The sequence below is a fragment of the Trematomus bernacchii genome, unplaced genomic scaffold (genome assembly GCF_902827165.1).
Source record: "Trematomus bernacchii unplaced genomic scaffold, fTreBer1.1, whole genome shotgun sequence".
NCBI classification, from domain to species: Eukaryota; Metazoa; Chordata; class Actinopteri; order Perciformes; family Nototheniidae; genus Trematomus; species Trematomus bernacchii.
Genome location: NW_022987656.1, coordinates 5,774,953 through 5,847,041, shown reverse-complemented (window position 1 = coordinate 5,847,041; position 72,089 = coordinate 5,774,953). Strand labels below are relative to the sequence as shown.

The following is a 72,089-nucleotide window of genomic DNA, read 5'->3' as shown; positions in this document are numbered from 1 at the left end:
TTTATAAACAAAAACAAGAGTCTTGTTAATATACAGTGTATGGTCATTATCTAAAGTGAAATGGGCACTGCTATTGCAGAGTAAAGGCCAAAGTAACCATGCCTAATGAGGCTTTTTCATTTTTTTTCTTCTCTTCTTCTTTAGGATATTTGAAATCTGGAGGCTTTACCATTAGGCGCGTTCACACCAAGTACTTTTCCCACAGTAGTTCCTGAGAACTTTAGTTCATGAGAGTTCTTTTAGTTCTGATGAACTAAAGCAGATCGCGTTCACACCAAAATGAGTTCCTGGGGGTGGATTAGGCAAATGAGCCGCTGACGTCACTTCTTCTTCTTCTGCTTAGCTTTTCCTGGCAGGCCGCAAACAACTTCACGGCGAGTACAGTAGGTGGCGGTATGCACCTTAAAGTTGCAATCCGCCAAAAAACCGAGAGAAGAAGAAAAAAAACTTCCGCTTCCGCTGTATGCTTCTGTTTACCTTCCGACCTCAGTCAGACACGCTATGGAGTTGACTGAAGTTGTGGTTTTGGTGCTGAGTTATTTAAGCCAATAACTCAGCCACAAATACAGATCGCGGTTAAGAAGCCTTAACAAAAGGACTGGACGGCGACAAGCACACGCTATGGACATGTTTCGTCAGCTGAGGATGATGACCGTTATCACGCCCAAAGAACAGCAATGGTACGTTCAGTAAATCACATTAATACTATCTAATGTAGGATTTATGGAGTTATGTCGGGCTAATTTGTGTCTTTGTATGTGTTCCAGATATGCGGTGCTTGATGAAGCGAAACGACTGCAACATGGACAATATCAAAATCCAGGTGGCAGCATGTTGCGTATTGCATAACCTGTGTGAGCGTCGTGGTGATGAGTACAGGGAGGAATGGACTGCCTTACCGGCGACCCAGCTTGATAACAACCATTCATATTTTTTTGTTTATTACAAATTAAAGTAAAATATACACAAGTGTCTTGATTAAATGATTGTAGAATAAGGATTTTGGACGTTTGCCCTGCAGCCATGAATTGCATTAAAAGCAGCAAGAAACTTTGAATTGATTTCATTTTATACACATTTATATCTGAGTAGGCAATATCAATATAATCAATTACTGTAGTACATGTCATTCATTTATTTGTGATATAAAGTCTGCCTAGGTGGTGCATATTCTGGAAAATCAATTGAGAAACAAAAAGAACAATCTGAAATTGTTTAAAAGACTTCTGATTTGTCTGACCATAGGAAAGAGTTAGATAAGAAATAATACCACTAACATGTCTGTAGTATTGCACAGTAAATAGGCTCAGCAGTTAACACCTTTATTATATATCCTCCTATGTTCCCTTACTATAATTAATTAAAATATTGAACTCACAACACTGTTAATTACAAACTTAACCATTTATCTTTCTATAAATAGTGTTTGTGTTGATGGACGCCATTTTGAAATACAATTGAATGATCTTTTTCAAAGACACATATATGGGGTGGGACACAATAAATAAAGCTTCGCCAGTTTCATGGTGTCATGATGGTATCAGAATAATCACTTACATGTGATGTATAGGATGCTACACAGGTCACCATAAAGTGTCAGGAGAAATAAGCAAGATACATTTTCTGTTTAATCGCAATGTAGGTTCTCTTATTTATCAGCAGCAGATCAATAAGTGTCAGTAGTATCAAAACAATATAATAACAGGGACACAACGACATCCTGACTGCAGTGGGGTTTGAACCTGTGCTCCCCTGATCCGAACACCAACGCACCAGACCACTGCACCACACGCCTCCCAACAAGTCATTGTACAGTTTATCAACGACGACAAGTTTTTCTTAATTTTTGTATTGAAGGCCTGTTGGATTTAATCAGCTCGCTTAGCACTGCCAGAAGCCCAGCCTGAAAGGTATTTTGTTGCTCCACCTGGCGCGCCGACACCTCCACCTGGCGCCGCCGAGTCAGCATGGCGCTGCATCAACATGAGCAGCTGGTCGTCCGATTCCTGGGCCTTGTGTGAATGCAGCAGCCGTTCGTCGTGCATCTCCTTGGCACGCAGGTCCTCATTCTCCTTGCTGACCATGGCACGGCAGTCCATGGTGTCAAGGAAGCTGTCATCGCGTGCCCACTTTCCTAAGGTGAAATATGCAAGATACAAGATCAGTTTAATCGCAACAACGACACAACATTGTCCAAATACCAGAAGGGGAGCAGCCCATAACAGAGAGCCCCCCACGTCAGAGTCATCACTGTGGGCGATCTCCACCTCTGAGGCCCAATCCCAAACCACTCCCTCGACCCTACCCCTCCGTGACGGAGTGAACTCCGTCTGTAGCCACACTCGCAGCTCAACGAGGCTCCCTCCTGTCAGATGGAGGGAGTAAATACAGCGGCAAGCTTTGGGACAAACTCCCCTCTCTCCGGCAGAAACAGGAAATGCCGTAACTGTATGTAACAACGGTTTCAAATCAGCTTCTCTTAGACAAAAAATGTAAATTAATAACTCAAATAAAACTCCAAACATCTTTCATTGTGTTACTTTTTTGTAAAGCTCTTTTAGTTTTAAACCTGATGTTTATAAGCTTCTTAGTTTTTGCAACAGTCTGTAAATATACACAACTTTATAATAAAATGCACACATTTACCTTTTTCTAGACTAAACACAGGTATGATCCTAAGTTAAAAAAATATGAGGTTATCATGAGGTTGTTAACATCGCAATTTATCAGTGGATGTTTGCTGGAACTACTTTTTAACAGCGTGTTTCCTGACGAACACACACAGCGTGACTCCGGTCAGGTAGAGACCGGTCTCAAGTCAGCACCGATGCAGACTCGCTGTTTGAGGGCTTGATAGCCCACTCCCCCTCCACACCTCTCCACACTCGTTGGTTTGGAACAGCACTTAATGTGGCGGACCCTCCGCGCGAACGCGCAAACGGAGGGGTAGTGTGTAGGGGTAGGGTGTAGCATGTCGTTGTGTCCCCGAGACACTTCACCCCAAAGTGCTCCTGTGGGGATTGCCCACAGTATTGAGTAGGTAAGCTTTGGATAAAAGCGTCTAACAAGTGACATGTAATGATTCAAAAAGCTTTTGGTGGCCATATTGAATAACAAACCAATGTGGTTTACTTGTTATCCACAGTTTAGCTGCTAAATGTTACCTTTACAAAGCTACGCTGAAAACACAGCAAAGTTCATATAACGGTATTAGGTTAGTTGAAACTAATATTTTTATAGTTAAACTCAACACTTTTCTTTGTGCTCCACATATCTAAATGTATAAAGTGTGTTTTCACCTCCGTTCCCTCCTGTTTGCTGCAGTATGGCAGCAGCGGTCAGGATGGGATCCTCTGTGATCAGATAGTGGTCCTGATGGTGTCCGCTGACCGGGCGCAGGCTGCCTACTCTCAGCGGGGGGGAACTGAACGTGGAAACTGTGTTTCTCTGAGGGATCCTCCATGTAGTCTGAGAAGCCTTCTGAGGAAACAAGGTCAAACTATTTAGGATAATACTATGAGAAGGAACAATGTTAAGCCAGTAAATAGAATTTCAATTACATTTCTACTTAAATGTGCAAAAATATTAGAACATCAGTCTTTGTGGCATGCAGGTAATCAACTGTTTAAGCTTTTACCATTAACATGTAGAATGAATGTTGCAAATTACTTGAAATTAGAGCAACTACAATCTATTGTTTACCTCATTGTAGCCACAGAGGTCCAGCTAGCATGCTAATTGCTAACGTTATATTATCGAGTTATCCCGGAGGGGAAAACTAGTTTCTAATCCTGAGAGAAACACCTCGCCTGAAACACACGATTAGTGCCATGAGTTAGTGAAGCAAATTACAGAACATTGCACACTTATTCACAAGTCAAAACGTGTTCATAGCGGGCATGGATGAGAATAGCTAGCTAGCTAGATGTTATTAGCCAGCTTGGACCTAACGTTAGCAAGTTCTACCGTGGCTAGCTCGATCTACTGAGCAAATAAAAGTACATCTAAGACCAGTATTGTGCAGATTAAAACAGTGCAGTGCATGTATTTTACCTTGGTAGTCGTCCCGACATGACTTTGCCAGGTCTGCTAACTTTGCAGAGCCAGAGAAACTGCATTCAGTAGAAGCTTCGGAATGTGGCGCTTCGCGTCCTCCGAGTCAATCGCCAGAAGCGCAGACACATCCTCATCCTCATCACTCCACCGCTCCAATTGATTTATTTAGTGTTGCTATAATAACTGCTTTCACAAAAGGAATCTCTTCGTGTGTGCTGCGAAGCGAGGAAATACAATGGCCGCTTACAACAAAAAATCAAACGAGTCAAACGGGCGTGGTTTGCATTCCGCACAGCCAATCAGACGTACGAACTACTTTCTCCCACGAAAGACCCTGCTCTGCGGCAGGGACTGAAAAGCGAGTCTCGCGAACTAAGTTGAGCTACTTTAGTTCCTGGGGCTTTTTGGTGTGAACGCAAATATATCGTAGTTCTGATGAACTATTGTGGGAAAAGTACACCAAAGTACTCCGGTGTGAACGCACCTATTGATGCCTGTCGCAGCATGGTCGCTCTGATCTTTCGCAATGATGCTCTCAATTTGTCTTGCGTTATACATCCTGCGTGCGCTTTCGCCCCTCCCTAAAAGCCCTCTCGGCCAGGTTGTGTTGTGACTTGCAGTCTGTTTAATAAATCCTTATGAACCTGCCATCAGGCCCTGGGGCCCCCTATTTAAACAACAAATCAAATTAATTTATAGCCTCGGCAGGCTCTGTGAATAGAACACACACACACACACACACACACACACACACACACACACACACACACACACACACCACACACACACACACACACACACACACACACACACACACACCACACACACACACACACACACACACACACACACACACACACACACACACACACACACACACACACACACACACACACACACACACACACACACACACACACACACACACACACACACACACACACACACACACACACACACACACACACACACACACACACACACACACACACACACACACACACACACACACACACACACACACACACACACACACACACGACTAAAGTTATATTTCTGTCTTTGATATTTCCATTTAAAGTTGTCATTTTAATGGAGAGTTTAATTTAAAGTGGACCTATCATGCTATATTTAAATGATATATTGTAGGGCCATACCTATACGTTTCTGTTTTCAAAATACCTAACAGATCATGCATTTTAGCCATGCCTCATTTCGCTCTATTTGCTGTTCTCCAGCCCTGTTTTTGCAGGGGGCTGATTCTGTGAGCTGCAGCTGACCACGCCCCCCTGCAGAAGAGGGGAGCCGCTCTGATCAAGTCAGAAGAGGGGGAGAAAAATAGATCTCCGTCCTCCGTGTTTTATTATAGCCTATTATTATATAGAGTCGTTATTCATTTGTTTTAAAGCTCAATAAATAACAAAGAAGACCTATGACCGGCACTTTTCTAATTTTGTCCGGAAGATTTAAACTTTAACGGACATCTTGACCGGCGAAAGAAAACCTAACTGAAACTCTGCCGCACAGTCCCCTCGTTCCTTGGAAGAGGAGAGGTGGGTGTTTGTCATCTGCTGGTGGACTAACCGGAGAGAATTACAGTGCTTGCCTCGACGGGGAGGGATTGCATTGAATTAAAGCAGCGGGAGCAAACGCTTGCCTCGGGGAGGGAGAAAAAAAGCCACAGCGGAGAATAAACAGAAGGGTAACCATGGTAACTATGGGCGGGAAGTCTTCTTCGCTGCTTTTGTGGCAGACTACAGCGCCACTTACAGGCCTGGCATATGTACTACACAGCGTCTCCAGCGCTTTCGAGCGGCAATGGCCGGCCGTGGCCCAACCCCACATTCCCCTGATAGGTGGAGAGTTGGCCCAATAGCCGTAGCGCCACTTCTGTGACGACATAGAAGTGTTCAAATCTGTATCAGTCTGTATCAGATCCGTTTCAGCCCCTTTTTTAGAGATTTGGGTATGGAGGAAAATAGAGAGGGTTGTGTTTTCTGACACTTGGTGAGTTCCCTGGAACACCGGGGACACATATTCATGTATAAAAGATGTACAAAAGTGCATTTTGCATGATAGGTCCCCTTTAAATGAAAGCAAACATAAAGTGCGTTATTGAACCTGAAGCTTGTTGCTTCTGCCCTGGGAGACAACCAGGGTCAGCGTCATGGGGGGGCATTCACGGGCCAAGCCCCCCCAAATGAGTCACTGTGCCCCCCCTAACGCAGGCCAGCCAAGCCCTGCCACTTTGCCGTTTTTTTAATTTATTTATCATATTATAAGTGAAAACGTTTCCACTGTTTTTTGTGTGAAATAAATCAGATATAAAGAATATAAATAAAAAACACAGCCTGAGGTGTGCTCACTGGTGATTGGTGTGTTGCTTGACCAATGACCCCGGCCTTTGATTTGTTGTTATTACTTCAAAAAATGCGTGCACAATTAGCAAGTCAGTGAGACGAAGCTAATGCTCGGACATAAAGTAATAAAGTAATGGATATACGTAAATGGCTGCAAGGTACAGCTGCTACACGGCCTCCTCCAACTCCTCCACCGACTGAAAACGAAGGGAATGCACCCAGCTCCAGCATCGCCGGCACCACCTCTGAAGAGCTCTTCTGACCAGCCAATATACACCTGCTAGCCAAGCCCATCCACCTGCTGCAGCTAACGTTAGCGCTGGAGATCAACCCATAGATGATCTTGGAACTGATCAACCCAACCAAATTGTTTTAAAACAGTACCCTTACAGCATCCTCACTGGCAGGAGGCGTTCGTTTGTCTCTGCTTGGTATCACAACCAAGACTGGCTTGAATACAGTGTCAAGGCCGATGCTGCATTTTGTTTCTGCTGTCGGCAGTCTAGCTAAACCCGGACAATGGATGCATTTGTGACTGTTGGCTTCCGTAACTGGAAAAATGCGGTGGAGAGAGACAAGGGATTTCATAAACATGGAAATTCAAAGGAGCATCTCTCTTGCTATGCAATGTGGAAGGAGCGAGAGAGGCACCGTGTTGGCTACCCCTGGTCTAGAGAGATGAGGGCCTCTGGAGAGAGTCCTGGATTTGAGTAAATTATATTATATAGGCGCCGAAGATTCCCAAAAGACTGTCGGCCTTTTACAAACCCCGTTTGGTCCGGGTGGATGATTCTATGCAGAACAGTCTCAAGGCACAGAGCTAAAGCTTTGGAGAGAATTTTGTTATCACAACAGACTAGACTTACTGGTCTGTAAGAGTCGCATTTTGCTGGATCTTTGCCCTTTTTAAGGATGACTGTTATCACCGCCTGAGCTAATGTGGGGGGCAGTGAACCCTGCTGGAGTGCCTCTGCATATACTTCACGCAGCACAGGCGTCAGTTTGCCGGCAATTTTTTTATAGAATTCAATAGGGAAGCCGTCCGGTCCCGGGGCTTTACCACTTTTCATACTTTTAATAGCGCGATTTATCTCCTCATTAGAAATGTCCCCCTCTAAAGCCGAGACATCGTCAGGATCTAGTGTTGGAAGCTTAAGGTCCTTTAGAAAGTTAGCTGTCAGAGAGTCATCCGAGACTTCTGATGAATAAAGATCTTCATAGAAACTCTTAAATTGATCATTAATGCCCCTTTGATCTGAAATGGTGTCCCCATTTACCGTTCCAATTTCCGCAATTAAACTGTCTGCAGCGGACTGCCTTAGTTGATGGGAGAGTAATTTACTGGCCCGCTCCCCATGTTCATAATGGGTCTGCCTAGATCTCAGATGAAGGTCCTCTATGTAGGTGGATGCCAGAGAGTCATATTCCACCTGCACTGCAATGCGTTCCTTATACAGTTCAGCAGAGGGCTTTGTTGAGTGTATTCTATCAATGTCCCTGATCCGATTAGCAAGTTCTGTCATTCGCTTTGTCCTTTTTCTGCTAATACTGATTGAATATGATATTATTTGCCCACGAAGATAAGCCTTCATGGCCTCCCATACAATAACTATACTCATCTCTGGTTGACGGTTTATTTCAAGAAAGGTATAGATGTGCGTGGAAATATACTTAATAAAATCTTCATCTAATAATAAGCGTGGGTTTAGACGCCAGATCCTTTGTGGTGGTACATGGTTTGGAAAACAAAGTTTCATGGTCACAGGGCTGTGGTCAGAAATAACAATGCTCTCATAGTCACTGGACTCAAGCACAGAAAGTAACTTTTTATCTAAAATGAAGTAATCTATTCTGGAGAATGACTGCTGGGCTGCAGAAAAAAATGAAAATTGTTTAGATGTTGGGTTCTTAAATCGCCATGGGTCCACCATCCCGTATTCTTCAACAAAGGAGTTCACCACTCGAGCTGAGTTTGACAGTGGTCTAGAGGAGACAGTGGAGCGGTCCAGAGTGTGATTGAGGGCGCAGTTAAAGTCTGCCCGCAAAATTAGGTGATGGGAGTTCAAATCAGGGAGCAGAGAGAAGAAATTGCTAAAGAAATCGACATCATCTGAGTTGGGAGCATAGAGACATGCAAGCACAATAGGTGTGTTGTACAATTGACCTTGCACTGATATAGTGGCCATTTGTATCTGCAATTACTTTAGATTCCACAAACTGCACATGCCTACGTATCAGGATCGCTGCACCCCTATATTTGGTGTTGAATTTGGAGTGGAAAATGTGAGAGAAACCACCCCGCTTGAGTCTAGAGTGATCAGAAGTACGTAAATGAGTTTCCTGGAGATAAACAATGTCTGCCTTTAGCTTCTGGAGGTGGGAAAACACTTTGCTGCGCTTTACTGGATGATTGAGACCTCTAACATTCCAGCTAACAAAAGTAGTTGCCGCCTTACCCACACTCAGTGCCCTGTTTGCCTGGGTCATTGTGGGACCTTAGACAGTAATCTAGCCCCCTGTCAGAAGGGTGAGGGAGAAGAAGGGAGGGAAAGGGAGGATGGGTCACCTTAAAAAAACTTAAATAAAACACACAGCAATAAGAACATAAACACCATTGAGAACCTAAAATAGAAGGTCCATATGCAATTGAAGTGGTTGAAACAACATTCACAATAAAGAGCTGGTCCCTCCCCAACTGAGGGACTGCTACCCGCCCCCGATAACACTCGCACCTCAACGTGGACAGCTTACCTGGCGAGATCGAGCCCCGCCAGAACCATCAATAGCTTTAGATAAACCTTGTGATAATAGATAAAGACAAACCTCCAAGTTGAACATTCATAACATGGTCTCAGTAGAAGTAACAAACGTATTAACCAGTTATGACAACATATGCAAACATCCAGTATTGGTTGTTGAATGAAAAGTAAAGCAAAAAAAAAACGTGAACCTCCCCAGGAGAATAGGAGAGCAGTTGCTTGAACTAGCGGGCCGTAAGCCAACTGACTGTGTTATAATGTGGGCTAGTGTGAGCAGCGCGAGCTGGCTTAAATGACACAATAAGAAAAACCACAAACGTTCGTAGCAAGCCCTAGACCACAGCCCCATATACGTACAAGTGAATAAGTCAACACCGCTATCCGGCGCCGCCTGTTATAGCTGCATTACCCCTAGATTCCACCGGGTCCGTCTGCGGCGCGTTACGGGCGCGTTACGGGCGCGTTACGGGCGCGTTACGGCTGCGCCGCGGTGCTCACGGCGATCGCGGCCACTCTAGTCAATGGGTGCTATTCCACCACACGCGGCGCGTTACGGCTCAGAAGCGTCCCAGAAGCGGCTCGGCGCAGGGCTCCCCTAAAATTACGATCGAATCCTATTTTTGTCGCGGCGCAGCCGTAACGTAAGGTCGGGCAGGCAGGAAGTGGAACGGTCAGAGCATATATATATATATAGCATATATATATATATATATATATATATATAACATATATATATAATATATATATATATATAGCATATATATATATATATATATATATATAACATATATATATATATATATATATATATATAGCATATATATATATATATAGCATATATACATATATATATACACATATATATACACATATATATACACATATATATACACATATATATACACATATATATATATATACACACACACAAACTAATTTTGCAGACCCTATCCCTCCGTAGTCTTTCAAGTAGGAGGAGAAATGCCAGCGTTCTCCTCCGGTTTACAGGCACTGTGTAAATTATATATATAGAATAATTATGATGATGAATGCATTTTTTTACCACTAAAATACAGCAACACATCTTTGATTCATGTCGTTTATAACTGGAATATTCCAGTTATTATTAACTTTGTCTGTACAAAGGAGCCTGTCCAGGAAATATGCCCAAATCAACAAAAACTGCGAGCCGGCAGGCAAGACGCTCCGCTTCTGAAATGCTTCTGAAACGCGCCTGGTAGGGTATGACGCCGGAGGAGGCCGGACCAAAACCGCAACGCGGCGCAGACGGACCCGGTGGAATCTAGGGGTTAGTCCGTCAGTCAGCTTACCTAGCATCTTAGCCGCTCTGTTTAGCCACGTTCCTCAAAACAAAGTCCTTCGCCTCCCCCGGGTCTGTGAAACTGTGTCGCTTTCCATTGGCCGTTGTGATCCGCAAAACTGAGGGATACCACAGTCCGTACTTGACACCATCACAGCCTCTTAGCATGCCTTTCACATCCCTGAAGGCGGCTCTCTGCTTCGCGACTGCTTGGGTGTAGTCGGGGAATACTCTGATCCTGTCTCCGTGTGACGTTGTCGGATCTGTGGCCGTGGCTGCCTTGCAGAGGATCGCTTCCTTCTCCCGGTAATAGTGAAATCTCACCACAAAGGCGCGGGGTGGCTGGTCCTCCTGGGGCCGTTCCCGTAGGGTGCGATGGCATATGTCTAGTAGTGGCTCTTTTTCTAAGCCCAGCGTTTCCTGGAGTAGTTTAGCTACAAAGTCAGTTGGGTTCTTCCACGGGTTCCCCGCAGCGAGGCAGTTCACGAGCGTACTCTACCACCAAACAACACAGAACAATGGTGCTTCTTAAATCACATTAAGCTGTTGCAAGCATAGATTTCACAGCATGAGTCCAGCATAGAAATGTTTATATAGGCATATAAAGTATAATTACCTTCATTCAATGCAAGATCAACATGGACAGCCACCTCAGTTTCCTCATTACAGAGCTCAATAATTAATGCGTGGCCACACATTATTAATGTGTGGCCACGCATTAATAATGTGTGGCCACGCATTAATATTTTTCTCACCAATGTCACCAGGGGGGCTCCGTAGAATATTTTGATTAAAGGTGGGGTAGGTAATTCACTTCAGAAACACTTTTTGTTATATTCCATGTAATGCTCTTAACATCCCGATAGCAATGAATATATTAAATGCTTTGACAATAAATACATTAAAAAAAATCATCCATGGAAGCCGTGGCGCTGTGAAAAGCACGACCAATCATTCTAGCCGTGTTAGGATTCGTGGAAAGGGTAGGACCCAAATGCGGACTACAAAACAAGGTAAAAAGGTCTAGAAACAAAAGCGAGCTTTATTCCAAAAGCTGAACATAAACATGGCATGAAACACACAAACTACAAAAAAAAGGTACTACAAAAACTGACCGTGACCAACATGGTGGGAGACAGGAGAAACAATGAACCGACAAGGCACACAGGGGAAGACAAGACTAAATACAGAGAGGGGTAATCACAAGACAAGACACAGCTGGGGTAAGGGAAGCAGAAACACAAGGGCAACAGGTGAACACAATCAAACAATCAGACACACCAGGGAAACTAAGACAGGAAGGCAAACACAGGAAGAAGGAACAGAGAAGACACAAGGAGGAAAACATTTCAAAACAAAACAGGAAACCAGAGACAGAAAAAGACAAGACAAAACACAACACAGACAGATCGTGACATAACCCCCCCCCTCAAGGGACGGATCCCAGACGTCCCAAAAAACATAGTCCAACATTTCCAAAAGGGTGGGTGGAGGGGGTCCGGAGGACGGGCCCGGAAGGGGTCCCGGGCGGACGGCCCGGGGGCAAGGCAGAGTCCAAAAAGGGGCGAAGGCCACAGCGGCCGAACTCAGGGGGCCGGGCATGAGAGCAAAGGCAGCGGCTCTCAGGGGGCCGGGCTCAAGGGCGAAGGCAGCGGCTGGAAGAATCAGGGGGCCGAGCCCGAGGGCGAAGACCGCGGCTGGAGAACTCAGGAGGCCGGGCTCGAGGGCGAAGACTGCGGCACTCAGGGGGCCGGGCTCAAGGGCGAACAAGAAGGCGGCGACGAGACAGCTCCGGAGGACGGGCAGGAAGGCGCCGACGGGACAGCTCCGGAGGACGGGCAGGAAGGCGCCGACGGGACAGCTCCGGAGGCCGGGCAGGAAGGCGCTGACGGGACAGCTCCAGAGGACGAGCAGGACCCAGTATCGGCCGGACAGGAACCGGAGCCGACGGGACAGGCGTAGACGGGGTCCTGAACATGACATGGGCTGGTGTCAATGGGACCCCGGATGGAGCAAGGGCTGGTGTCGACTGGACCCCCAACGGAACAGGCCACAGAGTTGGCAGGACCCCCGGTGGAACAGGTGTCGGCGGGACCTCCAACAGGACAGGACACAGAGTTGGCAGGACCCCTGGCAGGACAGGTGTCGGCGGGACCCCCAACAGGACAGGACATGGAGTTGGCAAGACCCCCGGCAGGAGAGTAGTCGGCGGGACCTCCAACATCACAGGACATAGGGTTGGCAGGACCCCCGGCAGGAGAGTAGTCGGCGGGACCTCCAACATCACAGGACATAGGGTTGGCAGGACCCCCGGCAGAAGAGTAGTCGGCGGGACCTCCAATATCACAGGACATAGGGTTGGCAGGACCCCCGGCAGAAGAGTAGTCGGCGGGACCCCCAATGGGACAGGACATGGAGTTGGCAAGACCCCCGGCAGGAGAGTAGTCGGCGGGACCTCCAACATCACAGGACATAGGGTTGGCAGGACCCCCGGCAGGAGAGTAGTCGGCGGGACCTCCAACATCACAGGACATAGGGTTGGCAGGACCCCCGGCAGAAGAGTAGTCGGCGGGACCTCCAACGGTACAGGACATGGGGTAGGCGTCGGCCGTAGAGCCAACAGGACACGGGGGGCTGGCATTGGCCGTAGAGCCAACAGGACACGGGGGGCTGGCGTCGGCCGGAGAGCCAACAGGAGACGAGGTGCTGGAATCGTCCGGACCACCGACAGGACACGAGGGGCTGGAGTGGGCCGAACCACTGACAAAACACGGGGGGGCTGGCGTCGGCCGTAGAGCCAACAGGACACGAGGTGCTGGAGTCGGCCGGACCACCGACAGGACACGAGGGGCTGGAGTGGGCCGAACCACTGACAAAACACGGGGGGCTGGCGTCGGCCTGGGAGTCAGTACTGGAGCCGAAACTGAAGCCGGAACCATGGCTGCTGGGGCCGGAACCATGGCTGCTGGGGCCGGAACCATGGCTGCTGGGGCCAGAACTGGGGTCGGAACCATGGCTGCTGGGGCCGGAACCATGGCTGCTGGGACCAGACCTGGGGCTGAAACCATGGCTGCTGGGGCACGGACTGGAATCCTGGCCCTGCGTCTCTTAGAGGCCTTTTGGAGACGTGGACCTCCAACATCACAGTAGTCGGATCCCAGGAAAGGGTTAGAGGCTTGAGAAAATCTTCCAGGAACACATGTAAAATGTTGTAGCCACTCAGGCAACAAACCCCTGAGCCCGGGCTTGCGAGCAACCTCCTGGCGTGCCTCCTTCAAAGCCGCCACTCTACCCCGTATAGATGTGGCGTCATACCAGGTATAAAAAATGTACTCCAGAGAGTACCCAAGACGTTCCGCCTGTAGCAACAAAAAATCAGAGTCTGCTGAGTCCAATTCTGGTCGGTTCATTCTGTTAGGATTCGTGGAAAGGGTAGGACCCAAATGCAGACTACAAAACAAGGTAAAAAGGTCTAGAAACAAAAGCGAGCTTTATTCCAAAAGCTGAACATAAACATGGCATGAAACACATAGGTACTACAAAAACTGACCGTGACCAACATGGTGGGTGACAGGAGAAACAATGAACCGACAAGGCACACAGAAAAGGACAAGACAAAACACAACACAGACAGATCGTGACAAGCCGGCCCGGCTAAAATAACTGGATGGCCTACATGCCTGTCAGCCTTCCATCTGTGCACAAACTTATCTCGTGCCCTCATTGGTCATGTGCACGTTTGTGTGTGTTGGAGGAGGGGCTCTGTAAGGAAGTCTGAAGGAAGGGGCAGATTTTTTTTCGGCTGCGTACTTTCAAATTCTAGCGCACTCGAGCTGGTTTCTCCATTCTTACCTACCCTACCTTTAACCCTCCTGTTGTCTTCGGGTCAAATCTGACCGATTTACTACTTTCATCAATCATAACTTTTTTGTTTTACATTCGATTGCATTAAGGCTTTATGATATCCTTCATAGTAGACATTTGAACAATTGCTGATCACCACTTTCATTGCATTTTGGATGATTTAGTCAACTTTGTAACACCCATGGTGTTCCCCGCCATAAAGAAAAGGAATTAGTAACCATCCGGATCAGGTCAGGTCAGGTCAGGTCACACACACACACACACACACACACACACACACACACACACACACACACACACACACACACACACACACACACACACACACACACACACACACACACACACACACACACACACACACACACACACCACACACACACACACACACACACACACACACACACACACACACACACACACACACACACACACACACACACACACACACACACACACACACACACACACACACACACACACACGTCGTCGTCCCCTCCCCCCCTTATGTGCCCAATTCCCCCATGTGAATCACATCTGGCACACACAAACACACACACACACAGAACAATTTGCACATTTACCGCTCTTATGTGCCCAATATATATAACCGCGATCACCAAAGTAAGGGGGGGAAAACGAAGACAATAGAAGGGTTAAGGTCAAAATATAATATTTGTAAACCTGACTCTGAAAGAGTCACTGCCTCACCAGCCATGAACCTCACCGCACGTCACTGCTGGGGAATGAGTTTTCTGTCTCTACATGCACAGAAAAAGGTCGTAATGTGATGGTTTGATGTAATGATAAATAACTGCTTGAAGAAAACAGGCCAAAACAACAAGCCAAGGCAGCATGAATTGGAAGATGAAAAAATATAATGAAGGGTTTTTCAGTCACACTGCTCTCATGTAATTATATAGAGAATTATCTCTCCCTATGTGTATCTACCTGTTTATTTTGGTGCAGGGAAATCCTGTGTTACCACAGGTGAAGTTATGTAAGGGAACATCCCATCCTGAAAGAAGCAGCATGAGGCGTTTACAGGTTAAATACAAAGACTGGGGCGTCTTTTCTCATACTTGCTCCTCCACCCAGACCCAACACTTCCCTTCCTGGCTGGTAAGGTAAGCTTTAGATCTTTTTTTGTAGTTAACATGTCAGGTAACAATTAAGGAAACGGTTTTCATTTCTCAAACAGTTTAGCAACTCAAGGTATTATCAACGTTTTCTGGCCAGATCCTACTGTGTATTACTATACTACAAAGGTATAAGGTGCATGCACTCTTTCTGTCTCGGTACAATGGCTTATTTACCTCAGTGACTTATGTATTTTATTGTAAATGTAGTTTTTCACTCTCTATTATTCTTTATATGATAGAATGAAACGTCATTAAGGTAACAGCTAATCAATAAACAACAAAACACAACATATCAAATAGGAAACGGCAGGTAACACACAAAAGTTGCCATAAGAAAATGTTAAAGACGAATAAAAGTCCAGTTAAAAACAACTGAAAATCAAATTACAATCCTTTGTAGTTTGTCTTGTCCACATTTCCAGAGTGCATGTGCATGTGCATGTGCACCTGCGCACCAGTTATGTGCAGCCCTGTCTATAACCCCTAAAAGACCGCGTAGTAGTGTGACTAAAGACAATGGGTTTTACTATAACTGATTTTCCTAAAGATACTCATTAGATTGCATGCCAACTTATTATCTGCTCTGAGTCTCTTTGTGTGGTTATGTGTCGCTAACGTCTCCATGATAACCAAAGTGAGAAGATGTGGCAATATCTGTAAAAACAAGCTACTGTACTATAAGCAGAAGTAATGAAGGCAAAAGCAGTGCTGGAAGAAGTACTCCGATCTTTTACTTAAGTAAAATACATATTATGTAGAATACTGTGTTACGATTTACTTTGCTGAACATCATGTACCCTGGAATTGCTCACAGTAACCACGGACATGCAGACTGACATATTTAGGCCCTTTCTTAAAGGGGAATTGAACTGTGTAGTGAATAAAAACGGGAATAAAAGTTATTGTATGCTATTTGTGTCATGTAGAACCTGCATTCATACTGACTTTTTAACATCCTATTTACTTATTTGTTTACCCGCCATGTAGAATTGAACTATACAGAGAATAATAGCAACTACTTTTTTTAACGTCCCGACGCGAGAGCTTACCTTTAGAATTTTAGGTTAAAAAGCAATGAAGATATTGGATACATGTACTTTAAAGGATACAGGTGACTGCAACCTCTTGACTAACCCTAAGCAAAGTAGCGTTATCCTAACCCTTTCAATATAAACTTTTTAAACGTGGTCGGTAAGAACTGTTGTGTTGTTGTTATAGCCCATCCCACAACCAGTGAGCAAAAAAAAAAAAGGACCAGGGGATAAAAACAATTTCCGTTTCAAAGATGGAAACTTTACAAGGGGGGGACCTCAGCAAGAGACTCTGAGGGGCTTGGGTTAAGGCCAAATGCAAGTGAAGTCCAAACACCTGTGGATTAAATTGAACATTTGCATGCTAATTATTTGTTGTATTTCTCCATATATTATGTTCGTTGTAATTATTTAAATCTGATGTTTGTATCATCCACATGCCCATGGTTATAGTGGGAACAGGGTCATTTAAACAGTTCTAGATGATGGTCGATATGTTAACACTTCCTGTAGTACTGATAACCTTGAAATTCTCCCTTTTCTGAACAGAGTTCAAACACTGCAGCAATGCCTTCGCCAGGTGTGTGTGTGAACATCATAAACGCCCGTCACCTGAAAGATGATAATGGGATCGTCACTAACCCTCAGAAGTTTCTGGACCAAGACTTTGAGCAGCTGAAACAGTACTGTATGATTAAACGGGTAAAGTACATCGACGGCATGTTCCCCCCTGACGTGAGGTCCATCGGGCCTGGGGTACTGACCCCTTCTGAGCTGAAGCGAGTGGTGTGGCTGAGACCATATGTGAGTGTTTCAGTGTTCAATTTCAAATCACATGTTTCTTTTGCTACTTCAACTCTGTTGATCTGTCACTTGTTTAATGTTGATCCTTGTTAATGTTGGGATGGAAGGAACACTTAACTTGTGTTAGCTCCAACCCACTCTCTTCAGTCTGCGTACAAATGACTTTACACATTGGAAATGCGTGCAATAGATATACGCAGAAGTCCGATTTTGCGTGCATATGATACGCTAACCATTCCCATTGAGTTCTGAGGCCGAGTTTTGCGTGCATATGATACGCCACGTTTTGTCCGGTCGGGTCTTGGTAGACCGGAAGCTGTGTGGTTCATAAAAACATGTTCTTACTCAATACCAAGCCACGATTATTGTTTTTATTTTAAATCGTATAATGTCTGACTTTTTTTGCCGTCTGTGAGGAAAATATATGGGGCTCAGAGCCTCAGAATACTGAAATCTGTATTTAAAAAAACAAACAAATTCCTTCTAATTTGTTATTCTTTTCTAAATAACACACTGTTATTTACTCAACAATAACACACAATTATCCTTGTTTTTATTTATTCGTTTAATTCTATAATCTCTGGCTTTTTAGCCGTTCCTCAGGAACTAAAATTCAAAATAAAGTCACCGGAAACAGACGTAGGCCTATAAGGGACATTTCGAGCATCATTGCGATACACACCACACACCCACTGAACTGATTACCCAAGATCCTCAGCTAGAAGCTCGGTGATTGGATTGTTTAGCTGCAATGCACGTTGGGATATGGTGTTAATGCGATATGAAATCCGAAAAACATTTAAAAATAAGAAAATAATACTTCATTCCGAGTGTGCTTGCTTTTCTCTTTGGCAGTCATCACATAACGGCATTGTAATACACAGTTCGGCTGCATTAAATATTACATATCTGCCGTAGTTCTTTATTTATAGAGCCCTGATGAGAAGACTTCTGGACAAACTGGAAGAACTGCCACCGAAACTGAAAACGTGAAGTGGATCATAAATATATCAGCAATCTTCAATTTCTCTTCACACAATACGTCTCCTTGCAGTATCAATAGTCATTCGGCTGACTTTTATATTTGATCCAATTGGTAGATAGTTTATATTTACACCATAACGGTGCACAGCTGATAGAAAAGGACTTGTCGTTTTTAAACATATTACTGATTTTCTTTGAATATAAGAATGTAAATACTGAGTTGAGAGAATAGTCTTCTTTTAAATAAGAAAAAAGCTTTGGGGGTATCTACAGATAAATATTAAGCCTGACAAAGTACTTAACGTCTAATATATTGCTTTCCTGCAATGTTAACTATGTTGAAGCACTTATTTTAACTGATATTATACATATTAGTTATACTCTTATGTATGTAGATAGTATACGAAATGTGCAGAATATGACAGTTTAATGGTGGAGGTATGCACACATATTGATAGATGTCTTGTAATGCACTGTTGAGGAACCTGTGACCCAAGTTTTTCATTCATTGCATAACTACACCGTAGTTGTGTATATGATATGTCAATAAACCTTTGAAAATCTTGAAATCTTGAAAGGGATGTGCAAAATAGCCATTATATACAGTCTTTAATTAACTATTAGTGGAGAATAACGAGTAATGAATACACTTTATAGGGATCTGCAGATAAATGTTTAGTCTTCTCAAGCACCCACTATCAAATATCTCGCCTGATTGTTTGCACTTGACAATCACCTTCCCTGAATTTTACTCAGGTGTAACTAAAGTCTGATTTAAGGGTTGTTTATATTTCACATTGTTACGTTCCTTACTGGGCTAGGGGAACCAGAGGGAAGTAACAACATATAAAATGACCGGGCGAGAGACAAAGGAGAGGAAACTGTATACGGAAGCCACAAAGTGAGGTTTTAATGGACCAAAAGAAAAAGGGCTCACCAGCCAACTTGCAAAGCAAACTAAGATACACATATATACAGGTCCCACACAGAGACATAGACACCATGCTGCAGCCCGAGGAGAAGGAGAGACCGACTGCAGCTTTTCTCAAGTCCTTTATGGAGGCCCTGATTGGTGATCAGGAGCACCTGGAGGAGAAGCTGCACCTGGAGACAATATAGAGGGAGAGAGAGAAAGAAAGACACACACAAACACCAGCACCCACTACGGCACGTAACACACATCATTAATCAGAATCTGCAAAGTAACTAAAATAAATGTAGTGGAGTAAAAATACCAGGTTAACCTCTGAATTGTAGTGGAGTAGAATTACAAAGTAACAATGAGCTATCATGTGGGTATATATTAATGCTGCCCATTATGGACACGAGCAATTTTCCCCCATTTATTAATTATATGTTTTAAATTTGTACACACCAATTTGTTTCCTATCCCCTAAACCTCCAGGGCTGTACACAGTTTAATACTGGCAACTTCTAATTCTGGGAAAAACAAAAACGTCTTTTAAAACTACAATTCCCAGGAGAGACGTGCCATAGAACATGTTGCGAAACACAATAGCCAGCATGTGTAGTTCTGGGTGGGGGGGGGGTGGCATTCGAGTCCAGTTTTGGATAGTCTGCCGTGGTTTCGTTCGATTTCAAAGAGCTGTTTGACGCTCGGCGTAACCTTGGCGCACTGCCACTCCAACATCCAATCCCAGAGCTTGAAGATTAATCACAGGGTTTGTCAAGCAATGGGACTGTAGTCCCAAACGATAGCTGAGGATTATGGGTAGTGTAGTGTCTTCGGCCATCCTAAACTCTGAAATATTTTTCGGATTTCATATCGCATTAACACCATATCCCAACGTGCATTAAACATCCAGTCACCGAGCTTCAAGCTGAGGATCTTGGGTAATCAGTTCAGTGGGTGTGTGGTGTGTATCGCAATGATGCTCGAAATGTCCCTTATAGGCCTACGTCTGTTTCCGGTGACTTTATTTTGAAATTCAGTTCCTGAGGAACGGCTAAAAAGCCCAAGATTATAGAATTAAACGAATAAATAAAAACAAGGATAATTGTGTGTTATTGTTGAGTAAATAACAGTGTGTTATTTAGAAAAGAATAACAAATTAGATGGAAAAAAAGGTTTAAGAAAATACAGATTTCAGTATTCTGAGGCTCTGAGCCCCATTTATTTTCCTCACAGACGGCAAAAAAAGTCAGACATTATACGATTTAAAATAAAAACAATAATCGTGGCTTGGTATTGAGTAAGAACATGTTTTTATGAACCACACAGCTTCCGGTCTACCAAGACCCGACCGGACAAAAAGAAGTGGTGCAGGCACGAAACGTGGCATATCATATGCACGCAAAACTCGGCCTCAGAACTCAATGGGAATGGTTAGCGTATCATATGCACGCAAAATCTGACTTCTGCGTATCTATTGCACGCATTTCCAATGTGTAAAGTCGTGTCATTTGTACGCAGACTGAAGAGAGTCGGTTGGTTAGCTATTGTGCTAGTGGTTTTCTGACAAGCTAAGACTTAACAAGTATTGTCAATTCCTCTCTTTCAGAAAATGGTTCTCAATCCTTGTTTTGAAGTTGATGGGGTCTCCAGGTTTGACTTTGGTCAAGGCATGCTTGGTATGGCAATTGATTGATTTATAACAATCCATAAATTGTTTTTCCAGCAATGTAATTGTGTGATGCAAGTGCAGACAATTGACAGGAAACAGAATAAAGCAGGGCGGTGGAACATTTGTACCAGTATGTTGAAGCCCTCTTGGTTGTTAGTACTCTCAATAGTCACTTTGTTTCCCTCTCAGGAAACTGCTGGTTTCTTGCATCAATCGGAGCTCTGACGTTCCAGCCCTCCATCCTTAAGCAGGTCGTTCCTCTTGAACAGAGATTTGACGAGGAGTACTGCGGGATATTCCACTTCAGGGTAAACCAACCATCTTGGCAGCAATTCTGCTAAAATGGTTCACATCTCATATTGCTATTACATTCTTTATTTCATCTCCTTTCACAACTACTCAGTTCTGGAGGTTTGGAAGATGGGTTGATGTTGTTATTGATGACAAACTACCAACTATTGATGGCAGACTGGTCTTTGTTCACTCCAAAGACCCAACTGAGTTCTGGCCTGCTTTGATGGAGAAAGCCTATGCCAAGTATGAAAAAAAAAAAATGTCTTGAGATTTTTGTTGTTTTGTATCGGTGTAATTCATTTTACACCAACTTCTGTCAGAGTGTGCGGTTCCTACTCGGACATGAATGCCGGAACTACTGCCGAGGCTTTAGTGGACTTCACCGGTGGAGTTCACATGTGTATTGATCTGACAGAATCTCCCCCAACTCTGTGGGAGTTGATGGGCAGAGCTGGCCAATCCAAGTCACTGATGGGCTGTGGTACACCTCAGGGGGTAAGTATGAATATACCACAAGTAACACTGACTAGCTCATTTTGCTTTTAAGTGCTGAAACCCCAATTCAGCATCTTAAGGCTACAATTATATTAGCCAAGTAGATGGTTAGTTTGCCAAAGTTAGAAAGATCATTTCAGTATCTTTTTGGCTTCTAACGTTTATTTGTCAAATCAAATCAAATCAAATCAAGGTTTATTTATAGAGCACATTTAAAAGCGATTTTTGGTCGGGCCAAAGTGCTGTACATGTAATAACTACAATCACGTAAAAACACATTTCTATAAGCACAATAAAAGACAATAAATTACAACAGATATTTAAAAAGAAAACACAGGGAAAAGTCAGGAGTCGTGCTCCGCTCTGACTAAAAGGCCAGGGAGAAGAAGTGTGTCTTAAGAGTAGATTTAAAAAACCCTAGGGTCTGGGCCGACCTCACATGGAGGGGCAGAGTGTTCCAGAGCCTCGGGCCAGCTGCTGCGAAGGCTCGGTGCCCTCGGGTTTTGAGCCTGGTCTTGGGCACTATCAGCAACAGCTGGTCAGCAGACCTTAAAGCTCTTGTTGGGGTGTAGCGCTGGAGGAGTTCAGCTATATAGGCCGGAGCCAGCCCATTTAGTGCTTTAAAAACAAATAAAAGGAGTTTAAAATCAATTCGGAACCGAATTGGAAGCCAGTGCAGTGAGGCCAGAATTGGGGTGATGTGGTCACGCTTTTTGTGGCCAGTGAGTAGACGTGCAGCTGCGTTCTGGACTAGCTGCAGGCGTTTAATTGACGCCTGGTCCATACCCACGTACAGAGCGTTGCAGTAGTCCAACCTCGAGGTAACAAAGGCATTAATAACCCTTTCCAGGTCCTCAAATGATAAAAACGACTTTGATAAAATGATAAAAAAGCAGGTTTTGACTACGCTGCTGACCTGCTTATCGAATTTAAAAGCGCCATTGAAGGTCACTCCAAGGTTCGTGACAGAGGGGAGGATATTATTTTTGAGGGAGCCCAGAATATCAACCTGGGAGGCTAGAGGTTGGGGTCCAAAAAAGATAACCTCAGTCTTGCTCTCATTGAGGTTGAGGAAATGTTGGCTCAGCCAGGATTTGATCTCTGCTAAGCAGTCCATCAATAGCTGTAATGAGTTAACATTTGAATTGAGTGGCAGATAGATCTGTACATCGTCGGCGTAGCAGTGGAAGGGGATGTTGTGTTTTGTGAGAATTGAACCTAGGGGCAGTATGCACAGTAGAAAAAGGATGGGGCCCAAAATTGAGCCTTGGGGAACCCCACAGGTAAGAGGGGCTATGGCTGAGGAGAAGGCACCTAGCTGCACTGAGAAGCTACGGTCTGTCAGGTAGGACCTGAACCATGCAAGGGCAGAGCCTGTGATGCCAGCGGACTGTTCAAGCCGTGACAACAGGATGCTATGGTCCACAGTGTCGAAGGCAGCTGTCAGGTCTAACAGCACCAAGACAGCTGGGCTACCTGAGTCGGCGGCTAGGAGCAGATCATTAAAAACTCTTAAAAGGGCTGTTTCAGTACTGTGCATGGGTTTGAAGCCAGACTGAAACTTTTCATGGATTCCATGCGTGGTTAAAAAAGACTGCAGCTGGGCGTAGACTACTCGCTATTTGTCATAGCAGAAAACAAAAAGCACTACGATGGCATGGTACAATTCACTTTACGTTTTGTCGATAACTCCCTGTTCATACATGTACATGGATGAAAGACTGCCAAGAAGAACATTAGTATATTTAAGCTATATTTTAATTCCATTTGATACTTATGAAGGGACGGATTTTTCCAAATCCTCTACTCGATCTATTAAGATTAAACTATTCAAACAAAACTGATCATGGTCTTCAATGGCCACCCAGTTCTCTCCGTTATAACTTGAATAACCTATTCTGCGGCTATAAAGACAAAAATGACATATGGTATTACTCAGGTAATGAAATCTTTATGTAAGGTAAGGAACACACTGCTTTTGATTATCTATGTTTGAATGAGTTGTAAACCAGGTTAGTATGCTAGTGAGTTAGTAAGCAGTATGCATGGCATCTGGGCACTGGCACAACCAGTGTACATATATTATTGGTCAAAAGAGAAAGACAAACTAATGTTCCAATGTCCTTTGCTTATAATATTTCTCTCAAATCCCTGCCATTGTAGTATTTTGGATGATTAAAAAGGTTGTTAATCTTTTTCTTTCAAACTAGTAGCTCCATAGAATCTACCTATTCTATGGTCTCTTAAAGGGGACCTATCATGCAAAATTCACTTTTTGATGTCTTTTATACATAAATATGTGTCCCCGGTGTGTCAGGGAACTCACGCAGCGTCAGAAAATAAAACCCTCTCTCTTTTCCTCCGTACCCAAATCTCTAAAAACGGGGGTACAACGGAGCTGATCCAGATTTGCGTCCGATATGACGTAATATCAGAAATGTGGACCCACAGCACTATCAGAAAGTTGCTATCAGAAACAATGCCCGACTGTTTTGGACGTAATACTGTATGGTCGGTGTTTACATTAGCATCGCTAACACTCAGAGCTAACCTGTACTGGAGAGCATGTGTGTGAAGAAGCTGAATATAAAAAGGAACTCACCTTGTGGTATAACCGGCAAGAGAGAAAGCCTTTGAGCTCCATACTGTTTCAGAAATAATCCTTGATAATCCATGATATGGCATTTCATCACGGCAGTATTTAGTTTAGACAGTAGCTGCCGGGTCCCACATGAGCTCAGCCCCCTCCTTTTTTATTTATTTTTTATTTTTTATTTTTTAAACCTTGTGTTGTGTTCAAAAGCTGTTACCGTTCATGGTGTTCGCGGGTCAATTTAGACCCATGATTTATCTCAGTCCAAAACACACAAAAAATGACTATCATCCAATATTGTTTTAACTACATCATAACTAACTTATAATGCATTCATAACCGTACAATCCTGTTGTAAATGAATGTTTTGGCCCAAAACGCATTACACCACATATTGCACACGTGCATATGTGTGTTCAGGTTCAAGTGTTAGTGTACATATTCTTTGAGAAAGGTCGAGTTCCCGTGGGGGGAGTGGGGCAGAGGGAGGGGAGACCAGGTGCATGTTGCGAAAAATTATTGTTACAGTTGATGAAGGGGGTGGGGCTGGGGTGTCTAAAGTCAAAGATGAATCTTGATTGGGCCAAATTTGACCTCGAGTCACCCAAAACAATTCTGCTGGGTCTCCCCAGACCCGAACACCAAATGATACACTTTTCTTGTGAGACCTTCAGACGTTTTGTAGTGTTTATATATATTTATATAACTGTTGTGGAGGATATCATGAAGCCTTGTTCTGATACAAAAAACTAGAGCGTAGTTATTTTAATTTTAACTTGAAACGGGTCACGGGAGACCCAAACACAACATAAGGGTTAAAAAGCTTTATACCCAAAATCAGCACTTTTGAAGGCGAGACACCCCAGGTGAATAGGGTACTTTTTTTAACTTAAAGATATCAGCTAGAAATTTCTCCAGTTAATTACTTACAATAAGGCAATTGTTTTTTGTATTACAAGTTTTCTGAAATAGCATGTTTAAATATGCAAATGAGACATTATCTCATTAGATATGCGCATATTTTAACACATTTCAGGAATCGAAATCTAAACTTTGGATAAAGCCAGGTTCAAAATTCTCGTTTAATTTTGTAGTCATATTAGTATCTAAGGCTTTTACAGAAGGGATTTTGGATATCTCTTTTTGTCATTCCATAAATCAGAAAATACTGTCAACAGCCCTAAAATATCAATTTTCGCAATGTTTTTAGGTATACAATGTTATATAATTCAGGCTATGAATGATATATGAACAAACCTTTCTGTAAAAGCCTTCATAATATTGATAGGAATATAACTGGAAGGTTTGGTGTATCTACGTGCTACTGAAGTGGACATTTCGAGAAAAAACTCATTTTGAGAAAACAACCTTTAAAAAATGCAGTGTGGCGCTAGCTAAACCCTCCTGTTCTTTGGATGACAGCTTGCGCATCGACGCACTCCGTGAAGGTATTTCATGTTCGGGGTTATTTGTTTTTTGTATAACCTTGCTTCGTGCAAGTGGCAATTGTTGTCGTCTTCTCTGTGAACGTTTTTTTCGCCGTTCTTTTGCCATTTTGAGATTAACATTTCTAGCGGAAAGCTAACCAGGAAGTGTTTTAGCACACCACGTGACGCATCACGTTGTCAGAAATGTACACCAGCCAATGAGATTTCGTTTCTTGGTTTAAGACCCCTTTGTACTTTCACGATTGGCTGCTGATACAAAGGAAATGACCATATTTGGATCCGATGAGATTGTGCAGGAGAGACGGAGCTTTCCAACGATACCTCTGATGACATGGTGCAAACAGCGGTCGCGGTACTTAATGTTACGTTAGAATGCTAACTTTTAGTGAATTTAGGAGAAATCTACAGACGCAAATAGACAAACTATAGTAAAATAAACACTTAAATGTGTATTTTGTACGTTTTCCTTCCAAAAGCCTGAAAGAAAACATGTTATAGAATCAAAATAGCACAAAATCTCAAAATTGACAAGTGCTTGAAAAACGATGTTTTTGCCTGCCGTGTCTCGCCTTAAATTGCACATTCCCTTTAACAACAAAGTCATCTTTGTTATTTGGTTTGCTGGTTCATGGGTTTGTCTGTTTGTAAGAAGGAGTGAAGAAAACCTACCAGGCTACTTTTCATGAAACTTTTTGGAAGGGTGAGGCATGTACCAAGGAAGAACCAAAACCATTTTAGAGCGGGGCAATGAACCCATTATTATTCACTTATGGAAACGGCCTCATAGTCTATTTGCCAGCTCATAGAGTCCTATTATGAACCCGGAGATGTTGAGTACCCCAACATTTGATGATAGAAACGTATAGTACAGGTTCCCAGCACATATCAACTGCCGGTGCAATTTGCACAATTGGCATGAGTTGCATTAATTAGCATAGGTAGGCAATAGTTAAAAAATGGCTTTGCCCATCTGGACAATTTGAGTGGTTATTGAGGATGGCCATATTTGTACTCCCGGTGGGTATTTTGATACATTTTGGGTCGATTTAAAGTTTTAGGGGATTCAAAACGGCCATTTTGATCCTAGGGGCCTGTAGTTGGAGAGGACGTCTGGGTCTAGGTAGGATTTTTTGAGAAGGGGTCAAATGACGGCAGTTTTAAGAGCAGATGGAACATGACCAGCCTGGAGGGAGCAGTCGATGACTTGGGTGATCAGGGGACTTATAGCATGGATGTTGGATTCTACCAGGGCTGTGGGTAGAGCAGGGTTTGAGTTATAATCTGAGCTTTATGGGGTCTTTAAAACTAACGTGTGCGCACGTACGCACGCACAAACACACACACACACACACACAGCAGCAGCAGCCCTCTACTTGCTACAAACTTAAATATGAAAAGGTTAAACTACGCACACCACATAACACATCAACTCGGCTTGCGCAGCACACTCACAGTAATCTTCTTCTTTTTTTTATTTAACCTTTATTTAACCACATAAAAACATTGAGATAAAATCTCATTTTCAATGCTGACCTGGCCAAGAAGGCAGCAACGTTACACATAACACAAACATATAAAATACAGAGAACATAACTAAGAAAACAAAAGACGAAAAAGCAGTCACTACATTGTGCACATTAGGACAGTAAGGTCCTAAAAACACTACTTATTACTGCAAGAGCAGCTGGTGGTGAGGACTTCAGACAACTTCAATTTAAAACATACTATTGAGACAAGTGCCCTCAGTTTTAGGCTTGATTGAAGGTCATTCCAAGACCAAGGACCATAATAAAAAAGACTCCTTTTTCCAGCCTCAGTCCGCACAGCAGGTACCTGGAACCGTATCCAGGCACTGGATCTGAGGTTGTAAGAGTCACAAACTGGGGCAAATCTGGCACATATGTAGAGTGGAAGCTTACCTAAAATGGCTTTATACATTAATAAAAACCAATTCTGCATCCCACGCATACTAAGTGAGGACCATCAAGTTAGGCTACAGTATACAGTTTGCAATGATGAGTCCTATAGGGTGCATTTGATATATAACGCAGTGCAGCATGGTAGAGTGGGTCAAGTTTGGCCAAAACAGTGGGACAGGCAAATCTATAAATGGTATCACCGTAGTCCAGCTGGGACAGGAATAAGCCAGAGACCAACCTTTTACGGGATGAAATTGAAAAACAACATTTAAGTCTGAAAAGGAAGCCAAGAGTGAATTTCAATTTCTTTGTTAGAACTTCAATATGGTGTTTAAAGTTCAGATTACTGTCCAACCAAAAGCCCAGATATTTGTAGGTATCGACAAACTCAACAGAGACGCCATCAAGGGTGTCAATGGAGAGGCAAGAGGAGGACGCTGACTTGGGAGCAAAAAGCATTGCTTTGGTTTTCTTACTGTTCAATAGCAGTTTAGAATCAAGAAGTGCATGCTGCAGCGTGATAAAATCTGATTTTAAATTGGAAACGGCCATATCCAGAGAAGGAGCACATGAGTATACAATAGTGTCATCAGCATACATATGATAGGTAGAAAATTGCATCTGATTACAAATATTGTTTACATATAATAAAAAGAGCAAGGGCCCCAAAATAGAGCCCTGTGGAACTCCCTTCTCCAAGGTGACAGGGTCAGAGACAGTACTACCCAACCTGACGCATTGAGTACGATCGGTTAGATAACTCTGAAACCAGCAAATGCCGTTATGACCGAAACGAGACACCAACATAACATTAGACAGAATGTGGTGATCTACAGTGTCAAATGCTTTGGCTAGGTCAATAAACAAAGCAACACAAACTGATTTCTTATCCAAAGCAGCCTTAATATCGTCTAAGACTTTCAGACTGGCAGTCACAGTACTGTGCTTTGATCTGAATCCAGATTGCATAGGGTTAAGGATGTTGTGTGAATTTAAAAAAAGCTTTAGCTGAGTAGAAACTAGGGACTCAAGAATCTTTGATAACACAGAAAGATTTGAGATAGGACGATAGTTATTCAACTCCGTGGGATCACCAGCTTTCAATAGGGGCGATACCAGAGCTTGCTTCCACACAGCTGGCAGTGTGTGAGAGGACAGGGAGAGATTACAAATATCAGTTACTGGTAGCTGCAATTTTTAAAAAGAACGGGTCGAGGCCGTCAGACTTTTTAGGATCAATTGAGTGCAAACCCTGTAAGACTTCAGAGACCGAGAAATAAGCTAAATCAAAAACAGGGGAGTTCATCTCTTGACTGTGGCTGTGAGTACGACCATTTAGAGAGTCATGACTTTGCTCATCAAAAATGTGACCAGCCTTTTTGAAGTGAGCATTAAAGGCATTAGACATACCATCTGAATCTGAAATAAAAGAATCACTGACCTTCAGTTTTTGTGGGAAACTAGAAACCTTCTTGTTCTGAAGTTATTTAATTGTTTTCCAGAACTTAGAATGGTCATTAAAACAATCAGTGGTTAAGCTCAGATAATAATCAGCTTTAGCTTTTTTAATAAGGGCAGAACATTTATTTCTGAGGACACGAAAAAGAAGCCAGTCATCACTAGTGTTAGACTTTCTAGCTAAGGACCATTGCTTATTGCGATCATGAATGAGATCAGATAGTTCTCTAGTAAACCATGGAGTGTTCCTATTCTTAACTCTGAATTTTCTAAGGGGGGCATGTCTATTAATAATCGATAAAAAGTGATCAATAAAAAATTGGACGGCAACATCGATAGATGGAATTAACGCTATGAAGTGCCATTTAACCTCCGCCAGATCGTGTAGGAAAGCCTGCTCAGAGAAGTGTTTGAAGCAGCGCCTGAGCACAATAAGGCCCTTGGCTTTGGGCAACTTAGTGCTCCTAACGCAAGCGATAGTGCAATGGTCACTGATATCATTAGGAAAAACACCAACAGACACATACTTATGAGCTGCATTTGTTAGAATGACATCTATAATGGTATCGTTATTGGGTTTGGCAGGGTTTATTCTAGTGGGACTATCAATAAGCTGAGTTAAGTTCAAAGAATCACAAACCTGCTTAAACTGTGAAGATTTATCACTCAACCAGTCCCAATTTAAATCACCCAATAATATGATTTCAGAAGAAAACGTAGACAATAATTCAGTAAGGCTAGTAGTTGCATCCATGATGGCCGATGGAGGCCTATAACAGCCAATAACAGTGAGAGGAGCATTTGCTATAGTTATTTCGACTGCTAGCAACTCAAATTGCGTTGGAATTGAAATTGAGTGAAGGACAGAGCACTGTAGTTTCTCAGCAGTGTATATTGCAACACCACCAGCTCTGCCCTTACGATCCACTCTGAATACATTATATCCATCAATGTGAATAACAGTGTCAGTGACAGATGGTTTTAACCAGGTTTCAGAAACGACAACAATATCAGGCTTAGCAACTAAAAACCAGGTCTTGAAACACTCAGGACTAGGGTTAAGTCATATATTGCGTAATAATTGATTGCGCACCTTGGAGGTGAAGTGCAGGCATATTGTCATTCAAGAGAGAATACAATGCGTAGTTCTTTTGGAAACATGTTTTTCTTTTAGCTTATTTACCTCGTTAACGTAAATAATACTCATTACATTGACACATGCATTATTTGTGATTAAAATAATGGTTGTTGGTAATGTATTAGCGACCCCCACAGATGTATGATTTCACTGCTTTCATAGGAGCTCAGACCCCTCCTTATGGGAGCTCAGCTCCCATTGGCTCCCACATAACTCAAACCCTGGGGTAGAGGGTCATGGGTGCAAGTGGAAGGTTTCATCCTGCGGATGATGTCATCAACCTCTTGCTGAGAGATCTCCAGGAAGCAGCAGAGAGGCTGGAGAATCCCAGGCTGTGGGTCGACAGTAGACTCAGAAAGAGCGCAGGAGCTGGAAAGAAGAGAGTAAATGGTGTCGACTTTGGTCCTAAAGAACGTAATGGAGCTATTGCACAGCTCTTCTGTGGTATTGGTGTGTGAAAGAGTTTGTGGCTTGAGGAAATTATAAATAGTGGAGAAAAGCTGCTTGGAGTTTCACAGATGTTTATTGATGATGTCGGAGTAGAACTGTGACCGTGTTTTGTTGTGTGACTTTGAATAGGCGTTTTGATGTTCTCGATAATCTGTGAACAGTGAGTCCAAATGCCGCTCGAGTATACGCCCAGCTGCCTTCATGTTCTGTAGCTCTGAAGTGAACCAGGGGGCTGAGCTTGAGAAGAGTTCAGCCTCCTGACAGCCTGGTGGAAAAAACTGTTCTTTAGTCGGATGGTATTCCACCTCAGGCTGCGGAACCTCCTCCCTGAAGGCAGGAGGGTGAAGAGGCAGGTGGAGGGATGGGTGGGGTCACCAACAATGCTGAGTGCTTTGCGGGTGAGGCGGGTGTTGTAGAGGTCCAGGAGTGATGGGAGTGAGGCACCGATGATCCTCTCAGCTGTGTTCACGACGCGCTGCAGGGTCTTGCGGTTGGATGCTGTGCAGCTTCTGAACCACATCGTGATGCAGCTGCCTAGGACGCTCTCGATGGCGCCTCGGTAGAAGGAGTGCCTGATGCTCCTGCTCTCTTCAGTTTGCTAACGAAGTAGAGGCGCTGCTGGGCTTTCTTGGTGATTGACGTGGTGTTGTTACTCCAGGAGAGGTCCCCTGTGATGTGCACCCCCAGGAATTTGGTGCTGCTCACCTGCTCCACAGCAGCACCACCGATGGTCAGTGGGTGGGGTGTTGGGTGTAGGTTCTCCTGGAGTCGACAACAATCTCCTTTGTTTTCTCCACATTGAGAAAGAGATTGTTGTCTATGCATGTGTGTGGGGAATATCCAGTAATTGTAATAACTCAGCTGCAGGGGGGCAGGAGGGGTGTCAACGTGGATGTTCAAATCCCCAAGTATGACAGATGTTGAACAGAGTGAAGTTAATTTATCTCTGAGATGAAGGCTGGATTTGGTTTGGGTGGTTGGTAAATGAGAAAAATATTCCTGGGGAAAATAAATTGTAGTTTGCAAAGCGAAAAAACTACTAAGTAGATGTATATAACTATGTAGCAAAGTAGCTTGCTAGAGTGCAGAGAGAACTGAAATTGGCTCAGAGGGAGAAGCAGTGCGAGCGTCCTCACCAAACGTTTCCTACACAAAACTCACACTATCGCTCATTAGCTAAATCAGTAAATACTGACAATATATTTGATTCAAAACAATATAAAATGTTGGTCTTCTGTTTAGTTAACTTATGAAGTGATAAAGTATGATGCACTATTCTGACTCCAATAATAACATGTATCTTTATCTTGTAGGCCACATCTGACAACACGGTTTTACCAAATGGAATCGTCCAAGGACATGCCTACACTGTCACAGGTGTGAAACAGGTGAAGGTTTTTAAATATTTTAACATCATTCTATCTATCCAGTATACATTATTTGGGCTCTGAATTTTGAAAGTTTTAAGGTAATAAAGGCTTAAAAGTGGGGTAGGTAAGTTTGAGAAACCGGCTCGAGATACACTTTTTGTTATATTCCATGGAATGCTCTTAACATCCCGATAGCAATGCATATCTTAAGGCGAGACACGGCAGGCAAAAACATCGTTTTTCCTGCACTGGTCAATTTTGAGATTTTGTGCTATTTTGATTCCATTTTCTTTCAGGCTTTTGGAAGGAAAACGTACAAAATACACATTTAAGTGTTTATTTTACTATAGTTTGTCTATTTGCGTCTGTAGATTTCTCCTACATTCATCAAAAGTTAGCATTCTAACGTAACATAAAGTACCGCGACCGCTGTTTGCACCATGTCTTCAGAGGTATCGTTGGAAAGCTCCGTTTCTCCTGCACAATCTCATCGGATCCAAATATGGTCATTTCCTTTGTATCAGCAACCAATCGTGAAAGTGCAAAGGGGTCTTAAACCAAGAAACAAAATCTCATTGGCTGGTGTCAATTTCTGACAACGTGATTCGTTCAGATGCGTCACGTGGTGTGCTAAAGCACTTCCTGGTTAGCTTTCCGCTAGAAATTTAAATCTGAAAATGGCAAAATAACGGAGAAAAAAACGTTCACAGAGAAGACGACAACAATTGTCACTTGCACAAAGCAAGGTTATACAAAAAACAAATGACCCCGAACATGAAATACCTTCATGGAGTGCGTCGATGCGCAAGCTATCATCCAGATAACAGGAGGGTTTAGCTAGCGTCACACTGCAATCTTTAAAGGTCGTTTTCTCAAAATGAGTTTTTTCTCCTACTCTGAGTTCGAAATTTCCACTTCAGTAGCAGTTACATACACCAAACCTTCCAGTTATATTCCTATCAATATTATGAAGGCTTTTACAGAAGGGTTTGGTCATATATAATTCATAGCCTGAATTATATAACATTTTATACCTAAAAACATGGTGAAAATTGATATTTTAGGGCTGTTGACAGTATTTTCTGATTTATGGAGTGATACAAAGAGATATCCAAAATCGCTTCTGTAAAAGCCTTAGATACTAATATGACTACAAAATGAAATAATAATTTTGATCCTGGCTTTATCCAAAGTTCAGATTTCGGTTCCTGAAATGTGTTAAAATATGCGCATATTTCATGAGATAATGGTTCATTTGCATATTTAAACATGCTATTTCAGAAAACTTGTAATACAAAAAACAATTTCCTTATTGTAAGTAATTAACTGGAGAAATTTTTAGCTGATATCTTTAAGTTAAAAAAAGTACCCTATTCACCTGGGGTGTCTCGCCTTAAGTGCTTTGACAAAAAAATCCATAAAAAAATGCAAATAGCCGGCCCGGCTAAAATAACTGGATGGCCTACCTGCCTGTCAGCCTTCCATCTGTGCACAAACTTATCTCGTGCCCTCATTGGTCATGTGCGCGTTCGTGTGTGTTGGAGGAGGGGCTCTGTAAGGAAGTGGCAGATTTTTTCCGGCTGTGTATTTTCAAATTCTAGCGCACTCGAGCTGGTTTCTCCAAAATTACCTACCCCACCTTTAAATTGCAATATACGCTATCAGGGTATACCTATGATTCAGATTCCCGGATGGGATTGCCTGCACACGGGTCGCACAATTGCGAGAACTGAGCTGCTAACGATGCTAACAATAGTGTTAACCTGCATGAGGAAGTGGAGGGTAGGCGATGCTCCTGACACCGTGGGTTAGGAAGCTAATTACTAGCCAGTCAGACATGAAAGAAGGGGTTCACATGCGGGGCCGGATCAGCTATCAACACAAAAATCATGGAAGCCCTATTTACAACGAATACAGATGTCTTCCATATCAATACGTACATACAGTATGCTATATTAATGTGAATCTGAAAGTCATATACAGCACCTTCGGGTTGGCATCCATTCTGTACTCGTATGTGTTTACAGTTAAGTTTACAGTACATTTGAATTTTATGGGACGAAAAATATTCATGTTTTCTCCGGTCATTGCTGGTCAGATTCTGAGCCGAGGGCAACCGGTAAACCTGGTGCGTTTGTGGAACCCCTGGGGCCAACAGGAGTGGATCGGAGACTGGAGTGACAAGTAAAAATGACACAGTGACTGTTTCAGAGAAATTACTTTTATCTGTTGCTTCGGAGATAAAAGACTGAGATAATTTTTCAAGTCAATACATTCCAGACATGTTCATTTTAGCACAAAGGCAAATTACTAAGAGTGCTTTGCCAACAATCCATGTTATGATAATCACCTCTAAAGAGTTCAAACACACTTATTGATGCTTTTGATCAGAGCCATGAGAATCTTCCTGCAACCATGTGCAGTTTATAATAACCTTTATAAACTGTTAGCAGTGATTAAAAGTAAAGCATGGCAATGGAAGCCAAGTTATGTCTTCTTTGATCATATCTCTAAGGCTTTTTTTTTTTTTTATTATTTAAGAATGTACATTATTTTACATCAGTTAATGAAAATATATGCTAGTGAGGGTGAGATATCCTGAACAATAGTGCCTTGTATGCCAATTTTTTAGCTTTTTCAAACTCAATGTAAACTTTATAAATAGGGCTTTTAACTGCTGCTTTAAGTCTAAGCTAAAATACTGTTGCTCCTCGAAACCATCTACTCTTTGCCCATATTTGCAAAAGTGCATATGGTCAAGAAAACAACAACCTGCCAACCCTTATATGCTCTTGATCATGAGTTTGCCCACTTGCGCACAACAAATGTAATTGCCTTTTGCTGTGATATATTAAGAACAAATCTATAATAATATTGCCTCTTCTCTTGGCTTCGTGAAAAAAAAGGTCTCCTTTGTGGCAGACCGTGAGTCCTCAAGATCGTGAAGTGTGCCTTTCTGTGGCTGATGATGGGGAGTTTTGGTAAGCATGCTGAAATCTACAGTTGACAAATGTTACACTCATTTCTAAAATAATAAATGTGCATGCTGATGTATAGCTCACTTAGAGTAGAGCTGGCGACCCATATGGTGCTCAGTGTTTCCCCTAGGATGGAGTCATAGCAGCGGTGCTAAGGCACGTGGGCCCAGCATAATGTGAGCGCGGAGCACGTGGAATTTTTTTGTGTGTGCGCGTGCGAAGTGCGCCCCGCCAATTTGTTTCTATGTGTCTGCCAGCACAAGAAAGGCTCTTGAGGCCTAGTACCAGGGCCGGTTCTAGACAATTTGCTGCCCTAGGCGAGATTTTATATATAAAGAATAAATGAAAAATCTCTACAAAAGACAAATACACTACAAAAACAGAAACTTATTGACATAGGTAATATACGTCAAAATGGCTTCAAATGTATTCAATATTGTATGAACATGTTTGAATTGGGGGATGGACGTCACATCCTCTAGGGGGGTCCGGGGGTATGCCGGACCCCCCTAGATTGAAGATGATCTTCAATCTGGTGCACTTTGAGCACACAATTACTAGAGACCTGATCTAGGGGGTACAACTCTAAAACACCCATATGAAAAAGATCGGTTTACATTTTAATAATCAAATAAGTATATGAACATAACCAATAACCTACCATAGCCAATAACAAATAAATGTAACTTATTTTATTTTTGTTGTTCATTTATATCTTATTTTACCTTAACATTTATTAAGGTAAAATAAATAGCGCCGCCGCTATTTGTATATAGGGGAAACACTGGGTGCTCGTGTAACCCCGCCCGGTGTAGTATCCCCTCGGCAACAGATCACTCAGAGCTGGTGATTACTTCAGTTTAATTCTGCATTGCAGTGGAGAACATAAAAAGGACATGTGGGCTGCGTTCCTTTTAAGAGATCCTCACACGCTATATGTTTTACAAAATGTTTGCATTTCTCACAAAAGAAATGTTCAGTTAACAACAAAACATCAGTTATCGTATAGTGGTAGTATATTTTTCCTAAGCAATGTGAAACATTCAACATAAACAAACTGGTATACAAAACTCACATACCTGCATTTCAGTGGACAGAACATAAAAAGGACACGTGAGCTGCGTTCTGTTGGGAAAATCTCCCACAACCCATTGCCATAACATAGCTAATGCGGGCACACGTTTGTGACACCAGATGGCGTAATTCTCCAATTTAACAAGGATTTTACACCAACCCTTATAACGCTGTTACCAGTGGCGTTTTTATATGTACAAAAGTGGTGGGGCACAAAAAACTTAGATGTCTATATATAAGCTTCTGCAGTGATGTGCAGTGAGGTTCATGGCTGGTGAGGCACTGGCACTGACTCTTCAGGTTTACAAATATTATATTTTGACCTAAACCAAAATATAATATTATTTTCAAAAGCTTTTTTTGTCTGATGCTTCGATTAATTTTAAACAGACAGTTCAACAAAAGGATACCCAAAAAATGTAATTTTATCATTTAATATTGAATTGTTCTCTCATAGTAAGATCCCATTTTCAATAAAATTGCGGTCTTACCTTGACATGAAGATGAAGTCCATTTGTCTATCCTTCTGGACAAAAATGTCTATTACTTTTTTGTAAAAGTCCTCCTTATCTTCTTGTAGTTTCAAAAGTCTATCATAAATCTAATCGATAGATTTATGATTCAAAAATTATAAAAGTAGGGTAGACATGTGGATATTATCCGGCTGAACAAAACGTGCATTTATCTAACAGGTACGTTTCCCACAGATCTTATTTCGAGCTATTTTCTAAAATCCTATGGAGAAATCTCATTGCTTTTTTGTCGAGGGAAGCCACGCGCAGCTTACTTCCTGGTTTTAGGACGCGTCACTGCACCTCTCTCGTCTCCTCTTCACACACCACACTTTTCGCGGCACACGTACTTACAGCCAATCAGCTCTGAATTATGTGAGATGACGTATGGTGGGGATGGCAGCTCAGTGCCCCTATGGCCATTATTTTTTTGCCACACACATTAAATAGGAAAATACTCTGAGCATGCGCAGTGTAGTTTTTACAGTCACCGTTCACTTAGACAGTGAGAGGGAGGGGCATGATCAGGTTTTGTCCCACATGGCTCTAAACAGCTCAATAGGCACACACTGTAGACACTAATTAGAAGAACACAGACTAAAACAGCAATGTACAGACGAATCAGATGATTAACCATGATCTTAAAATATATTTTATATTTTTTTTTATTCATTATTTTTAATACTTTCTGCTGACACTAGGTGGGGCTGTGCCCCACCTGCCCCTCATGACCAGTCGCCACTGGCTGTTACACTCGGTCACCAATCCCCGTGGGGAGGACCCGGGTTCGAAATTAAGCCTGGGACCATTCCCCGTGTTATACCCTTGGACTCCCCCTTTCAACTCTCGTCAATAAAAGGAACTGGAGGCCGAAAAATATCAATAAAATAACAAATGTGTAATATGTTGTGAAATACTCATACAAATACATTGTAGCAACTAAAACTAATTGTAGAACATTAGTACATTAACTAGTTTGTATTTTGAAACTATAGTTTAACATATAATAGGTACAGTGTACGTAGATATGTACAATATGTAGGGTTCCTGAGGCCAATGTCGGTGTTCTTTTTTCATTAATGACCACCTCGCTGCACATTATCTTGCTTATTACATACTAAATAAACCAACAAATTGATTGAGAAATGAATTTAATGATTTAAAATTCTGCTAAGAAAAATAAGTGAGTTTCACGGCGTACCAACTACTGGAACTGGGGCGACAGCAACGTAACTTAAAAAGACGGCAGCACTGATGGAGGTTTTCTGTAACTGTCCAGGTCTGATCACATTTTCTTTTCCATTAACCAGTCTTTAAACACTGCCAGAGCCCATACGGTGTCCCTGTTAGTGTTCACTTCCTGTCTGTCTTCTTCTGCTGTTCCTGTTTAATTCCAGTCTTTCTTCTTCTGCTGTTCCCGTTATTGTTTTCTTCTACTGTTCCTGTTAGTGTTTACTTCCTCTCTGTCTGATTTATCTCAGGTCTAGGCGACAGGCTATCCATCATGAATCCAACGTTTAGTGCTCTCAACAAATATAAAAATGAATATTCTCAATGTATTCAATTATGATGGAGAAAACTAATGTTTGTTGTCCACAACTGACTTTTACCGGACTTCTTTCTGCGGATTGATATGACTGCACATAGTGACTTGATCCTCCTTAGCAACAGTTTGTTTTCCTTAGCAGCTGTGTGTTAACAAGAAATAACAAGCTCTGAAATGTCCAACTTGAGCAATCAGAATTTAGTATTTGATTTAGCTGTGTAATAATCCTGATTGACATTGTAACTCTAGATTATAAATTGATTATATGTTCAGTAACATCTATAGAATATCTATGCAGATTGTATTTGGATGGCTTTCTTAAACTAGTTGAATTTTCTTTTTCTTTGATGGATCAAGTAAACAAACTAAAACAACAGTGAGTAATCAAAAGTGATCTCTGATGTCACTAGGATGACCCTGGAAGACTTCTGCAGGTTCTATAGTGATCTGGACATCTGCTGCCCGTCTCCCGACTTCCTTGATGGAAATACTTCTTGCCACTGGAAGACCTCCCGCTATGAGGGCCGATGGGTTGCAGGAACAACTGCCGGAGGATGCGCGAATAATAGTGGTAGGCTACTTAGAAAACGAATACTCAACTAATACACTATACTAAAAACTTAAATCACTTGCTAAAGCAGCTATAGTCTTTTTTATTTAGACGATACAGAAACAGCTTAAGTTTTATGAAGTTTCATCCAATCGCACGTTGTGAATAAGACCATTGTTGTGCCGTCTTTTTGGGTCCTGCTCAATTTTAATTTGACGAATAATTCCGGTGGTCAGATTGAATACAGCCCGCAGCTTCGGTCTTATAATATATTACTTATGGCCCACTCGCACTGTCAAACAGAATAAATCTTTAAAATGTAATCCCTCCTTTCACCGCATGGTGGCAGCACCTCTCTAAGGGGCCTTACAAATGCCGGAATTTAAGCCGATGGTGTTTGCGTTTGCCTTTTTCTGTTAAACACAACAGAGTCGAGAAAATAATTTTCCTGTGAGGGATTAATAAAGTATGTCTTCTTCTTAAAGACGCTGTATTTTGGTTTTGGTATTTCCTGGTTTGTTTTTGGTGGATCCGCTCTAAAACCCGGAGCGGACTTTTTTGAATTGCCTGTTTCTGGGCCTATGAACTGGATTGAATTTATGTTGGGGTTTTAACCAACTGGACTCTTTGATTAAGAGGATTGAACTGTATATATTGACTCCTTTCACCACACACATTGCACACACACTGATCTTTTATGTGTTACTTTCCCCCATGAAATATATCTGACGAAAATGGAAATTGATGTGTGATTTATTTTGTATTGCTTTTCAGTGATGGAGGAGATATTTCCTGAATTAATTAATTTGTGAGTGGTTTGAATGAAACATTTTAATTTAATATTTTAGATTACTATTTGTCCGACTTGATGTTGACTGGCACCCCACTTTATTCAAAATAGGTCAAACCAGCTTCAAAGTCTGAGGTATTCCATATAATCTATTCAATGTTGTCTGACTCTCCAGATATGAATGGAAGGCAGAATTGTGTTTTTAGAGTTGTTCACGCCTGAGAGGCTTGTATTTGATTCCATTGCCATTTAAAAAATAAAGATAATCGTGACAATGAAAATGGTGATATTACAGTGTATTTGTACGTTACTTTCATGTTTAAAAATGGCCCCCGTCATATTCACACTTTCAAATCTGGCCCTCTTTGAAATAAGTTTGGACACCTCTGACATAAGGAGATCATTTGGTTATAACTTTTTAAAATCTGTAATCTTTGCCTTCCAGACAGTTTCTGGACTAATCCGCAGTACCGGGTCAAGATTGAGGAAGTACTCAGTGAATGTTCTGGGAAACAGGGTGAGAAGAACATGCTGTTGTCTCTGATGCAAAAGCCTGACAAGAGGAACAGACGTCTGGTCCAAAATCTCAGCATTGGATTCTATGTATTTGAGGTAAATATCACTCATTGTTTTTGTCCCATTGCAGAGATCTTTATGATATATAATGCAAAGACATGTTACAACATTTTTAGAGATACTGACATTAAAGTGGACCTATCATGCTATATTTGAATAATATAGTGTAGGACCATACCTATATAAGGCATATTTATACTTTTTTTTTTCAAAATACCAAACAGATCATGCATTTTAGCCATGCCTCATTTTGCTCAATTTGACCATTTCTAGCTCTGTTTTTGCAAGGGCTGATTCTGTGAGAACAGCACCATCTACTGGCCTGGCATATGTACTACAGCGTCTCCAGTGCTTTCGAACAGCAATGGCCGTGGCTGTCTCCTCCTGATTGGTGGAGTTGGCCCAATAGCCGTAGCGCCACCGTCCTGACGTCAGGACAGTGTTCAAATCTGGATCAGTTTTTATCAGATCCGTTGCAGCCCCTTTTTTAGAGATTTGGGTATGGTGGAAAATAGAGAGGGTTGTGTTTTCTGACACTTGGTGAGTTCCCTGGAACACCGGGGACACATATTCATGTATAAAAGACTTACAAAAGTGCATTTTGCATGATAGGTCCCCTTTAAATGAAAGCAAACATAATGCTGTTTTTTCGATTAAGCCATTATTTATTTTTCATTTAAAAAATCAGCAGTAATGTGACTCATGACACTACAAAGAAAACAACATTGTAATCATACCTGTAATATAAACTTTGAGTACAGCTTACTTACTCACCAAGAGCCTGTTTTATTTTTTATTTTGGTACACCTCAAACTTGAAACTAATTTATTTTCCTCTGATTTCTTCGAAGGTGACTGAAGAAGTAAGTAACATTTTTGTCCCAATCCTCATAGACAGTTAATGCCCGCCTACATTGTAAAGCTATAATATAAAACAATATTCTTTAACATTATTTATGACTGGTTTTACAGTACAAGTCACGTAGTGGAAAGTTCCCAGCCTCGTTCTTCAACCCGAACAGACTTGCCTACCAAACTACAAAATACGAAAGCGCACGTGAGGTGATGGGGTTCCTGATGCTAAAGCCTGGCGAGTACCTGATCGTACCGTCCACCTTTAATCCCAATGAGACTGCCACCTTCATCCTGACCATCCTCTCCAAGTCAGAGACCCACGTCCAGTAAGCATTCTCAACTTAACTCTTCAAAAGCTTGTAAAGACATATATGCAACACAAAATGTGTTCCTGGTAAAAAGTAAACGGCTGTTCAACAGTGTTGGGGAAGTTACCCAAACACTGTTCAATCACTGGCATAGCAAGTTAAAACTACATTACTTCATTAGCCGCACAAATAATTTCTTAAAAATTCATTTATAGAACTCCGAAGCCAAGAGAACAACTGATTATTGAGTACTCCATCACACCTATGGAGTACTAAAGGTTATTTTTTTACGCGGTGTTGTCGCACTTCTGGTTACCACCTCTTGCTGTTCTTGTTGACCAGAACTTTCCACAAGCAATGTCCTGATGTCTCGTCTTTCTTTTCAGTGAGAATTCGGGTGGCCATTACCACGAACAACAGGAAGTGATGGTGTGCATGTTTTTTAAATACAGATGGATAGATAGATATATAGATGTTTTGTTACATGTTGTTTACTAGGTTGATAACATTGATATAATTTGAACATTATTGCATTGGTTCATCTCGAGCTGAAAGCACTCAATATATTGCAGGACAAAGGAACTGAAAATGAGGAGAACGACGAAAAGAAGAAACACTTTTTCCGTCAATACTCTGACAAGGTAATTGATGTAGACCCTTTGCAAAGAAAAGTTTCAGAGATTTTGTTGTCTTTTGTACTGCCTCCATTGTTGTGCTATGCTAACAGTTGTAGTGTCCGTACGAATTGAGATTGGAATCGTTCCGATCATCTTGCTCTTGTAAAAAGTACCATAAAGCCAAAAGCGATTTGGAAATGTCCTCCAATTTAAATCGTCTGCGCTTGCATTTTTACACTTGACTTTCCACTTGAGCTATGTCATTATGCTTTTTAGTGTTGTTTGGCTTTTCTTCCTTGGATCAGTCATTTAAGATTTGTTATACCAACCGAAAAATGTGGGCATGCATTAACTTCCGAAGGTAACCGAAGTTATGACAGCCAACATGTGAGCAAAATACTGAATAAGTCCTTTCTTGTTCTCATTTCCAGTACGAAGAAGTGGATGCCGAGCAGCTCCAGAGGCTTCTAAATGAACAAATCCTGAAAGGTTTGAACTTTAAAACCCAGAGAGGCTTGACAACATATGATCTAAAACTATTACTAAACTAAATCAATTATTCAGTGAAGTGGCTGGATTTATTAACATTTAAAAGTGCTGGTTTTTTCTACTTTTATTTAGGAGACTTGAAATCAGGAGGCTTCCGCATTGATGCCTGTCGCAGCATGGTTGCTCTGATGGATGTATCCTCTAATGTCATTTTCATTGAGAATCATTGTGTAGAATTTGTTCTTGTTTCACACATATGAACAGATTTAAAGGTCAGGCTGAGACAGGAAACAATATCTAGTACAGTTATATACCTTAATGTTTGACTAGACGTCAATCACTGGCAAACTCAATGGAGAGGAATTTGTTCGTCTCTGGAAGAAGGTCGTCGCGTACAAGGTAAAAGGAACTCAGTAAAGTTTAAAAATGTCACAGTAAAACAAAGCGGATTGTTGGATACATAAAGGACATGACAGTATGAGTGTGCTCATTGCACCACCCATGAATGATTGGGTTAGGTTCTGTCATGATTTAGAGTTTGTGTTTTCTTACTGTGTTGTTTATAACTCACTGTTTTCTTTACCAGGACATTTTCTTCCGCACTGATGTTTCAAAGACGGGAACACTGTCATTGAGTGAGCTGAGGAATGCTATCATGGCGTCAGGTAGACAATCAGCCTATTCTTTTGTCTTCCATTGACAAAACATAAACTGAATTGTGTGACAATACAAGTGTGACAGTATCATGGCTTAGTGAAGTTGAAAACCATTTGCAACATGTAATGAAAACAACAGCCCTTAATTATGCAATAAACTAAACTCTGATCCTATTTTTTATGTCAGGAAAGAGCGCCAGCGATGACATGCTGAACTTGTTGGCTCTGCGCTACGGTGCCTCCTCTGGACACATCACCCTGGAGAGCTTCATCAGTATGGTGCTGCGCTTCGACTGCATGAGCCGTAAGTACAGATGGGTAACCGATGACAGTACACAAATCCAAAAAGTACCAGAATAATTGTATTGAAATGTTTTTATTGACTTTGAGTGTCTTTTTTGTGTAGTCAGCAAACAATTGCAATAGCCTCTTGCACACATAGTTTGCAGGATATTAATGGAAAGAATGTTCAGGCATAACAGGACATGTTACGTTTATTGTAACAATTCTCAATAACTTTCGGATGGTTTGCCATGAAATGTGTTATGGAAATGAAAGTTTATTAAAAGCTTTGGCAAAGGTCAAAAGTCAGTTCTCATGCATAGCCATTATCTGTCAATATTTTCCCTAAACAGTGCAAGCAGTAAACTTCTTTAACTAAGGATGAGTTATTTTGATGGCTCCTCGAATCCTACAACAAATTCCTAGCAAGACACCTGTGTCAACAATTTCTCTGACTATCTATATTGCTGGCCTTGCATTTCAGAAAATACTATGCAAGTCTTGAATCTTATCAGCTGTTGGCTTAATGTGGGTTTAATAGAGCAGTCAGTAATAATTTGGTAACGCAAACAATCGTTGCTAACGGCAATCGGCAATCTCGATGAGGGTACAGAAGACATGTGCAATTCAAGACAACATTACACGGTCAAAATTCACTCACTGCATAAGTGTTCTGAATCAAAGACATAAAGTGTACTGAGACACGTATCCGTAATTAAGACATAGCATGGGTTAGCAAGTGGAGGCTACAGTGCACCATTGGGTGGACTACTGTAAATGTGCATTGTACCAGCAGCACCCCATTGATTCCTGTATAAAGCAGCACAGGAGTCAAGCAACTTATTGAAGAGATGGTCGTATCCGGGTGACATTACGAACATCTATCATGGCGTTTTAATAGACATGTCTGACTCCCTCTACTTTCATTTACAGTTTGTGGAATACTGCAATAACAATTTGTGTCTTTCTCAATAGAAATCTTCAGCCAGTTGTCAAATGGAATGAACATGACTCTTCGTGAATCAGAGGTAATAAAGGTTATTCAAAGGTGTTTCTTCAAATGTGTTCAGGTTGTAATCATTCAACCCTGCACAGCTGTTGACTTAAACAAAAGGAAGGACATTTGTTTTTGGCAAAAAATAAATCAGTTTCAATACCATTCCCCTAATATGTTGTTCTAGAAAATATGGCATTCTTGTACTACATTTTTACTTTTCTGTGATGGAATGCAATACAATAATATCCCTCTATAATTTGCAGTGGATGTACGTTTCGATGTACTCTTAAGCTGACAAGAAGATGTCTGCTGCTTTGGAAATGTAGCAGCAGAAAATAGAAAAGGTGTTCTCCTGCAACTGAGTTCTTACATGGTATGACATAACAGGGCACTTACTTTTACATTTTAACTCCACCCATTTTAGGATTAGCCATGAGTTAGGCAGTGTCGGTTGTAATTCTAACTAGGGTTACACATTTGTTAAAAATATTATTTAGAACTGAAAAACAGTTTTCAAGTCAATTGTATTACAGTTTTTGAGCAGAAAAGCACAGCTTTGTCAAAGCAGTATCACAAAAAATGTATCAAATCGAACATGATGTGTATTGTTGCATCCCTTTTAAATGTGATAAGAATAACAGTGATTTTAAAATATAACCTATTCAATCGTTTTTCTATATGCAAGTCTCTCTGGTATACTTCATTTGTTGTTTTTAGGTTACTGCATTTTGTATTAAACTGACGTCGGATTTTATTATGTGTTTTTAGCCATGCTAGAGCTGGTCAGTCCACTATTTAGTATCCCAACAACTTTTGGATGGATTGTCTATAATTGTGGTAATATCCATGGTGATTAGGATATGAAACATACTGACTTTGGTGATACCCCCTTTTTTTTTTTTTTCAACTGTTGGTTTGATTTGCAATGCAATTTGGTTCAGACATGCATTCTCCCTGAATGAGTTGTATTCACCTTGGTGATCCTTTACCTTTACATCTAGCCCCACCATCTGGACATTATTTTAATTGTCCAACATAATAACTAACTTTTGTAAATCCAAAATACCTATTGAATTCGAAATGCTGAATGTTGGCTAAAATGCTAAACGATAATGGTAACTATGGTAAACGTTAAATATCAGTATATAAGCATCAACATTGGGGCGTTATTGGCAGGCTGACATTAGCAATTAGCTCAAAGCACCGCTGTGCACAAACACAGCCTCAGACTGGTGCTAGCATGGCGCTAGACTCAGTATTGTTAAGTCTATAAGCTAATCCTTATGGTGGGATACTTATACATTTTATGTTTTTGGTGAGTATAGACTTTGTACTTTAAAAATAAAGACATTTTCAAACAGTTGTGCATAACTATTTATTTCACACCTTATAAAATGCCTTACAGATTTCCTTAAATACATATCCCTTGTGAAAAATAATCCTTAAATATGGCACAACACAAAATCGTGGCTTTAGAGATGTGAAGTCCATTATACATAAAGGTTAGGACTAAAATGATGTGGCATGATTTGCTTGTTGCAGATGTATTAGTTAATAGCAAATGTGTATTGATGATTAATAACTAAAACCACATTCATTTGTATAAAAGGTGAAGGAGAGTAATGAGACTTTAAACCCCATCACTCTTTACATGTAGAAACGGAAAAGCAAACCTTGTGGAGCACCACCCATCAAAAGAATACATTGATAGCAATAATTAATGAAGTCTCATAAGTTCTCTAGAAAACTAATAACTACAAAACAGAACAGAAAGATAAATGATGAAGAAAATGAATGAATGAAGAAATGACAACTAATATATCGATGAACAGTTATGTATAAAGCGGACCATGTGAGCAGGTAGAATCACTGAATGATATCTTTGTTGGGGGTTTACCCAATAAATCAAACTTTAATAGATCAATGCACTGCTCAAAAGTTGAGAGTTTGAGAAGCACCAGATAAGGTTGTGAAGCATTTCAAATATGAACTCTTATTTAAGGGAGATCTTTGTTTTGGTCTAAACCTAATAAATGCTTATTTTATGAAAAAACTTTAAATTGTATTATTTTACTTTGTTTCTGACTTTTACACGGTTCTGATGGACGGTTGAAGTTTCGCTCGCGATAAATTCAGGTCAGCACGGATTTTACATCAGGCCCCTCACATGTGGCAAACATGGGGCAAACTCTGTTATCAAAACTATGATTAATTATTATAATTATTGATAATAATGTCATACAAATGTGGTAGTGAAATTACTATTCAATTCATTCTGTGTATGTTATTTCAGACGTTAGGATAGTGCTAGGACAGCAGAACAGCCAGTGGTATTAAATAGAAATCAAACCCAAGCATACATATTAACAGTGGGTAATTGGAAGCCAAGCATAGTTGCTTACCTTCTGTTGTTGTCACTGTTGGGGCTGGGGTTTTGATTTGATTCACTTGGTTTTCCTGTGGATGAGATTTTATCTAGTCAGGGGGTGAATTGTTAAATCAGTCAGTCAGTCACCCAGTAGAGCTACTTCCTCTGCTAGAAATTCATTTTGTTGCATATCATCAACTGCAGGTGAATTCAAATGGTGTCAACGGTAAACATCAAATCTTGTGGGAAGTTGACCTGTAAAGCTAAATAAACACAAACACTCATGTTCACTCAAGCTGGCTTAACAGTGCCAGCGACTCCCCGTTACCCTCATCTGACATGCTGACCCTGTGTAGGGGCATCCTGTCAACGCAAAAAATGAGATGTCACGAGACGTCTACGTAATGGGCCATTGGCTGGCACCCAGTTCTTTCACTCCCCCAATTAATACACATACTGTAAGAGCAGGCAGATCTCAGGTAAAACAATAATCATTATTTTATTGATTATTTTATAATAAATAATACATTTATAATAAGAAGGTTGTTCTGCGCGCGCGCCCGCCATCTTGGTTCTAATGTTTGCATTCACTCCATGCAAGGTGAGCAGTATTAATTGTGGCAAATCATTTTACACATTATAACGTAAGAAAACGTCCTAATATTACATTTCTGAGACTAATGGGTTAGTTTAAATGTTTATTTACCCATTTGTGTATGTTTGGGAGTGAGATGTTTATGTTTTGTCTGCTAATTTGGTTGTTTTTATTTCAGGGTGTTAAGAGAGGCTACGGGACATTTGGGTTAAATCTTTGGTGCCGTGACCCGGATTGTGGTGCTGCTAAGAAATCTGAAATAATCTATGCAACCTAATTGATGTTTGGGGGTAAAGAGGATGCATGCAGATTAATGTGATATAACAGTTTAAAGGTCACTGCAGTATCTCCAGCCACTTATTTTACCAGTCTATTTTATGTTTGTCAGCCATTGACCATTATTACTGGGGAATAACATGCATACTTTTGCAGATATCTGGAAAGGGTATATCTAAAACTTAGGACTTTTGGATTTTGAACTATGATGCCGAACATTAAGTGCAGTTGGACATATTTTGATGTCTATTGATACTTTCATGCTTAGCAAAATAAAAGATCAGTATGGGGGTCTTATGAGGGTAGACGAAGGCGTCTCACAGTGTTTTACACGTTTTTTGTTTCAAACTTGAAGTCCAAATGCCAAGGATCAATGCCTTTGGATCAAATTGAACAGTTACATGCTAATTATTTGTCGTATTTATCCAAATCTTACGTTGGTTATAATGATCTGGTTTAATCTGCTGTTTGTATGCCCCACGCACATGGCATGGTGGACAAAGGAAATGAAACAGCTATGGATGATGGGCGATATGTCAACTCTTTCTAATGTATTTCACATCAACATCCAAAGCCAACTTTTTTCAAAGAACCCTTTCTCATTTTAAAATGCTCCCTTTTCTGAACAGAGTTCAAACCCTCAGAAGTTTCTGGACCAAGACTTTGAGCAGCTGAAACAGTACTGTATGATTAAACCGGTACGGTACATCGACGACATGTTCCCCCCTGACGTGAGGTCCATCGGGACTGGGTTACTGGAGGCTGATGACCTGAAGCGAGTGGTGTGGCTGAGACCACATGTGAGTGTTTCAGCTTTCAATTTCAAATCATATGTTTCTCTCTGCTAAATGTTCAACTGTTAAATGTAGGAACACCTAACTTGTGTTACCTCTTGTGCTAGTTGTTCTCTGACAGGCTAATATTTAACAAGTAATGTCAACAATTCCTCTCTGTGGGAGAAACTTCTGTGTAGCAATGCAGTGGGAGTCACCGACTCAGGAAGGAGACACGGGGAGAGCTGGAGCTTTGATGTCAAACACTGATGGTTTATTTAGGAGCTTCGGCCGGAGAATTCACAAAACAAGTCAAAGAGTCAGAGGTTCTGACTTCACGGTATAGTTGCCGCGTCAATTCTGAAGAACTCTACCCCAGACCCATGTATTTAGCTAGTTTAGAGAGAATAATCAACATTGTGCATAACAAGATAGAATGATAACACCTCTATCAGCTGACGCCAACAGGCAGGAACAGGGATACAAAACACTGAGAGCACAGCAGCCAAGGTTACAGGTGCGTGTGCTCAGTCAGGACAGTATGAACTGATAAACTGGGTCAAAGTTATGGGCCTTAGAAAATATTTCCCCAACACTCTCTTTCAGAAAATGGTTCCCAATCCAATGTTTGAACTTGATGGGGTCTCCAGGTTTGACTTTGGTCAAGGCATGGCTGGTATGGAAACTGCTTAATTTATAACCATAAATCCATAATCCGTATTTGTTTTTCAAGCTGTGTTAGCATTCTCAATAGGTTGTAATCTGGAAACCCTTATGTTCACATTTAACTGTCATGCCTTCTCCTTCTTATACACCTTCCTGAAAACAAATGTCCATTTCCCTCTCAGAAAACTGCTGGTTTTTCCATACTTTGCATAAGCTTTCTCCAGCAAAGCAGGCCAGAACTCAGTTGGGTCTTTGGAGCGGACAAATACCAGTCTTCCATCGATAGTTGGTAGTTTGTCATCAATGACAACCAGTGGTGTAGTGGGCGTTGGACGCGGGGGTACGCCGTACCCCCACTTATTTGGAGCACGATCTTTTTTTTAATAGTCTAATACAGGGGTACTCAAATACAAATCTTAAAGGTCCAAACTTTTTTTTTCAATAAGACAAAGGTCCGTTTATTACGGTCATTCAAACTTTTAAACAATTGCAACAAGATTCTTAAAGGAGAGGTGTCATGCTTTTCCGGTTATTACCCGTCCCCTTGTGTGTTATGAAAGTTGTTATGCATGTCAACGGTGTGCAGAGTCAAAACCCTCAAAGTACACAGAAAATACCTCCCCAAAACGCCTTGTTGGAGATACGTCATTGTCCATTTGATTCTTCCATTTCGTTCCGGGTACAGCATGATGTCAAGCCGTACCCGGAACGAAATGGACCAATCCGTGGAGCCGTTACGTTACGTCCGCGGAGCCGTTACCGCTGATTGGTCCAAATTGACTAATCCACGGACTTCCTCACACACATCTGTGTGCAGGGAGCAGGCAGCTCTGCTGATTTCTCCTCCCTGGCTGCAGGCTGATAACAGACAGTTGGGATCACGGCGAGATTCTCTCTGCAGACCCATTCTCACAGCGTTTATCAACCTTTTTCTTACTCAATATCAAGCCACACATATTGTTTTTACTTCGGATGTGAGTTTGTGTGTGCTCAGGATGAGTTTGGCTGTGTTTCGCTATGTATCCTAAACAAGGAAACAACACCTCCACGGAGCTCAGCGCGATTCACAACGTCCCAACCAATCAGAGCACACTGTGCTCACAGGGAGGGTGGGGGCTGGAGCTTTGGGAGCTACAACGAGCCGTTAAAGGCAGAGAGTGAAATTGAGTGAATACAAGTAGTTTACAGAGATGTTGTATGAGAAACCAATGTGAGTTTGGAAAAATGCACAGTATAAATCTATTTTAGTATACCTCAACAATGGAATTATGATCAGTGGAAATGGCCATGACACCTCTCCTTTAACACAAGGTTGCAAAAACAAAAATAATCTGTATGCAGCAGTTTTCATTGTTATTGTGTCTGTGCTTGATCCCTCAGAGTTGCAGTGTAAGAGCTGCACAGTTATGAATAAAGGCAGCTGCACCCTCTTTCATTCAGCATTCCCATTATTGCTTTATACATGTCTTGCCCCCTTGTGTGTCCACTGAGGTTCGTCAGGCCCAACACATCTTCAACAAACTCCCCCTTTGCCTCATCATAAAGACTCACAAACACCAGCAACTGAGCATTGTCAGTGGTGTCAGTGGACTCATCCACAGCTAAGGAAATGCACTGTGCATTTTTTATTCCATCACAAAGCTGATTAATCAAATCACCAGCCAGTATTTATGTTCTTCTGGTTGCTGTGGAATCTGAGAGGGGGATTTGCTTGATTTGACCTGTTATTTCCTCTTTTTGTTTGCCTTCAAACATGGTCTCCATCACTTCAGTTATGCATTCTTTTATACTTCAGTTATTATCCAGTGGAATGTCCTTACCTACTGGCCTAGTTAAATCAAAGTGGTTACTTTCTGTTGGCTGGGCAGTGTAGTTTTACACACCGTCTTATTTGACTTTCTCAGGACTTAAAACTGTTTTTTGGGGGCAGACCCCCACAAAGAAAAAAATATATTTACACACGTAAGGTCATCATCTTAACAGTGCATGTTGTATGCTCATCTGTGAGCAGAGCATCAAGTTGACATGTATATTCAAGGTTCAAGGTTCAAGGTTCTTTATTGTCAAACTGACATAGCTACAGAGTAATTATGTTGTTGAAAATCTTATGTCACAGGCTTTTCCAACAATGCAACATAATAACAATACAGATAGCAAGAGCAATACAGTTGAATGCGGCGATTACCATTTTGTTCAGCAAAACGCCTCACAACACTTGTAAGATCCAAAGCTTTAGTGCGTTTTGATTCAATGCTGAGTACAGCCAAACTTGACAGTCTCTTCTCTGTCATTGTAGACCGCAAATACCTCATTCCTTCAGTACTTGGGTCAATCATATTTCCACGCTCGCGCCAGGGCTGGGGGAGGGGTTACAAGACGTGCATCTTGTGCTGCATTCACTTGCACTCGGACATTAGAGACTTTCTCTCATAAATGTCAGATGAGCCACAACTTTTCTTTCAAAACAAAGCTGCCAACTGGGGTGGCAGCTGGAGTCGCAAGGCCTATTTTTAGGGTGGCAGTTGCCACCCCATGCCACCCCGGTAGGTGAAACTAGGCTACTAGCTACAGTACAGATGCAACTAGATGAGCTGTTAACTCTCGCTGTTAAGCCCGAGAGACACCGGTACCGGGGCACTGCCGCAACATCTTGCAGGAAACAGTGTCTGAGGGCATGTTCATTTAATAAAACTATGAATGTTTTATATCCATGTAACGGGAAGAAACTCATCTAACTGATCTTTTTTTTTAAAAGAAAACCCACAATGCTAACACTGACCCTCTGAATTAGCAACGAGCAAAAAATGCTAACACCTTACTGCACCGAAAATCACTCACAAAACCTTATTATTTATCTTTTCACCACATCCAACACATCGTTTCGCATCGTGAGGTGACACAGAATCTTTGGACACCCACATTACCACTGAATTATACGAAATGGCGACGTTATAAGCAAAAACGGACATCAAAACAGGTGACGCTAGGTAGCTAAAAATGCTAACATTTTTACCTTGGCTCTGTAGTCTCTCCAAAGTGGTCTTCAATGGCATTAAAACGATAAAAACGCTGCTGAAGTTAATCCATAGGTTAATCCAATGTGTCTGTGTCCCTTTGAAATGATTTCTGATAATCCATAAGCATTAAAACTGCTTTTCCGTTTCCAGATGTCAAAGCTAGAGATAGGTTCACTCTGATGGAAAATTACATGCGCGAAGCCCCCACCTTTTCTCTTCACAATGAGTGTGTGTGGGGGACTCCCCCTTCAATTCTATTGGCTCTAACGGTCAGAAAGAGGTGTCAACCATCAAAATTGAGCAAGGGAAGCCAGAGATATGGAAAATCCACCCAAATGATCCCAGAAGTGGTTTATTTTTGCTAAATCTCTCTAAAAAGGTCACATGTCACTTGTTTTGCATCAATCTTGATACAGGGTACTTATTATATGTTGTACTTTGGATTCCTAAAGCTTTTAATCTACCTTACCATCATCCAAGGGTGGTTTTCACTATAAGTAAAAAAGAATTTTTGGACGGACACTATAATTTACAGTTTTTTACTATGTAAAATCTGAATTTTCTTTAAAATAAAAAACATCTATATTGATTCTGACTTTTCTACATCCAACTCACAGGTTTATCATTACTTTGAGAAAAAAGATTATTAATTTAACCCTTTTAGAAGGGAAGATATGGTCATTTGTTCTGGGAATGTCATTTTCGAGCCTGAGACCTGAAAAACAGGCTCAGGGCTTAACAGGTTAAACTCTCGCTCTGACTCAGACAGGTTGAAAGAGACGACACACGCATTTTTCCCACCCGCATCCCGCGAAGACCCGCCCTACTGTGCCTCTGATTCGCAGACTGTTGGTGGGGGGAAAAAAGGCTGACGGGATGCTGATTGTGATTGGACCAATGCGTTGACAGACACACACAGACAGTGGAACAGTCGGAGATGCAGAGCGCTGTTTGCAGTGGACATAGCGGCGAATTTTGACTCGTTGTGTTGTGGCGATGTCTCGCAGATAACACAGATAACACAGATAATACACATGAAAAGTATAATTTGCAGTCCAGAGACAGTTGTGGTTCGGTCAGGATCCGGACCGGAGTCCGGACTTTGAGGATGCCTGGTCTAATACATATAAAATCATTGCCAGTGTTATCAGTTGCAAGTGTGTATTTGTTGTAATAATGACAAAAACATAATACACAGTAATTATAATAAAAAATAAAAACGATTTCCTTTAAAAATTATGATTCGTCATCACGCTCGTGACCCCGCGGCGAGATGGGGGTGTGTCAGTGACACACCAACGGCGAGCCAGCTCGCCGCCCGCTGATTTTGTGGCAGCTCTTTCCCTCAAGAACGCTAACGAAAAAGCTCTATAATGGCAGGCAAACAATTTTTACTTGACTTCTTTTCTAAAAAGAATATCATTCACAAGAAGAAAGAGGCTAGCAGCACCGAAGCTACAAGTGAAGCTGCTACTAGTACTACATCATCAGAAGAGCCGCCTAAAGACGTGGATAATGCTAGCACTAACGTTAACTTTAGCTGCGCTAGCAACGTTCCCCTGGCTAGCTCAAGCTCACCTTTCCCAGAGGTATGGACGGAGGAGGTATGCCTGTGAGCGTGCTGCGCGACCCGAGATGATGTGTGTGCGTAGTTGAACCTTTTCATATTTAAGTTTGTAGCAAGTAGAGGTGTGTGTGTGTGTGTGTGTGTGTGTGTGTGTGTGTGTGTGTGTGTGTGTGTGTGTGTGTGTGTGTGTGTGTGTGTGTGTGTGTGTGTGTTTGTGAAGCAGCGCTGTCTGCTTATTTGCAATGTAGGCTAGGCCTAATCAGAATAATTTCAAGTCCAGATTCAATGTTGTTTGCATAAGTAGGCTATATTTTTCGTTTCGTTTATTTAATAAGTTAATTTCAGGACAACTTTGGGAATTTTGTTTGTTTGTTATGAGTTTTAAATAGATTTTGAAAAGAGAGAGAGAGAGAGGCAGAGAGAGAGGCAGAGAGAGAGAGGCAGCAGTGCTGCCTGCTTAGTTGCAATACTGTAGCTTATGCAATGTAGGCCTATAAATTGTAACTTATGTGCCAGTGTGTCCATAGTTTTGAGTCTGTGTGTGTGTTGAGCGCAGCGCCGTCTGCTTTTTGCAGTTATAAACTGAGCTCTATGGGGTCTTTAAACAACACACACACACACACACACACACACACACACACACACACACACACACACACACACACACACACACACACACACACACACACACACACACACACACACACACACACACACACACACACACACACACACACCTCTACTTGCTACAAACTTAAATATGAAAAGGTTCAACTACGCACACACATCATCTCGGGTCGCGCAGCACGCTCACAGGCATAGATTGCGCAACCTTGGAAGTGCAGTGCAGGCATATTGTCATTCAAGAGATGCGTAGTTCTTTTGGAATTTTTTTTTCTTTTAGCCTATTCACCTCGTTAGCGTAAATAATACTCATTACATTGACACATGCATTATTTTTCTTTCTTAAAATAGAAAAAAACACGTTACTTTACCAGCAGAGAGAAAATGGATTATTAAATTATTATTATTAAGTATTATTCTGTTGATCGATGTCATTACATTTGTTGAAAAGCACATAATGACTTGTTTAAGACTCGTTTTGTCAAAGTTTAGGACTTGGACTTGACTTGAACTTGCCCATCCTGACTTGAGACTTGACTTGGACTTGAGCGCAAAGACTTGAGACTTGACTCGGACTTGAGCGCAAAGACTTGAGACTTGACTCGGACTTGCAAAACAATGACTTGGTACCACCTCTGCCACACTGTAAAACTCATTTTATTTAATTGAAATATAACTATAGGTATTCATTCCATTCAAATACAACTGTTTTTGACCTTTTTGAAATATTCTCCCTGACCTATACACTTTTGGCCACAAAGCGTAATACTGTGCAGTTTCCAGGCAGACCTGCATGCATTACGCAGGGCCCTATCTCTGGAACCCATTGGTCGATTTGGGTGATTGACATCTCTTTGTAACTGTTAGAGCCAATAGAATCGAGGGGTAGTTCATACATCCATGTAAACATGACCATTGGTGCTCCGGTCGGCTAACCATGCTAAGACGTTTATTGCGTTTATTATTTATAAATGTAATGATGGATTATCAGTAATCATTTCAAAGTGACACAGAGACATTGGATTAACCTTCAGCAGCGTTTTTATGCCCTTGAACACAACTTTTGATCACAAAACAGCAAAGGTAAGACGTAATTATTGTTCTATTTCGTCCCTACTGACCGCCAGAGGCGGTGCTTTAGCACTGGATATGTCCATCGCACACATGCGCAGTTCGAGTACCTAATAACCACAAAGTCACCTGTGACCCACGTGACGACGGCTACATAGGCCGGCGTCATTAGTGGATCGGTTCCTTTTCATCTTCTCGCTTCACGAGAGTACCGTGGTTGCCTTTTTCGCACATCCACATGACGATGTCATGTCACTAGCGGCTTCAGCTAACCTCTTCAACGAAGAGGTGGAGGACGAGGCCCCGCTCACTCCCGAGGAGGCTTTCCACTCCTCTGCTCAGGGTTCTCTGCAGGGCGCGGAGGACGCCTCCATGGCGGCCATTATTCGTGCGGCCCTGGCACACTTGCAGCTTCCGGTTCCGCAGGCCGACCCGGCTCAGGCTAGCGCCTTCTTCAGGCGTAACCCTGCCACTGTCCCCCTCACTGTTCCTCCTTCAGAGGAGTACCTGAGGGAGCTCCATGTATGCTGGAGAGACACCAAGGCCCTCTCCCACTCTGGCTCTGATGCTCGGATCTTGGCTGCCATGCAAGATCCGGCGAGGGTAGGGCTGGGTCGCATGCCACCCATTGAGCCCACCATCGCCTCCCTGATTCTGGCTCCTGATGAGGCTCTAAGGCCTGATGCCAGGTGCCCTCGGCCTCAGTGCAGGGTCACAGACAAACTGCTCTGTAAGGCCTACGACGCAGCGGCACGCATGGGTCGTATCGGGAACTCCCTCTCCCATTTAATGCTGGTCGTCTCCACCTCTCTGCTGCAGGCTCCGGCTGAGACTCCTTTGCTGGGCCTCAGTGATGCATCACTGCAGGCCTTTGCTTTAATGACTAGGGAACTGGGGCGAGTTATGTCCTTACTGGTGCAGACTCGCCGCCAGGTTTGGCTGGCGCAGTCTCCTCTAACGGAGACATGTAGGAGAGTCCTCCGTAGCATGCCAGTCGAGCCAGGGGAGCTGTTTGGGGCAGCTGCCCTGGAGGCACTGGAGCGTGCTGCCCAAGCTAGGCAGACCAGGCAGCAGCTCTCGGGTCTTCATAAGCCTGTGCCCACTCCCAGCAGGCCCAGGGGCCCCTCTAGCAGACGCACTCAGCCACCAGCTTACAGCGGTAGTTTGCGGAGGTCCCAGCGGCCCACTCAACCGCCTCCCAGTGAGTTTCGGGCCCCCGATCATCGGCCTTCTAGGCAGCCTCGTACCTCAGCGCCTTACCGGCGCCCCCCCAAGGGGCTCCAGAGGCCGGGGGGTGAGGCCCTGAAGCCCCGGGGCCGGTCGTCGTCGGCTGCTTTTCCCAGCAGCAGCTCAGCTACTGGGCTGCCTGTACTTCCGACCCCTGGGTAGTTTCCACCCTAACCCGGGGATACGAATTGCAGTTCCGACGCCGGCCCCTAGCCTTCGGCCGGGTCAGAATGACAGTTGTCAGCGACCCGGCGAAGGCCTTAGCTCTGGCCCAATATTTATCCGTCCTCTTGGCCAAGGGCGCAATCGAGCCAGTAGACCCTCTGCTTCAGTCCGGGGGGTTCTACTCGGCGTACTTTCTTGTGACCAAGAAATTTGGCGGATTCCGTCCAGTTCTGGACCTCAGAGGACTCAACAGATTCCTGAAGGTGCTGCCCTTTCATATGCTAACCCGTTGGCACTCAGTCATTTTTTTGACAACTTTTCAAAACTTCATTTTTGATTATTTTTTCAGATATAATTAACCGTTTTCTTCACTTTTTTTTGCTTTCCAAGGGTGGGGGCGCATTGCAGGCCGCCTATAAGCACCCAAATTCGGCCTTGATCATCCAGGATTTGTGGGCTAAGCTCCATAAACTGACTAAATCACCCAGAAAGGTCACCTTTCTAGCCCAAAAATATATAATACAAATACATTTAAATAGTAAAAGGTGCAATTGTGCTCTGCATTACCCGGAATTTGATTTTCATAGCCCCATGATAGTGATTAAAAATCATTTTCATGGGAAAAAGTGTTAAAACGCCTGATTAAAGCATATGCAGGACCCCAGTGAGCTCCAGACTATGTGCATTGTGTTGGGGAACCATATTAATGATAATATAAATGCATTTAAATGCAAAAATAATGATTTAAAATCATTTTAGGGGGACAATTGTGGAGAGGAGCCTGAAAATGACTCTCCAGCACCCCGGATAACTACCAGTTCATCTGGTTTAAATGTGGTGGTGATAGTGGCATTAACTAGTACCCAGTACTGGGAGAGAACCAGGCTACAGCACATGTCTTTTCAACCCAGGAATAAGTGTCTGAATCATGGGTACATTAGTGTTTAAAGTCGTGGGAAATGTTTTAATTCAGGAGGTTTTAAGTGTGGCTTCACTTGTAGCACACACCCAGGGGGAAAAGATAACACATGTACCCAGGAATAAGTGTCTGAATCATGGGTACATTAGTGTTTAAAGTCGTGGGAAATATTTTAATTCAGGAGGTTTTAAGTGTGGCTTCACTTGTAGCACACACCCAGGGGGAAAATATAACAATTGTACCCAGGAATAAGTGTTTGAAAGGCGGGAAAAGTTGTTTGAAATAGTATAATACCTCCAGGGCTCATGCATGAAAAACGCACATTTTTGAAAATGGCCGACTTTCTCGGGGGCGGGGCTAATGGAAGCAAATTAGTAATATGTCCGCAATTCCATGAGGAATGTGTGTGCCAAAATTGGTGAAGTTCTGAGAAACTATATGTGACTACCACACAATAGGGGGCGCTAGTGAGAGTTTTTTTTTTTTAAAGTACGTTTTTTTTTTACATTCTGGAAAAGGTCGTGGGCTTTGACGTGTGTCCCAAGTTTTGCGTTCCGAAGCACATTTTAGCACATCGTCATAAAAAAAAAAGTACAGGCCACGCCCACATTTGTCATTCGTTGCAACACTTTAAATATAAGTTCATACTCACCCCCAGAGTATGTCTAAAAAAGAAAAAAATTATTTCGTCCATCAGTTCTTAAGTTATACATTTGTCATGTTTTTGGCGCCCCCTATAGTCCATAAAGAAAATTACTTTTTGTGCCTATTCCCCAATACAGAATGAACCTTACCACCAACATGTGTGTTTTTTGGATACATTGTTGATGAGTTATGAGCATTTCTTTCTAAGCCCCGCCTTTTTGCGAGTACGTTTTGATTGACGGCGGCAATATTTATCATCCTAACATGCTCATTTTCTACGGTAATGTGTCTGACCCTCCACCGATGCTGTATACGAAGTTTGGTGTTGAAAAACTGAAAATTGAAATTTAAGTGAATATTTCACTGTTTTGAACATTATGCTAATTTAAATAAATAAAAATGTAGGCGGAGCTTAAAGTTCCAAGAGGATTATTTGTAGAGCAGGTCCACCCGAATAAGTGTGCAAAATGTCAGGTCATTTGGAGTTACGGTGCGACTTTGTAAATGTATTTTCCGAAATGGGATTTTGATAGGTGGCGCTAGTGAGCAGGTTGGAATATTAAACCCATTGACTTCAGAATGTTGTAATTTTTACCGGTCCTGGCGTCCGTGCAAAATTATACAACTTTTGAAGCGTCCTAAAGGCCTCAAAAACAGGAAATATGATTCCTAATAATAATAATACGTAGGAGAACAATAGGTTCCTCGCACTTCGTGCTAGGACGCCGTTGGGTCCTAGCGCTCCGTGCTCGGGCCCTAATAAATAAAAACTATTTATACAAAAACAGAACAATTACATTTCTGTTTATGAACACACATATTGTAATAATAAATAAATACCTTACTGACTTGTTTGACTTAAACACTCTAGACTTCTTTGCTGCAAAGTCATCGATAACATCCTCATATGACAGCTGACGAGAAACATCATGGTTAAAGCTGATGATGGCAAGTCCACTGAGGCGTTCTTGGACCATTGTAGACCTCAGGTAGGTTTTAATTAACTTCAGCTTTGAGAAGCTTCTTTCTGCTGAACCCACTGTCACTGGCATAGTGACTGCGATCCTGAGGGCCACCCACATATTAGGATAAACCTCCCTCAGGTTCTTCCTTTCCAAGAACACCAACAGTTCCAGGGTGGTCATTGTGGGTGAGGGGAGATTTGGAAAGTTCATCAGCTCCAGTGCCAACTCTTTTCCATCTATGTCTGACTGTCCGCCACAGCTCAGGGTGTTGCTCAGTGTTTGACACTGCTTTGTCAGCTCGTTTCTGGGCAGTTCGGGGAAGTTGACAAGCACCCCAAACTTTGCCTGAACTTCTTCCAGGTGTTCAAAATGCTCATTGAGGGAAGTGATGCAAACATCAACCACTCTGTTGAAAAATGTCACTTCTATCTTTTTTAGGGCATTGGCCATTGGCTCAACAGGTGCTTCATAAGAGAACTGCCTCTTGGTTGACCTCAGCCTCTTCTCCTTGAGGACAGCATCCACATCCATGTCCTCACACATATCTTTAGCACTGATCTGAGCAGAGGCAAATCCAGTGGCTCTGTAGTCTTCCAGGGTGGCCTTCGTCTTTCTCAGGAGGTCAACTGTGATGGCAAGTTGCATTGACACAGACTGCATGACCTTACTGACCTGTTTGACTTTACTGAGGATGTCGTACCACACCACAGTGCAAATGGAGAAGCGGTAGGACCCCACTTCCTCAGCCAAAGACTGTGCCTCTATTTTGATCATCATGTCAGTGGCCTTGTCCCTCACCTCCAAAAGTGCATCTCGAACATGTACAGCCTGATATCGCACAGCTTCCACACTGTTGACCCGGCTCTCCCACCTGGTTATATCTCTCACAGGCTCCGCTCTCTACTGGACTCTATGGGTACTACCTTATCCCGCGTGCATTCTCCCACTGAGACTTCTATAGACGTAGCCGGCCCAGGGCGGGCCTACCTGAATGCGTGCGCATCACACCGTATAAAAGGAGGCCTCGCCTCCTGACTGCTATCCTTTCTCTCTTCAGCTAAGCGGAAGTGATTCCACAGAGGACGGAAGACGTATTAAAAGTGAAAGTGATAGAGAGTATGGAGCCAGTACTGGACCATAGGACCTGCCCGAATTGTCCGAACCTGATTTCGGGAGCCGATCCGCACCCCCTCTGCTTCACGTGTTTGGGGCCCGACCACGCGATGAGCGGTATGGGCTCGACGCCGGTGTGCTCGGCCTGCCAGGCGATCCCGCGGCGCACGAGGGAGCATTGTGGGCAGCACTTCCTGGAGAAGATTGCCCCGCAGGAGGAGTCGGAGGAGCTGGATCTCGACGTGGTGGACATGGGCGATTCGGGAAGCGAGGGGACATCGTTCCGGTTCTCCCTGCCGTGGGGCCAGACGGCCGTGGGGCCAGACGGCCGTGGGGCCAGACGGCCCCGGTTCCGATGATCGACGACGAGGACGCCTCGCTATCCGGAGGTCCAACTCTCAGCTCTGCGCGGATGGATTTCCCAGCGGTGATGACTCTGGCGGCGGAGCGTGTAGGGTTACCGCTCCCCCCACCGCTGCCACCGAGGCCTGTAAACCGCCTGAGATCGGGGGTTTATGGCCCGGTGCATCCGGCGCAGCCGACCTTCGTTTCGCCCCAGCTGCCAGAGGTATGGCGGTGTGTGGAGGCGTCATGGCACCAGCCATTAAAGACGAAGGCCCCGGTAGCCGCCATGGCGGGTATCATTAAGGTGGTGGATCGCTCGGACACGGGTGTGCCCCCCCTCGATGAGAGCCTGGCGGTCCATCTGCTCCCGCGGGCGGCGGGTTTGGCGGAGGGTAAACGCCCTCTGCCCCCGCTGCCCCGGGACCGAGACACCCTGGAATATCTCGATAAGATGTTCAAGCTCGGTACTCAGATGGCGGCTGCGGCCAATAATCTTGGCGTGTTGGGCGTCTCCCTGATCACGAAACCTCAGGCAGACGCCCCCGCCCTCTCGTCTCAGGACGAGAGTGGTTATCCGGACCGTGCTGTGGGTCAGATGAATAATCTGATTTGTGGCGTGGCCGCAGCAGCAGGGCGAGTGATTTCTCTGGCCACAGTGGCGTCTCATCACGTGTGGCTGGGACTCACCGCGCTGTCCAAAAGGACCGAGAGGATCTCCTCGGAGCCCCCGTATCTTCGGAGGGGCTCTTTGGGTCGATCTCCTCGGTCACCCAGCGTTTCAGTCGCCTGGAGGAGGAGAGGGTCCAGCTTAGCCGCATGCTACCACTGGCCCCTCCTCAGGCCCCGATACGCGCTCCTCACACACAGGTGAGGGAGCGCAGTGCAGCAGTGAAACGGAGGGAGAGGCGCCGAGTGGCGGCGCCCTCCACTTCCACGGCCCACCCCGTGGTACCGGCGTACCGCCAGTCACGGGGAAGGGCTAGGGCTGCTCGGCCGGGGGCTCCGCAGCAGCAGAGAGCGCCCGGGTGGGGTGCTCCATCTTCCCGGAGTTGACTAGCGGGGGGAGGTAGCGCCTCGGTGGGGGAAGAGATTTCCTCTACCGGGGACGCAAGGGCGAATCCCGCCTCCTCCCTGTTTAATGCCCAGATCCCCGTTAAAACCTTTGAAAATAAAGATGGTGTTGATCTGTATCCAAGTCTGAGTGTCCTTTGTTTCCACAATACACTTGCACATGTTGATGACTGTACAAATTCCCCATTCGCCGCCCCAGCTATAGCTCCCGTTAGGGAGGAGGCTAGTGGGAGTGCGCAGGTGAGAGTAATAAACCGCAGGCAGCACTGTTATAGTGCGGTGCGGGTACAGGGACATTATGACCGACGTTTTTCTGTTAGAAAACATGCTATGCCTGAAGCTAAGACTCCAAATAATGCTGTTTACTATACTGATAGGGGCTGCATTATAGCAACGCCCGCACTCGTAAAGAGGCGCGTGGCGGTGCGTTCAGGGGCCTTAGTAAAACACACCACGCCTGTAGAAGCTCCGATTAATGCCTCTCTCTCTCTAAGAGGAAGCAGCATTAGGGCGGAGCGCGCGCTCTCACGGGAGCGTGTCGTGGTGCGTTCAGGTACCTCAGTGGAAAATCTGCCGGTTTTTTCTCTGAGTGGAAACTGCATTATAGAAAAACGGCCCTTTCTGTGTCAGCCCCCCATGGGTCAAACTTCCTTTTATGGAGGGTTTGACGGCGGAGTGGGCCACCAGAGAGTACCACAGCTTCATAGCTGCGGCCCCACAGCTGAGGGCTTGCCCATTAACACAATGTTATGGGGAATGGAAACTCAGCTGTGTACTGACAAGGTGGATGGACAGGACGCTGAAACGGGGCTATTCACTCCAGTTTTGCAGCATCCCACCTCCTTTTTTGGGCATGCGAGAGGTAAATCTGTCTTCCCAGGAGGAGATGGGTTTCCTCTCAGCAGAGATTCAGGCTCTGGTGCAGAAACAGGCTGTGTCTGTTGTGCAGCCTCAGCACAGAGAGAAGGGTCTTTATTCTATGTATTTCCTGGTTCTCAAGAAAACAGGGGAATTCAGACCTATTCTAGATCTCCGATGCCTGAATCGTCATATTTCCAAAAGGAAATTCCGCATGTTAACTGTGAAACAGTTACTAGCGCTTGTGCAGCCAGGCGATTGGTTCACCACCATCGACCTGAAAGACGCGTACTTTCATGTGGAAATTGTTCCAGAGCACAGAAAGTATCTGCGTTTTGCCTTCCAGAGGATAGCCTACGAGTACAACAGGCTGCCGTTCGGTTATTCCCTATCCCCACGCACATTCAGCAAATGTGTGGCCACAGTGCTTCAACCGCTGCGCGCACACGGTATGAGAGTTTTCTTTTACATAGACGACCTCATAGTCATGGCTGGGTCCCGGGAACAGGCAATGTTTTGCACAGCACACTTGATCATACACCTAACCAAATTAGGTTTTGCGATCAATTGGGAAAAGAGCACCCCCATACCTCGCCAACAGGCGTTGTATTTGGGTGTGGTGCTCGACGCGCTGCGTGCCACCCTGTCAGAGAGCAGATGTGCGTCCCTTCTCAGGGCGGTGCACAGGCTGCGACAGGGGGCGACAGTGACAGCTTTAACTGTCATGCAGACTCTGGGTCTCATGGCGGATGCTCACATGGTGGTCCCGCTGGGGTTACTACATATGCAGAGGTGGTTCTCCAGCCTGCGTTTGGACCCCAAGAGGCACAAACGACGGCTGGTGACCATCCCCCCCTCAGTGGAGGGCAACCTCCGGTTTTGGGGGTCTCCGGACCACCTCCGGAGGGGGTCTCCACTGGGACGGGTGACCTCCTACATCACAGTGTTCACGGACGCCTCCAGAACAGGATGGGGAGGGACCTGCCTGAAGAGGGCTATAGGTGGGCGCTGGGCTCTGACAGAGTCTCAACACAGCAACCTCCTAGAGCTACGGGCAGTAGTGTTAGTGCTTCGGCATTTCATGCCCCTAATTCAGGGGAGACATGTAATGGTCAGGAGCGACAACAGCACCACAGTGGCTTATATCAACAGGCAGGGCGGAGTCCGCTCCGCCTCCTTGTTGACCACAGCGGAGGAGCTGTGGTTATGGGCCTCAGAGGTGGTGTTATCTCTGAGAGCCCTCCATGTCCCGGGACTGGAGAACAGAGGGCTATACGCCTTTCCACCGCTGCGTCTCATTCTCCCTCTCCTGGGGAGAGTGAGGCGAGAACGTCTGGCAGTCATTCTGGTGGCACCGGATCGCGTTGGGGCGCCAAGGTACTCAGAAATGACACAGATGAAGGTGGGCCAGCCCTGGGCGATCCCCCAGTTCTGGGGGGCGATGTCTCAAGAGGCAGGTGCAATCGGGGCGTTACCCATGCTCGGCCAACCTCTCCAGGCTTGGCTCCTGAGAGGGACAGGCTGAGACAGGGTGGATTGTCTGACAGTGTTATTCAGTCTATCCAGGCAGCTAGAGCAGGATCCACCACAGCCTGTTACAGGCCGAAGTGGCTGGGATTCCAGCGATGGTGTGAGGAGCAGAGAATAGAGCCCCTATCTTGTGAGCTAGGCTCTATTTTGTCCTTCTTACAGTTATTGGTGGATAGAGGGCTGGCGCATTCCACAGTGAAAGTGTATGCAGCAGCCATCTCGTCCTGTCATGAGGGATTTGGTGGCAGGTCAGCCTTTAGTCAACCACTGATGTCGCGGTTTTTACAGGGGGTTAGGAGACTGCGCCCTGTAGTGCACGTCTCCACCCCGCAGTGGGACCTGCCCCTAGTGCTCGAGGCTCTGGCCTCGGGACCTTTGAGCCTCTGGAGCTCTCCTCTCTGAAAGGATTGTCGTAGAAAACAGCTTTGCTTCTTGCCTTAACGTCAGCCAAAAGAGTGTCCGAGTTAACTGCTCTGTCGGTGCACCCGGGTTGTTTACTAATTCAGGGTGACCAGAGCGGCGCGACACTTAGACCGAACCCCTCCTTTGTACCTAAAAACCTAAGGAGTGCGTTCAGGTCGAGGGCTATTCAGTTAGGGGGTTTTAGTCTCCCCCCCATGGTGGGGCCAGGGAGGCTAAACTGCACCTCCTCTGCCCGGTGCGTGCGCTAGCATGCTATGTAGAGCACACGGCTGCCCTTAGACGCACCGAACAGCTGTTCGTGTGCTTCGGGGGCGGGGTGATCGGGAAAGCTCTGTCCAAGAAACGCCTGGCAGGCTGGCTCTGCGAGTGCATTGCACATGCCTACGGACAGGCGGGGAGAGCCTGCCCCACGGGGATTTGTGCGCACTCCACACGGTTCTGTAGCTGTGTCAACAGCCTTATTCAACAGTGTGGAGGATTTATGCACAGCGGTGGTCGACGCCAGGCCCCTTTATAAGGTTTTATCTCTTGGACATGTCTGGCTCTTTCTCCTCGTCTGTGCTTGCTGGGGCAACACAGGAGTTGTAGGGGAGGGGGGGGTTGTGGGTCAGTTGGCATCTGACCCCCTCCCCGGACGTGATGCGCCTTCACCTTTCCTGGGCCCTCTGAGGGTCCCGGGATAGGCAAGAGGCGCGCTGGCCCGTTACGGGCGGAGTGGCTGCCCCCCTCCTGCCGAGAGGCAGGGGGAGGATAGCCCCCCACATTTTTAGTCCTCTCACACTCTGCAGGGGGTCAGTGCTTGAGTGTGAGGCTTGGGCGCTGGCGCTCTCCCTGTTATCCTTAGGGATTCAGGAAGGCAGGTGCGTAGTAAGCCCATACGGGGCCGAGGGGGCTCTCCCTATCCGTCTAGGGGCGGGGGGGGGGAGGGTCCCCCGGCACTGTATTTTGAGCACACTTTCTGCGAGGCAAGCGCAGCAGGGTGTGCTCTGTCAGCCGCAGCCCAGATTTCTCCTCGGTCACAACCGGGTTAAAGGAGAGGGGGGGGGCAGCAGCTGCTGACCAGAAAAGCCGGTCAGGGGCAGTAGGGTGGATTGGTGTTGGACGACAGTGCGCGTATACATCAGGGCTCCACCCACTGTACCCATAGAGTCCAGTAGAGGGCGGAGCCTGTGAGAGATATAACGCCGGGTTACGTATTGTAACCCTTGTTATATAAACACAGGCGGAGCCCTCTACTCAGGGCACTGTCTGTCCTGTTCCGCTCGCTGAAGAGAGGTATAGGATAGCAGTCAGGAGGCGAGGCCTCCTTTTATACGGTGTGATGCGCGCGCATTCAGGTAGGCCCGCCCTGGGCCGGCTACGTCTATAGAAGTCTCAGTGGGAGAATGCACGCGGGATAAGGTAGTACCCATAGAGTCCAGTAGAGGGCTCCGCCTGTGTTTATATAACAAGGGTTACAATACGTAACCCGGCGTTTCAGACCATGATTTCAAGGTAGTGGTGACATGGCTCTTCAAAATGTCCCAGCGCTTTGTGGATGCTGAAAACAATGTAAAAAGCTTTTGGAGGTAGCCAAAGTATCCAGTGGCATCTAGGGAGCTTGTCGCTGCATCAGCTAACACCAGATTGAGAGTGTGTGCACCACATGGCACGAATAGTGCCCTCGGGTTTAGTTCAAGTAACCTGGCCTGAACTCCTTTGTTTTTCCCTCGCATATTGGCACCATTGTCATAAGACTGTCCCCTACAGTCCTCAAAGGGGATATTCAGTTCTTGGAGCCTGTCCAGGATGAGGGATGACAAACTCTCGCCAGTTGATTCCTCAGCGACAAGGAACCCCATGAAGTGTTCCTTAACTTGTGGCATCTCCTCCATTGTAACAATCCTTAAAGTGGACCTATCATGCTATATTTGAATAATATATTGTAGGGCCATACCTATATAAGGTATATTTATACGTTTATGTTTTCAAAATACCAAACAGATCATGCATTTTAGCCATGCCTCATTTAGCTCTATGTGCTGTTTGCTGTCTGCGGTCTGATTCTGTGAGCTGCAGCTGACCACGTGACACGGCCCCGGCACGAGTGTCATGTTACCATGCCGGCCCCGGCACGAGTGTCATGTTACCATGCTTGCTGTGATTACGAGTGGAGAATAAACATGTTATCTCAGAGCAATGCATGTGTTCAAGCATATTACGAATTTGATCCCGAATCTGACCCTGAAGAAGCGGAGGTTTCGGTGGAGGTGCAAACATCTCGGTTGCAGCAGGACGTTTCTGAATGGTTAGTTGACAAGCTGTTGTCCCTATTTGTTTTACGATGCTTGCTAATTATTCTGTTTCCGTTCATATTTTGGCTAATTAGCAAGAATGCAATGTGTACAGTTTGTAACATAGAGTTTGTAACGCAAAAACAGCGGTACATATATATATTTACATAGGGAGACATTCATATTTTCAGCATATATATACAATGGCCTCATTGCGTTTATTAATAATATCCAGTCCTTTTCTTCCAACATCGTGCAACAACTGTTACCGTTGGAAAGTTCAATAACTTAGGGTCATAACAAGTATAACTCCAGATGCTTAAACACCTCAGTTGTCAGCAATGTGTGTATTTTCATATGTGTTTTTAAAAGCTCAGTTATTGACTTCTTTCTACAGGCGTACATGTGCAAATTGCGCTGCAATGCCGTCTGAAGCAGAGAATGTGTGCTGCATGGAGATACCAAAGGTAACATTTTTGATAGCTTCACTAAGTTCTCTGTTTAGAGAATACATTTTTCACATGTCATTCAATATGTTTATCACACTAAGTGTCAAGACGGATGCAGGAACTTGAGCACTCTGTGCCTTGTATGGTGTACCATCCTGGTTTGGAGCCTGTGTGCCTAAATGTGTTCTCCCTGCAGAATGCTTTCAATATATACAGAGCTGAACATGGGAGACGACAGATGAGGCAAATACAGCAGTGAGTGGTTTGTTTGTTTTGACTGAAATTGTAAAACGTCTGCTAATATTGTTCATGAAAATAAATACTGATGTATATGGTTTTATGCAATCTTTCATTTCATTCTGTCATTGTACATGGCGTTACTATTATGATATACTACACAGCAATGGCATAACACACCCATGTGTATGACAAAAAAAGTCCACACACACAACCTTATGCTTTTGAAAGCAGCATATACTTTACCCATCCAAACATGAAAAATTCATGACATTGATATAAACTGTCGGAACTTTATTCAAAATCAACGGTATTTTACATAAATTAAATAGGCTTTTCACTAAATATTATTTGCAATTATTTCAGGCGTCATAGGTATCTAGCCTACAGAAGCTTTGTGAGCTGGTGCTGGGGCTTCCTTGGACGCAAGATCAGAGTAGTCATTCCGGCCTGCGTTGTCCTCAGGATTCACAGGGAGTTTCCTGATCCGCAAAACAACTATGTTGGGTTCAGACAGTCAAATTGAACCGTGTAGCATAACCGGCGATGAGCTTGGATACTGCAGAGGTGGGACCAAGTCATTGTTTTGCAAGTCCGAGTCAAGTCTCAAGTCTTTGCGCTCAAGTCCAAGTCAAGTCTCAAGTCAGGATGGGCAAGTTCAAGTCAAGTCCAAGTCCTAAACTTTGACAAAACGAGTCTTAAACAAGTCCTTATGTGCTTTTCAACAAATGTAATGACATCGATCAACAGAATAATACTTGATAATCAAACTGCTCTTTATTAGTCACATTAATCATTTAATAATCCATTTTCTCTCTGCTGGTAAAGTAACGTGTTTTCTTCTATTTTAAGAGGGATCAGTAAGGTAAGGCTACCGTGACCGTTTGATTCAGAAGGAGTTTAATGTATAAGATCCCTGATGTTGAGGTAACCAGAATGTTTATTTCCACTGTGTACAACATGTTATAAGGGACCCACAATCTATCTTTATGCAAGGGATAATGTGCAGCGAGGCGGTCTTTATGCGGAAAAGAACACCTGAATCTAGATCCCTCTGCAGGTGGTACTTTAAGTATATTTTGATGCTAATACTTTTGTACTTTTACTTGTAACATTTTGAATGCAGGATCTTTTATTGTAACCGAGTATTCCTACACACAGGTACTTTTACTCAAGTACAAGATCTGAACTTCTCCCACCTCTGACAATAAATCCTGAGTGGTTAGCAAAAAAAAAACCCTGCTCTGAAGGCTATTTTCATTTTACAAATCCTGTACTCAGCTTTGCTTTCTCCAATATCATTGAAATGCAGCCAGATGCTGCTTCTTTTTTCGGTTTTCGCAAATTTCTTGACTTTTTCCGACGCGCTTGCATTTAAATCCGGCTCCCCGTGGCTCTGTAGCTGGCCTGTACCACTACACCTGCTGTCTTTGGAGCGTCTGCCCCCCACCCTTCTTTCACATAATGGTATGATCCTAGTGTGTCCTCGCATATGATTGGCCGCATGGTGGCTCAGCAAAATAAAGTCCCGCCCCTGCCTGCATGGATTCACAGCAAGAGTTGCAGCGGCTGAAGATTCTGCTCTCCCCGACGGGAGTATGCTCTTCTAGCGGCAGCTCGCGATCGGCGTGTTGGAGACCCCTGAATTAAATTATCAAGTCACCTCAAGTCAGAAGGCTCAAGTCCAAGTCAAGTCCCGAGTCATTGGTGTTCAAGTCCAAGTCGAGTCGCAAGTGTTTTGTGATTTTGTCAAGTCGAGTCCAAAGTCATCAAATTGGTGACTCGAGTCCAAGTCATGTGACTCGAGTCCACACCTCTGATGATATCTGATCATTCTTACAGACTACAATCACAAAAGCTTGTACATATAACGCTGCAAAAAACGGCACTTAGCTACAGAAGATTACGTTTGTTATAACTTACTTTATATGATTTTAGAGGATACAAAATACTAATAAATACGAGAATAAATACTTCTGTTATCTGCTATGGCGTGGCTTTACAGCCTTCACACAGATCGCCATTGCGGCAGTATGTCTGAGCATGTTATCAAATGCCTGATAATTTAAATAAAAGCAAAGACAGTGGAGCGTACAAAATAAAATGTTACAAAAACATATAAACACCTACCCGATTACTGTTTGGGTTTGAGGCGACATTGATACGGTGAAGCTACATGCTACATGCTACAAACTAGAATAGCTTTATCAGGAAAAACACCGCTAAATAAAAACGTACATGTTAGGGTTGAGTGAAGCAGGCAGGACCCAAATGCAGATAACAAAGAAAATACCTTTATTAAGGTTAAAGCGGTGACAAACAGAACACTAACCCGTGAACACAGTCACAGACAAACAAGGATCTAACAAAGACAGACAGAAAAACCAGAACTTAAATACACACAAGACTAATCACACAACAAGACACAGGTGAGGAGGGAGGAGAAAACACAGGGGCACAAGGTGAACACAATCAGGAAATCAGACACACCAGGGAAACTAACGACGGGAAGGCAAACACAGGGAGTAGGATCAGACAAGACACAAGGAGGAAAACATTTCAAAACAAAACAGGAAACCAGAGACAGAAAAAGACAAGACACAACACAACACAGACAGATCGTGACAGTACAGCTTCCAAATTGGATGTGGCCTCACTGGCCTGGTCCCGGATGGTGGGTATTGATCCCGGTTTTAGCCTTAGTTTGGAGGCAAATCCTTCTTTGACTTGAGTGACGTTCATAAACATGTCCGGGGCAAAATGTTGTGAACACACAAGCAGAAATCTGCTGTAGTCTTCTGGCACATGTCCCTGGAAAATAAACTCCAGCCACAGATTCCTGTCTTTTTCCAGAGATGGCAGTGCATGCAGTACCTTGCCCTTGTCCAGATCATTGCAGCCAACAACAGCACAACGTTTAACTCCCTTGGACGACATCGTTGTTAGAGTACGCAGATGTGACTGGGGGAGCCTGCCGACAGCCTATATGCGAATGAGAGGTTGGGCAATGGCCGTGGCCGTGGCCTAACCCCACATTGCCCTGATAGGTGGAGAGTTGGCCCAATAGCCGTAGCGCCACGGTCCTGACGTCAGGACAGTGTTCAAATCTGGATCGGTTTTTATCAGATCCGGTGCAGCCCCTTTTTTAGAGATTTGAGTATGGAGGAAAATAGAGAGGGTTGTGTTTTCTGACACTTGGTGAGTTCCCTGGAACACCGGGGACACATATTCATGTATAAAAGACGTACAAAAGTGCATTTGGCATGATAGGTCCCCTTTAAGATGACTGATAACTGCTCTGTGTGGCTAATGTCAGGTGTGCAGTCCAGAATGATGGAATAATATTTAGCCTTCTTAATTTCTTCAATCATGTGGGCACTGATTCTCTCACCGATACATTCAATGAGTTCATTTTGAATATTTTTTCCGAGATATGTGGTATGGCTTGCACCCCTTTTGACTTTAATAATAATAATACATTTTATTTTTAGGCGCCTTTCATGACACCCAAGGACACTGTACAATTTGTTAAAAAAGAAAGCAACGTGTTCTTTCATTACACGGTCAAACATTGCCATCAGCTCCACTTCTTTAACCTGTTAAGCCCTGAGCCTGTTTTTCAGGTCTCAGCTCGAAAATGACATTCCCAGAACAAATGACCATATCTTCCCTTCTAAAAGGGTTAAATTAATAATCTTTTTTCTCAAAGTAATGATAAACCTGTGAGTTGGATGTAGAAAAGTCAGAATCAATATAGATGTTTTTTATTTTAAAGAAAATTCAGATTTTACATAGTAAAAAACTGTAAATTATAGTGTCCGTCTAAAGATTATTTTGTACTTATAGTGAAAACTACCCTTGGATGATGGTAAGGTAGACTACAAGCTTTAGGAATCCAAAGTACAACATATAATAAGTACCCTGTATCAAGATTGATGCAAAACAAGTGACATGTGACCTTTTTAGAGAGATTTAGCAAAAAGAAACCACTTCTGGGGTCATTTGGGTGGATTTTCCATATCTCTGGCCCCCCTTGCTCGATTTTGATGGTTGACACCTCTTTCTGACCATTAGAGCCAATAGAATTGAAGGGGGAGTCCCCCACACACACTCATTGTGAAGAGAAAAGGTGGGGGCTTCGCACATGTAATTTTCCATGAGAGTGAACCTATCTCTAGCTTTGACATCTGGAAACGGAAAAGCAGTTTTAATGCTTATGGATTATCAGAAATCATTTCAAAGGGACACAGACACATTGGATTAACCTATGGATTAACTTCAGCAGCGTTTTTATCGTTTTAATGCCATTGAAGACCACTTTGGAGAGACTACAGAGCCAAGGTAACCTTGTAAGGGTCTCACTAGCACTGAGCTAGCTATCCATCCAGTTAAACCGTTTGAAAGAAAACTCCAGCACAGTTGTCAGTTGAAGTCTCTTTACTTGGTGAAACTGTAAAGACAATACAGACATAACAGTTTATTATTGACTGCCCGACTGACGAGCTAAATAGACAGAATACTTCACACAATGAGCTACGGTGCACAAACTGAGAAGCTAATCAGCCTAGCCGCTAGTAGCTTAGCCGCAAAGACAGGGTTGCCAACTCTCACG

The 72,089-nt window shown here is 43.4% G+C and overlaps 1 protein-coding gene across 1 annotated transcript; it reads left to right on the top strand.

Annotated features, from left to right (window-relative positions):
* Positions 1–15,468: 15,468 nt before the first annotated feature.
* Positions 15,469–45,640, top strand: LOC117486643 (calpain-1 catalytic subunit-like). The gene is made up of 22 exons (XM_034135150.1): positions 15,469–15,482; positions 17,083–17,337; positions 20,844–20,913; positions 21,096–21,214; positions 21,310–21,443; positions 21,521–21,695; positions 32,015–32,089; positions 34,170–34,255; positions 34,978–35,052; positions 38,592–38,752; positions 39,967–40,133; positions 40,948–40,959; positions 41,069–41,277; positions 41,646–41,688; positions 41,832–41,900; positions 42,308–42,365; positions 42,498–42,559; positions 42,696–42,764; positions 42,952–43,030; positions 43,209–43,325; positions 44,279–44,331; positions 44,564–45,640. Exons 2-22 carry the CDS (start codon positions 17,101–17,103, stop codon positions 44,588–44,590), a joined length of 2,097 nt encoding a protein of 698 aa, XP_033991041.1. The 5' UTR covers positions 15,469–15,482; positions 17,083–17,100; the 3' UTR covers positions 44,591–45,640.
* The last annotated feature ends 26,449 nt before the right edge of the window (positions 45,641–72,089 follow it).

What these genes read in the sequence shown, in the direction of transcription:
- LOC117486643 (XM_034135150.1), top strand. Translation starts at nt 17,101, where the DNA reads ATGCCTTCGCCAGGTGTGTGTGTGAACATCATAAACGCCCGTCACCTG. An exon ending in CTTTGGTCAAGGCATGCTTG is followed by an intron (nt 20,914 to 21,095) that starts GTATGGCAATTG and finishes TTTCCCTCTCAG; the next exon opens with GAAACTGCTGGTTTCTTGCA. An exon ending in AGGATGCGCGAATAATAGTG is followed by an intron (nt 38,753 to 39,966) that starts GTAGGCTACTTA and finishes TTTGCCTTCCAG; the next exon opens with ACAGTTTCTGGACTAATCCG.